Raw genomic sequence first — 72,089 nt, 5'->3', positions numbered from 1 at the left:
TCCGCAGCACCGCACATAGTACAAACAGTAGACTATACAGTAGACTATACAGGGTAGAACAGTACAGAACAATAAACACACAGTACCAGTACTTCAGAAACTCCAGGAGGGCAGATACAGTAGAGACGGAGCAGAAGAACAGGTATGGAGACTGGAGGGAAGAGGGCCTTGCTCATTCGAGCTTACATCCTAAGTGAAGGTAAACAAAGTCAGGCACAAAAGGGAGCCAGTGAATCAAAGGGGAGAGAGATGAGGGGTCAAGGGAGGATGAGCAGAAGAGATGAGAGGTTAAATGGATGGTTGGTAGGCCTTGAGGAGCAGGTGAGTTTTAAGTGCCCGTTTGAAGGAGCACAGATTGGGAGAGAGACGGATGGAGCGAGGGAGGTCGTTCCAGTGAAGGGGGGCAGCACGGGAGAAGTCTTGGATTCGAGAGTGGGAAGAGGTGATCAGTGTGGAGGAGAGGCGGCGATCATTGGCTGAGTGCAGGGAGCAGACAGGAGTGTGAATGGAGAGGAGGTTAGAGATATAAGGGGCAGTAGACTGGGAGAGAGCCTTGTAAGTGGTGGTAAGGAGTTTAAAGAGGATTCTGTAGGGGAAGGGGAGCCAGTGTAAGGCGAGACAGAGTGGAGAGGCGGAGGAGGAGCGGCGTGAGAGGAAGATGAGTCTTGCAGCCGCATTGAGTATAGAGCGGAGGGGGGCAAGGTGGGAGTGGGGGAGGCCAGTAAGGAGAAGGTTGCAGTAGTCGAGGCGGGAGATGATGAGAGCATGGATGATGGTTTTGGTGGCATCCTGAGAGAGAAAGGGACTGATGCGGGCAATGTTACGGAGTTGGAAGCGACAGGCTTGGGCGAGGGATATGAAAATGTATGTTCGTTTATTTTCTTTAAAGAATGCACATAGAGGGCTGAAAAAAATCAGGATAAACTGGATAAAACAATTCTCCATCATTTGCTGATCCTCCTCTGTGAGTATTTTGTCCTTCATTTAGCATCGGATGCATTTTGCACTCTGAATGTATGCGTAAATATTTTGTTGCAAAAAAATCCCACTTACATATGTATGTTGAGTTGCATGCATTTAAAAATACAGCCAACTCAATAGAAGTATTCCTGTGAGGTGTATGCTGTAGAGATGCTGCTTGACACTATTTGTACACTATGTAATGTACTGAAATGCTATATATATATAGGAGACAATAGTGACTCAACAGTATTATTAATACATGTGAAAGTTGGATGTTCATTTTCGTTTGCATTTTCCTACTCAATTTCATTCAACCTGTTTTGGTGTAAGGCTATGCAAGCCAACAATATGCAAAATTCTAGATACAAACCTATGCACACGCATTTTTTGTGCACATATGCAGCACAGAAATATGTATCTTCCGCAAAAAGTTAACAAATAACAAAGATACACTCATCATCATCATCATTTATTTATACACTGAAGGTATTTTAAAATCAGTGCTGCCCACAATAAATAGGGAACGTTATTTTCTTAAACAGTCCTTGTCACAAGCTGCAGCGGCTCTGTCATGAGCTGCAATGGCTGGCTTCCTTTGTCCCTGGGCTGCGTCTTGACTATCATGGCAACATCCGTGATGTCACCTACATCGTCCTCATCCCGGCATTCACCAAGGCAATGACCAGTGCAGCATCCCAGCAAATGTGGCAGCTGGGCACGTGTGCATTAGGGATTTCTCTATTAGTCAGCATGTGAAGATTCCAGGTTTTCTTGCCCAATTCTACTCACTTCACTCTGGCTGGCCACCCATGGGTGCCTTCCTAGGCCAGGGAAGCCTACCCAGTACCTTCTAAGGGTCTTATTAGTCACTCAGGCAAAAGCAGTTAGAAAGTAAAGCAATACATTTGTAACGCCCCCTGCGGGGAAAGACAGGGACAGACGCAACAGAAAAGAACTCACCTTGTAAACGATGGTCACCTCCAGTCCGCTTCCGATTTCCCAGCTGCGATCTAATCCCAGCAGATCCGCAGCCGCAGTCACCTCCAATCACGTCCCTCTAAGATAGAGACAGGGATAACGGCCGTGCCTACCAGGTAAGGGCTGTCCGAGACTACGGCAAAGAACAAGGACACGGTCAGTCCAAGCTCCTTGCCGCCTCCTCACTTTGTTCTTGCCAAGACGCGGGGGACTACAGGCACTGAAGGCCAAGACTAATCCGAGGACTAATCCCGCCTCAAGTGCCTCACACACCTGCCGGTGAGGGCCTAACCGAAAGGGGGAATCGAGCGTGATACTCACCGGGACACTCCCACTTCCGATCCGGTTCTCCTGCACCTTCCCGACTCCTGCGGATGACAAGAACACACAGCCTCCCTCTACGCTCTCCGTGAGACTAAGATGGCACCCACAAAACTGGACTAACTACAACAGCGACCCGACCCTAACAACGTTCTAATGGTCGGCAACGCAACTACGTCAAAACACTAGGACTAACTAAGTGTGGTGCACTAACGGAACTACTCAGTTACACGCTACGGGGAACACCAGCCGGTGTTCACAGCCTAAACCGGAGGGCGGTTCCTAACCCCCTCACCCAGGTCGTACCAAGAAGCTGCCTTCTTGCTATGGGGTCACCCACGGACCCTAAGTACGGGTTCTTTAAGCCCGGCTGAGGCTCAGTAGAACAGCACACTAACCCGCGGGCCGACTGCCGCACGGAACAGCCGATCGAACTGAACCGCCCGACTGCCTGTACTCGGGTATCTCACACGTGTCCCTACGTCCGGAACCACAGGTCCACCTGCACGGAACCGGCCTTGAGGACCCTTGATCAGAACCACGGCCGCCCCTGGAACTGCCTCAAGGTGTGCTGCACTGCCACCAACTCACTCAGCCACCCCCCTCTGGGTACCAGTGTGACCCCGGGGACCTAAGGGACAGGAAAACTACGTGTGTTCTCCCCTGACTATGTGTATGCTGGTACTTACACTTGTCCCCACAGCACGGGTTAGCACAGGAAAACCACAGGAACAAGAGCCTACCTTTAATGGGGGCCTGACGTCTTGCCCCTGGACACAGTTATATAGCACACCAAAATACTGTAATGTAAACTACACTCGCCACACAGACAGAATAAATAGATACAGTATACAGTACCTTGCCCGCTACTTACCCGAACACACCGCTGCTAGCCAACCAGCAGGTTGCTACAGCACCACAGGAGCCTACGCTCGACCGTACCTCCTAACCACGTGTGCTCACCTCACACAGGACCGCGCCTACTCTCACGAGGCTCCCACGCCTCTACCTCACACCACCAGGGCCTTATGCCCTACACACCATGGGTCTCTGCCCAGCTACACACAGAGCCTTCTGCTCTGTTTCCTGGGCCTCAGCCCCCTCTCTACCTCAGGGCTCTGAGCCCACTCACTAGGGCCTTATGCCCTACTACCTAGGGGGTCCTAGCCCCTGCCTACCGAGGCCTGTGGCCTCCCTAACTGACTGAGGGCCTTGTGCCCTTAATAGCCTACGGGCTACTAGCCCCTAACCAGGCCCTCTGGCCTTCCTATGGCCTCTAGGCCACTCACTACCTAAGGGCCTTGTGCCCTTGTACCTGGGCTCTCACGCCCCTGTCTGCCTAATAGGGGCTTGTCCCCTTTATATAGATACTAATGGCCTACTGGCCCACTAAACTTCGTTGGGGCCTAGTGCCCAGGTCCCTGGGCCTTGTGCCCCTAATTCACGTGCCACGGGCCTTGTGCCCGACTGTGCCACGAGCCTAGTGCCCGACGTTATTGTTGAGTCTACTTACCTGCTCTGCGCAGGATACTCAACTTGACACGCCGTCTTCTGTTTCTTTCTCCGGGTCTTCCAGACCCTCCAGCCGGCGGCGCCTCTTCTCCTCTTTGGCGCTGTTGAGGGGTGCTTGGCGGGGGCGCTCTCAGCCCTTACAAGGGCTCCCCGCCGATGATCTCCACTCCGGCGGCTTGCTTGAAGTCTTCTGGCGGCAGGGTAGCTCACGGCCCTTACAAGGGCCCCCTGCCGCCGCTGCCGCTGGTCTTCTTGCTGGACGTCTTGCAGAGACGTCCTCTCTTTTCTCCGCCGACGGACTTCTCGCAAAATGGCGCCACCCGGCGACTTATATAGTCGCCGGCGTGACGTCATCCGCCGGCGCGAGCGCTGATTGGCTCGCGTCGGCGCCAATCTTTTGAATGGCCGGGCGCGAGCCGCGATTGGCTCGCGCATCCGGCCGCTGATTGGCCAGCGGGGAAAGATGAGCCCTGATTGGCTCATCCTTCCCCCGCGCACAGGACCTGCAAGAAAGAAGTTATACTCACCGCCGCTGGATCGATGGACGGGTAAGTTCTTCTTCTCTTCTTTCTTCCTGCTGGGCACCATCGGGGACCTCTTCAGCCCCTCCAGGGGCACAGCGCTGCCGGACATCTTCGCCCTCTTCACGGGCACCGGCTCCGGCATCTTCTGTCCCTCCACACATTTATTGTAATAAAAACAATCACTAGATTATTATGTACACACAGTAAATAAATGCCAGGCAGGTTTACCACATCATCTGTCCCTTTCCCCTCTAGCTTAAGGAGCTACAGGCACCGGGATGTCCTGACTTAAAGACCCAAGGCGTTCTTCTCTTATCTGCAGCTGTACTCTATTGGCAGAGAACGAAAACTCAAAACCAGCTACACTGCGCCTTCCATGAATCAAATTCCAGAATGAATATATCACCTCGACACCCCCTTGAGTGGCTACTTGTATCTTGGGTCAAATTTCCACAGTGCTTTCCTCTCCCTGGACAAACCCCTGGGCCTCTCCTTGTTTGGTAAGTCCTGGACTAGGGAGGTTGGAGAGGGGAGTGGAGATGCGCTGTACTTCCACAGAACCTTCCCTGCCAGATTGTGGACCAAATGTCTGGAGGAGTTTGGTGAGAACATTGGATACTTATTAGCCTTCCCCCTCACCAGCCTCACCAGAATTTTGCAACCTGATCCTTACCCTTAACCCCCCTGGCTTCACTTTAACAATGAATAACAAGCTCACTGCCACATCAACAATATATAATAACCAATATACATATTTAAAATGAGCTACAATGTCCCCTTATCCACATGTAATTAGACACTGCAGTTGTACTCTGTTGAGCTGGGAACAAAAGCAAGGGCTATAAAAAGCAGGGATGAGCGCACTCGGATTTATGAAATCCGAGCCCACCCGAACGTTGCGGATCCGAGACGGATCCGAGACAGATCCGGGTATTGGCGCCAAATTCAAATCTGAAACTGAGGCTCTGACTCATAATCCCGTTGTCGGATCTCGCGATACTCGGATCCTATAAATTCCCCGCTAGTCGCCGCCATCTTCACTCGGCCATTGATCAGGGTAGAGGGAGGGTGTGTTAGGTGGTCCTCTGTCCTGGTAGATCTCGTGCTGTGCTGTTTAGTTCTGTGCTGTGCTGTTTAGTTCTGTGCTGTGCTGTGCTGTGCTGTGTTCTGCAGTATCAGTCCAGTGGTGCTGTGTGCTGTGCTCTGTCCTTCTGAGGTCAGTGGTGCTGCTGGGTTCTGTGCTGTGTCCTGTTCAGTCCAGTGGTGCTGTGTCCTGTGCTCTGTGCTTCTAAGGGCATAGTTATTTCCCCAATATTCCCCTGTGTTTAAAAAAATAAAAAAAAGTTATTTAAAAAAATACCAAAAACTACTTTAATTTTTTTTAATTACCACAAAATTTGCACAACCAATCCTGCAGTATAAGCCCATTGGTACTGCAATATTACCAAGTTCACACATTCAGCAGTAAAAGTCCAGTGGTACTGCAATATTACAAAGTTTACACATTCTGCAGTATCAGTCCAGTGGTGCTGTGTCCTGTGCTCTGTGCTTCTAAGGGCATAGTTATTTCCCCATTATTCCCAAGTTTTTAAAAAATAAAAAAAAAAGTAAAAAAAAAATTACAATTAAAAATTAAAAAAAAAATATATATAATTATAACCAAATTTGCAAAACCAATCCAGCAGTATAAGTCCATTGGTACTGCAATATTACAAAGTTCACACATTCTGCAGTATCAGTCCAGTGGTGCTGTGTCCTGCTGAGTTCCGTAGTGCTGCTGGGTCCTGTGCCGTGTCCTGTTCAGTCCAGTGGTGCTGTGTCCTGTGCTCTGTGCTTCTAAGGGCATAGTTATTTCCCCATTATTCCCAAGTTTTTAAAAAATAAAAAAAAAGTAAAAAAAATAAAAATTTAAAAAAAAAAAAAATATATATAATAATTATAGCCAAATTTGCAAAACCAATCCAGCAGTATAAGTCCATTGGTACTGCAATATTACAAAGTTCACACATTCTGCAGTATCAGTCCAGTGGTGCTGTGTCCTGTGCTCTGTCCTGCTGAGTTCCGTAGTGCTGCTGGGTCCTGTGCCGTGTCCTGTTCAGTCCAGTGGTGCTGTGTCCTGTGCTCTGTGCTTCTAAGGGCATAGTTATTTCCCCATTATTCCCAAGTTTTTAAAAAATAAAAAAAAAGTAAAAAAAAATAAAAAAGTTAAAAAAAAATAAAAAATATAATAATTATAACCAAATTTGCAAAACCAATCCAGCAGTATAAGTCCATTGGTACTGCAATATTACAAAGTTCACACATTCTGCAGTATCAGTCCAGTGGTGCTGTGTCCTGTGCTCTGTCCTGCTGAGTTCCGTAGTGCTGCTGGGTCCTGTGCCGTGTCCTGTTCAGTCCAGTGGTGCTGTGTCCTGTGCTCTGTGCTTCTAAGGGCATAGTTATTTCCCCATTATTCCCAAGTTTTTAAAAAATTAAAAAAAAGTAAAAAAAAATAAAAAATTTAAAAAAAAAAAAATATATAATAATTATAACCAATTTTGCAAAACCAATCCAGCAGTATAAGTCCATTGGTACTGCAATATTACCAAGTTCACACATTCTGCAGTATCTTGTGCTACATATAATGGAGACCAAAAATTTGGAGGATAAAGTAGGGAAAGATCAAGACCCACTTCCTCCTAATGCTGAAGCTGCTGCCACTAGTCATGACATAGACGATGAAATGCCATCAACGTCGTCTTCCAAGCCCGATGCCCAATCTCGTAGTACCGGGCATGTAAAATCCAAAAAGCCCAAGTTAAGAAAAAGTAGCAAAAAGAGAAACTTAAAATCATCTGAGGAGAAACGTAAAGTTGCCAATATGCCATTTACGACACGGAGTGGCAAGGAACGGTTTAGGCCCTGGCCCGTGTTCATGACTAGTGGTTCAGCTTCACCCACGGATCTTAGCCCTCCTCCTCCTTCCCCCCCCTACAAAAAATTGAAGAGAGTTATGCTGTCAGCAACAAAACAGCAAACAACTCTGCCTTCTAAAGAGAAATTATCACAAATCCACAAGGCGAGTCCAAGGATGTTGGTGGTTGTCAAGCCTGACCTTCCCATCACTGTACGGGAAGAGGTGGCTCGGGAGGAGCCTATTGATGATGTAGCTGGCGCTGTGGAGGAACTTGATGATGAGGATGGTGATGTGGTTATTGTAAATGAGGCACCAGGGGGGGAAACAACTGATGGACATGGGATGAAAAAGCCCATCGTCATGCCTGGTCAGAAGACCAAAAAATGCACCTCTTCGGTCTGGAGTTATTTTTATCCAAATCCAGACAACCAATGTATGGCCATATGTAGCTTATGTAAAGCTCAAATAAGCAGGGGTAAGGATCTTGCCCACCTAGGAACATCCTCCCTTATACGTCACCTGAATAACCTTCATAGTTCAGTGGTTAGTTCAGGAACTGGGGCTAGGACCCTCATCGGTACAGGGACACCTAAATCCCGTGGTCCAGTTGGATACACACCAGCAACACCCTCCTCGTCAACTTCCTCCACAATCTCCATCAGATTCAGTCCTGCAGCCCAAGTCAGCAGCCAGACTGAGTCCTCCTCAATACGGGATTCATCCGAGGAATCCTGCAGCGGTACACCTACTACTGCCACTGCTGCTGTTGCTGCTGTTAGTCGGTCATCTTCCCAGAGGGGAAGTCGTAAGACCGCTAAGTCTTTCACAAAACAATTGACCGTCCAACAGTCGTTTGCCATGACCACAAAATACGATAGTAGTCACCCTATTGCAAAGCGTATAACTGCGGCTGTAACTGCAATGTTGGTGTTAGACGTGCGCCCGGTGTCCGCCATCAGTGGAGTGGGATTTAGAGGGTTGATGGAGGTATTGTGTCCCCGGTACCAAATCTTGTCGAGATTCCACTTCACTAGGCAGGCGATACCAAAAATGTACAGAGAAGTACGATCAAGTGTCCTCAGTGCTCTAAAAAATGCGGTTCTACCCACTGTCCACTTAACCACGGACATGTGGACAAGTGGTTCTGGGCAAACGAAGGACTATATGACTGTGACAGCCCACTGGGTAGATGCATCCCCTTCCGCAGCAACAGCAACAGCTGCATCAGTAGCAGCAACTACAAAATGGCGGCTCGTGCAAAGGCAGGCAACATTGTGTATTACAGGCTTTAATAAGAGGCACAACGCTGACAACATATTAGAGAAAATGAGGGAAATTATCTCCCAGTGGCTTACCCCACTTAGACTCTCATGGGGATTTGTGGTGTCAGACAATGCCAGTAACATTGTGCGGGCATTAAATATGGGCAATTTCCAGCACGTCCCATGTTTTGCCCACACCATTAATTTGGTGGTGCAGCATTACCTCAAGAGTGACAGGGGTGTGCAGGAGATGCTTGCGGTGGCGCGCAAAATTGCTGGACACTTTCGGCATTCAGCCAGTGCCTACCGCAGACTAGAGGCACATCAAAAAAGCATTAACCTGCCCTGCCATCACCTCAAACAAGAGGTTGTGATGCGCTGGAACTCCACCCTCTATATGCTGCAAAGGATGGAGGAGCAGCAAAAGGCCATTCAGGCCTACACAGCCACCTACGACATAGGCAAAGGAGTGGGGATGCGCCTGAGTCAAGCGCAGTGGAGACTGATTTCCGTGTTGTGCAAGGTTCTGCAGCCATTTGAACTTGCCACACGAAAAGTCAGTTCCGACACTGCCAGCTTGAGTCAGGTCATTTCCCTGATCAGGCTGTTGCAGAAGCAGCTGGAGAAAGTGAGGGAGGAGCTGGTAAGCCATTGCGATTACACCAAGCATGTAGCTCTTGTGGATGTAGCCCTTCGTACGCTTTGCCAGGATCCGAGGGTGGTCACTCTTTTAAAGTCAGAGGAATACATTCTGGCCACCGTGCTCGATCCTCGGTTTAAAGCGTATGTTGTGTCTCTGTTTCCGGCGGACACAAGTCTACAGCGGTGCAAAGACCTGCTGGTCAGGAGATTGTCCTCTGAAGAGGACCGTGACATGCCAACAGCTCCACCCTCATTTTCTTCCACATCTATGGCTGCGAGGAAAAAGCTCAGTTTTCCCAAAAGAGGCACTGGCGGGGATGCTGATAACATCTGGTCCGGACTGAAGGACCTGCCAACCATTGCAGACATGTCTACTCTCGCTCCATTGGATGCTGTCACAATAGAAAAAATTGTGGATGATTACTTTGCTGACACCATCCAAGTAGACATGTCAGACAGTCCATATTGTTACTGGCAGGAAAAAAAGGCAGTTTGGAAGCCCCTGTACAAACTGGCTCTATTTTACCTGAGTTGTCCCCCCTCCAGTGTGTACTCGGAAAGAGTTTTTAGTGCAGCGGGGAACCTGGTCAGTGAGCGGTGAAGGAGGTTGCTTCCTCAGAACGTTGAAAAAATGATGTTTATAAAAATGAATAATCAATTCCTCAATGAAGTACAGCACTGCCCTCCAGATACTACAGAGGGACCTGTGGTTGTGGAGTCCAGCGGGGACGAATTGATAATGTGTGATGAGGAGGAAGTACACACTGTAGGGGGAGAGGAATCAGAGGTTGAGGATGAGGACGACATCTTGCCTCAGTAGAGCCTGTTTAGTCTGTACAGGGAGAGATGAATAGCTTTTTTGGTGTGGGGGCCCAAACAAACCAATCATTTCAGCCAAAGTTGTTTGGTAGGCCCTGTCGCTGAAATGATTGGTTTGTTAAAGTGTGCATGTCCTATTTCAACAACATAAGGGTGGGTGTGAGGGCCCAAGGACAATTCCATCTTGGACCTTTTTTTTTTGCATTATATGACCAATCAACAGTCGTTTGCCATGTTCAAAAAGTAAAACCAAATTTAACAAAATTCAAGAAATTAAACCAAAAGTAAAATGCCCTGTCATAATTTAAAACAAGAGGTATTGACGTGCTCTAAAACTACTGTATTGTTGTTTATATTTTATAAACACTACACTTGAAAGCTTGAGTCTTTCAATAAAAAAGTAACTGTCCATTGCACGAATATTTGCAACAGGGACAATTTTAGGGTTAAGAAAGTCAACTAATAACACTTCGACGCTGTCTGTCTTTATAAACACTACACTTGGAAGTTGGAGGAGGTATTGTGGCCCCGGCACCAAATTTACTACCGGGGCCACTCCACTGTGCAGTCCATATTTAGGTGTATCAGATATTAAACAACGGTGACAGTTGATGCCCAATTTTTTAATTATATTGTGGCCTCGGTACCAAATTGTGTACCGGGGCCACCACACTACGCAGTCCATACCCTTTTTTGGTGGAATTCTGACACGTGGAGGGTTTTTTAATTATATTGTGGCCTCGGTACCAAATTGTGTACCGGGGCCACCACACTACGCAGTCAAGATAGATAGATGCGTATCATAGATAAAGTACATTCAGTGGTGTGGGGCAAATTGAAAAATATTCAAAATGCACTGACATTATCAAAAACAAGAGGTTGTCACACGCTAAAACTCCAACATGTATATGATGGAGAGGATGGAGGAGCAGCCGTATGTGTAGTGTAATGCAGACCTGTTGAAGGTTTTTTATATATTTTATTGTGGTGCCCAGTGCCCACTCCTCTAGGCAGTCCAGGTACATTTATTGCTGCGAATCATACAAGTTGATGGTTTTTAATATATATTGTGGTGACCCACTCCTCTACGCAGTCCAGGTACATTTATTGGTGCGATTCATAAAAGTTCAGGGTTTTTAATATATTGTGGTGACCCACTCCTCTACGCAGTCCAGGTACATTTATTGGTGCAAATCATAAAAGTTCAGGGTTTTTAATATATATTGTGGTGACCCACTCCTCTACGCAGTCCAGGTACATTTATTGGTGCGAATCATACAAGTTGATGGTTTTTAATATATATTGTGGTGACCAACTCCTCTACGCAGTCCAGATACATTTATTGGTGCGATTCATAAAAGTTCAGGGTTTTTAATATATTGTGGTGACCCACTCCTCTACGCAGTCCAGGTACATTTATTGGTGCGATTCATAAAAGTTCAGGGTTTTTAATATATTGTGGTGACCCACTCCTCTACGCAGTCCAGGTACATTTATTGGTGCGATTCATAAAAGTTCAGGGTTTTTAATATATATTGTGGTGACCCACTCCTCTACGCAGTCCAGGTACATTTATTGGTGCGATTCATAAAAGTTCAGGGTTTTTAATATATATTGTGGTGACCCACTCCTCTACGCAGTCCAGGTACATTTATTGGTGCGAATCATAAAAGTTCAGGGTTTTTAATATATTGTGGTGACCCACTCCTCTACGCAGTCCAGGTACATTTATTGGTGCGATTCATAAAAGTTCAGGGTTTTTAATATATTGTGGTGACCCACTCCTCTACGCAGTCCAGGTACATTTATTGGTGCGATTCATAAAAGTTCAGGGTTTTTAATATATTGTGGTGACCCACTCCTCTACGCAGTCCAGGTACATTTATTGGTGCGAATCAAACAAGTTGATGGTTTTCTTATTATATATATTGTGGTGACCGACTCCTCTACGCAGTCCAGGTACATTTATTGGTGCGATTCATAAAAGTTCAGGGTTTTTAATATATTGTGGTGACCCACTCCTCTACGCAGTCCAGGTACATTTATTGGTGCGATTCATAAAAGTTCAGTGTTTTTAATATATTGTGGTGACCCACTCCTCTACGCAGTCCAGGTACATTTATTGGTGCGATTCATAAAAGTTCAGGGTTTTTAATATATTGTGGTGACCCACTCCTCTACGCAGTCCAGGTACATTTATTGGTGCGATTCATAAAAGTTCAGGGTTTTTAATATATTGTGGTGACCCACTCCTCTACGCAGTCCAGGTACATTTATTGGTGCGAATCAAACAAGTTGATGGTTTTCTTATTATATATATTGTGGTGACCCACTCCTCTACGCAGTCCAGGTACATTTATTGGTGCGATTCATAAAAGTTCAGGGTTTTTAATATATTGTGGTGACCCACTCCTCTACGCAGTCCAGGTACATTTATTGGTGCGATTCATAAAAGTTCAGGGTTTTTAATATATTGTGGTGACCCACTCCTCTACGCAGTCCAGGTACATTTATTGGTGCGATTCATAAAAGTTCAGGGTTTTTAATATATTGTGGTGACCCACTCCTCTACGCAGTCCAGGTACATTTATTGGTGCGAATCATACAAGTTGATGGTTTTCTTATTATATATATTGTGGTGACCCACTCCTCTAGGCAGTCCAGGTACATTTATTGGTGCGAATCATAAAAGTTCAGGGTTTTTACTTTTTAATATATATTGTGGTGACCCACTCCTCTACGCAGTCCAGGTACATTTATTGGTGCGAATCATACAAGTTGATGCTTTTCTTATTATATATATTGTGGTGACCCACTCCTCTACGCAGTCCAGGTACATTTATTGGTGCGAATCATAAAAGTTCAGGGTTTTTAATATATATTGTGGTGACCCACTCCTCTAGGCAGTCCAGGTACATTTATTGGTGCGAATCATAAAAGTTCAGGGTTTTTAATATATATTGTGGTGACCCACTCCTCTACGCAGTCCAGGTACATTTATTGGTGCGATTCATAAAAGTTCAGGGTTTTTAATATAGATTGTGGTGACCCACTCCTCTACGCAGTCCAGGTACATTTATTGGTGCGAATCATAAAAGTTCAGGGTTTTTAATATATATTGTGGTGACCCACTCCTCTACGCAGTCCAGAAAGATACCTTGTTGCAACGTTTTGGACTAATAACTATATTGTGAGGTGTTCAGAATACACTGTAAATTAGTGGAAATGCTTGTTATTGAATGTTATTGAGGTTAATAATAGCCTAGGAGTGAAAATAAGCCCAAAAACTTGATTTTTAAACTTTTTATGTTTTTTTCAAAAAAAATCCGAATCCAAAACCTTAAATCCGAACCGAGACCTTTCGTCAAGTGTTTTGCGAGACAAATCCGAACCCCAAAAATAACGAAAATCCGGATCCAAAACACAAAACACGAGACCTCAAAAGTCGCCGGTGCACATTCCTAATAAAAAGTACTTGTTATAATCCACATTATGTGACAAATGAGGGACAGGGTGGTTAAAGTGTTATCAAACTCGTTTCATCACAGAGCATTTAGGGCTCATTGGTATGTTGCTGGATCCTGGCTCCTGTTTGGTCACATTTAGTATTTATTTAACCTCCCTGCCAGTTATAACGTCCGTGTACTACACTATTGCTGACCATCTCTGCTCCTTGTTATCCTGTGAATACTCTGCTTCTGATTTGATTCCTGTTGTGTACTTTGGCTTTGACTTTGATCCTGCTTGAACGCTGATTGCCCCTGACCTCTGCCTGTTTACTGGATTACCCTTGCCTGCAACCTGCCCTGACCTTTGGCCTATTAGTTGGCTTTCCTGCTCGCAACTGATCCACGACCTCTGGTCTGTCCTTGGTACCTACCTTCAGAATTCCAGTTTCCTCCACCCTGCGCTACAGTATGCTGATAAGCTTTTACTACCCTTGAGCTTAAGTTCTGGGGGGCATCTGAGTACCTCAGAACAACATAAGTTCTATGGGAAAGGCGGCTAATAGTTGTAGTCCTAACAGTCCTCTAAGAGGTTCAATAAATCAAGTATTAGATTCTTAATTGCAGTTGCTCTGTGCCAAAGAGAAACAAAATATTGTTGAAAATATTGTAGTAACCAAATGAAGGGATAGGTGGAAAAGGGAAACTTCAAAGAAAACCTCATTGGATCAAATGCAATGAGGTTTTAGATGTGTAAAATCATAAAGTATATGCACTTACCAATGTAGCAATCTTTGTGCACTTGGAGTGTACCCTCCCCTCTTTAGATAACTTTAGTTTTAAGATTGCACTTTGAAATGCGTTGCAGCTACATACTTGGATACAGATCACCTGTTTTCTACATGGTTCAGGGGTGCAAGGTATCTCGGCTCCTAGGCAAATTTCAAAAGTACCGCTGCCCGTTTTCACCAAATACCCACTTCCTAGATCCTCACACACTTGACTTTTGTAAAATAAAAATGATAAGCCTTATCTCCTCCAATTACAGATGCACTGATGTTTGATGCAGAATGCTGTCCAGACTCCACTGCTACCCAGGAACAAACACAGGATTTTTAGCGGGGAAGTATCCAAGTGTTAGAATTCGGAACAAAAAACTTGAGAAAATAAGCTGACAACAGCCATCTTTTTTGATGATTTGAATCCTTGTCTATGTATTATGCACTTGTTAAAGCAATGGGCTTTTTCTTTATTTTTTTGGTCCAAATGGAAATGACAAGTAATCCGAATAGACAGCCCTAACATGTTACTTCATCACGCTGCTCCCCCTTCATCACACATTGGCCCCCGTCATCACACAGTTCCCCCTATATCACACTGCTGCCCCTTGTCACACTGTGCCCTCTAATCACACAGTTCCTCCTTCATCACACAGTTCCCCCTATATCACACTGCTGCCCCTTGTCACACTGTGCCCTCTAATCACACAGTTCCTCCTTCATCACACAGTTTCTCCATCACAATGCTCCCCCTTCATCACACTGCTGCCCCTTCCACACACTGCTGCCCCATTTTCGTACTGTGGCCTCCTATCACACCTCTGTGCCCCCTTCATTACAATGAGCCCCTTTATCACACTGTGCCCTTTCATTAAACTGTGTCCCCTTCATCAAACAGGGCCCCCTTCATCACACTTCTGCCCATTTTTCACACTATGCTCTCTTATCACATTATACCCCTCATCACTCTGTGCTCCCTTTTCACAGTGCTGCCCCCCTTCATCACAGTGTTTCCCTTCATCACACTGTATACCTTCATCACAGTGTCACCCTGCATCACACTGTCCTCCTGCATCACACTGCTCCCTCTTCATCACACTGCTCCCTTTTCATCACACTGCTCCCCCTTCATCAAACTGCTTCCCCTTCATCACACTGCTCCCCTTGCATCACACTGTCCCGCTGCATCACACTGTTCCCTGCATCACACTGTTCCCTGCATCACCTCTTGCATTCCACTGTTCCCTGCATACCACTGTTTCCCTACATAACACTGGCCCCCTTCATCACACCTTACCCCCTGCATCACACCATTCTTTACTTACATTGTTGTCTTCTGGCAGCTCACCTCTTTGCTTGGATCCTCACTGACAGCATTGGGTCGTGATGATAACGTCACGCCTGACAGTCAGTGGGGGGGGAGGGGGGCAGTGCATCCCATTGACAGTGTTCTTGGGTGGGGGGCAATCGCTCCAATCATTCCCACCCTGGATCTGATTAAAGCTGCCTAATGGTACCGCCGGGCCTCCAGGGGTATCATAAGTCCTGAGTGCTCAATATCTGAAATAAGCTGTATTCTGCATCCAGGAAAATAAGTCACCCAAAAAGGTAAGGTGACTTTAAAAGTGCCCATAGTCTGACTGAGTGTGCACAATTCTATTCTGCATCCAGGGCAGGGTTACAAGTTAACCAGAGAGGTGAGGGGACTGCCAGAGTGCCCAAAGTCTGCTTGATTTAGTACAACTATAAGTACATATACTTTATGATTTAAGATCTAAAACCTTCTTCATCTATACTGGCTTTTTTGATGTTTCATCCTAGCCACTGTTCCTTCATTTGGTACTTTCAATTCTAAATGGGCCCCATAGTACACATTGACAGGATACCAAAAAAGCTGTTAATAATTAGTTACTTACTCACCTACCTACAGTGGTTCAAAGAAAAACATGTGTTCTTACCTAATGAACAATCTTGTGAGCACAGAAAATACACAAAAGTTGTTTTAGGAGTTTGTGGATTTATGTCATACATGTATTTGTAATTCAACCATTGTGCACCTGTTTTAAATTTTTGACTTTCATATCTTGGAATGGACCAATATTCCCTCACAGTCGTGATTAATATAAACCATGGGTGAGGCTATACCAAGCAATATTTTAGGAAAAGCATAAAAGTTTTTTTAATTATTGGTCAGATTTGTAAGTGGTAGGGGGTTGAACTTTGATGTGAAGTTTACATTTTACAGAAACCCTACATAAATAATTAACTAACTACATAACATTAGCTTTAGCACAAATAAAAGTTATTGGTAGTGAAGCTGTTGCATCACAAATAAGTGAAAGTGTGTAAAGTCATTAAAGTACCGAATGCCCCTGTCCATGAAGGGGTTAATCTACCAGATGCATACAGCACATAAAATTCATACAATTAAATTGTAAAAAACAACCTTATAAACACCCTTATAATAAATAAAATGTGTTTTGTTGCTATTTGGTTTAAGATACATGTTGAAATTTGTTTTTGTAGATGTGGGAAAGTGAATATTAACACTTTCCTTTTGCTTTTATGAATTATTGTTCATTGTTTGAGCTCTTCAGTCCTCAGTCATTCAGGTACAATGTTAATGCCTGGGGTGGTTATATTATCTCATTCAGATTGGATCAGTTGTTAATAACACAGACAGATCCAAAGAGAAAACAAGTCAAGCAAGATTTTCCTGCTGTCAGCCATAGTTGACGTGGGTGTGAGTATTCACGTGTAAATAGTGCATGCTAAGCAGTATAAAATAACACAGAACAAAATTTAAACAAACATCATGATTCAACTAAATGCTTGCCTCAAACTATAGCAGATCCTCCAACCCTTTCTACCTTGTACAAAATATCTGCTCCTGAACTTCCCATTTAATATGTAATAGCAGTTACCTGCGCTGACTTCATTAATTTAGCACATTTAACTACAATAGTAAGTTAAGATGGAAGTTTGGGAGCAGAACATTTTGTGTTGAGTGGAAAGAGTAATGATGAAGGATCTGCTATAGACTGACAGTATTTCTTAACATTGTACTGAGTTTCTATTAAGGAGGGAAAGTAGGATGCTTCAATTTTATATTGTGTTATTTTGTTCATCCATGGTTTAAAAACAATAAAATATGAAAAGCACACTTTTTAGGAGTAAGTGATAAAAAGGTGGGAGCCACTTGTGGAATATTTAAGACAAAAGCATGCTGCAACCCTCGTCCAGTTGCTGTGCACCATGAAGACCTATTGTTGTTCTGTCTTCCCCTATGTTATGTCTTGTACCCTAATTATGTTATTTCTACAGGGGGGGAGGGGGCTCCGGCGCCACGGTCATGTGAGTCGGTGTCACTCTCCCCCCTCCTGTTTGCACTGAATGTCGGGCATGACGTGATGACGTCACGCCCGACCATCAGTGAGGAGCGGCACACAGAAAACAGAAGACAGAAGAAAGAAAAGAGAAGGAAAGAAAATAAAGATGAAAGAAGGCAATACAGAGGTAAGTAAACTAGTGGAGGAATGCAAAGAGGCACAAGGGGATGAAGAAAGTGGGGGGGGGAGATAAAAGGCACAGGCGCTTAGTCAGGATTTGGTCTGACTGCAAGGACAGTTGGGAGGTAAGTCCTGCTTCACATTGTACTGCTTGTGAAGGCAGAACTGTGTGCATCTAACAGTAGTGCTCACATTATTGCCTGTGTATTTGTTGAAAATGTGTCTAATAACCATATTACATCATAGAAACCCCCAAGCAACTGGGTCAGAGTAAAAGTAAAAATATAATTTACACATTTATGATGGGTTAGTAGGTGTATGCCCTCTTTGGGTTGCTCTTTAACACATGGTTATTTATTCTTTCTATTTATTTTGTTATTTCATTTAATTATTCTGAATTCATTAATTGAACCATGTATCTCCAGTGCTTTGAGGGTCACCTAATTGTGCTTTTTCTACTGCAAATGTGCTTCATCTGTGAAAAGCAAACCCCCAACTGAAAGGATAGAGAGCAGTAAATAGCTATGAAAAGCAGCAGCTCTTGTGGGATGTCCAACAGTCCCTATATTGTTTTAACTGCAAAATTCTAGGAACATTTTGTAACAGAAAATCACAAAGCGTATGCAAGTTCTAAATATAACATTAGCAAAGATTTTCAAGTGTAAATGTACAAATTGAATGTCAACGAAACACACATTATACTGATGAATCGGTCATGTCTAGTTTCTGAAATGTCCTTATGAAAAGAACGCGCTACAATTGAATAAAGTGCTGTTACTAATCCTGTTTATGTAACTCCAACTATCTAGGACACTATTCTATAAATATTACGTCAATGCTCATCATGAGGATTTAGTTCACTATGAATCCACAAAGGATTCTATATTTTAGTTCACAAATTCATCAAAATGTGCCCTTTAATTGTCATGTTGATTAAAATGAATGCCTTTATTCCTAGAGTTGATGACTGATTAGATGGCTAATTGCATTATTACAATATTCTTCTTTGTTGTGTCTGCTAAAATTTCTATATACACTACATAAAGGTTTAATTTATGTAACTTATCTATTGTGGAAATTTATGTAAGGATTTTTTGTTTTGTTATTTTCTTATTATTGGATACATTCTGTACTCAGAATGATGTAAAATATTTAATTGTGTGTTGTCTTTGATTTAGAAAAAGTTCCAATTTTTTATATTATTATTACCATGTGCTAGAGCTGCAGTTTTTTTTTTAGAAATAATTATAGTTCCTCAATACCTCTCAATAATGTATCCCTTTTCACTGGTGAAAAACAGCATAAATCAACCCTTGAGTCAGTATTTACATCAGGGATCAAATTGCACCTTAGGGCTATGGTGAGATTCCATGCAGGGTCAGGCTGGGCTGGTGGACAGGGGGGCATATGTTCCCCAGGCTGGTTCCATAGTGGGCTAAACTGGGCTGGGTCACTGGGCCACCTGCATTTATTTCCTTTAAAATGTTCCTAATAGGCTTCTGAGTCGAGTCTTGCCCCCCTTCCTCCCCCTGCAAAAATATGCCAGCCCTCCCCTGGTTCCATGACTCCATTGAAAGGTTTGAATTGATTTTTAATGTTATGATGGAGCACATATGGGACTTGTTTCTCTATTACCTCAGGACATCCCAAACAGATTTCTTTTGGTGATCCTATATCAATGTACAGTCTTAAATGTGGCAAGATAAGTATTTATGGACTGCCAATGGTCACACTCTCAGGCCATTGGAGCTGCCACCTCTTTGGTTCCAAGGAGTTTGATGTATGTAGTGTCCTTGCTCACCAGTCATGATGTGGCCCTATCGCTTTCTGCACAAGACTTCTCCTTTTCAAATTGCTGCTATCTAGCATGTCAAGTAACTTATACACAGAGACCTGGACATAAAATGGCTGAAAATAAACCCATACAGAGGCTAATTTAACTTAAATGATGGAGGGAATTGCATATTTTCTCCTGGTCATGTTAATCATCCTATTAATACATGAATGACTGATCTTGATGATTTGTCTTATTTCACTTTCTTACCTTTTGGTTCTAGAGGCTTATTCATAAGTGAGACAGTAGTGAATCCAGACCATAGCCATGACCTTTATTATACTGCATTGTCCCCATGCCTTGACGGTGATGTAGGATTTCAAGGAAGGAAGCAGCCAAAGCACTGCATAGCAATTACAACATGCTAGTAACCGCTCTTGAGAGACATTTTAGCACTAGCCCCATGATAGAGAGTACTAATACTGTGAACATGGGACGTGTATTGCATATTGTGCTCTTGGGAATTGTGCTGTATACTGGGTGAATGGACTATACTGTGTAGTAGTGGGAGCGACACTATATGTATGGGGCAGGGAGCTGTAACTTATACTTGACATATAAGTCTGTACTATACTGTGCTCTGAGCATGGAGCTGTATTATTTGCTGTACATTGTGTTGTATTACTTACTGGCATTTGGGGCTGTATAAATAAAATATGGTGATGGATATTATTAGAGATAGTGGAGAAAGTGTGGTGAGGGTGTCTAGGAACTCTAGCTCAGGCACAAGGCATTGGTTCTTTAACTATGCCTCTAGTTGGTACTGCTATTGCGGCAAGACTAACTCCCATATAAATAATGTAACATAAGTAAGATCATACAATTAAAAAAAAAAGTAAAAATACATGAGGTTTAATGAAGACAAGACACATAAGGAAGAAAAAAATGTACTGTTTGTGTCTAGTTTTGGACTTCTTTCTATAATTTCCCTCATCCTTCCAGTTATTATTATTATTATTATTATCGCTGATTTGTAATGTGCCACAGTGTCAGACAGTGGGGAAATACATAAAACAAATGCAAGTGGAGATTTGGGCACTAATGAGGATGTACCAGTGTCAGTTTAGGTGAGTTTGGAAGTAGAGTAAGCTCTAATTTCCATTACCATCATATTTTAGTTAAGGATGAGCGGGCTCGGATGTCTGGAATCCGAGCCCACCCGAACAGTGTGATTCCGAGTCAGATCTGAGCGATGTCTGGGTATTCCCGCCGATTCCGAAACTTAAAACAAGGCTCTGACTCATAATCCCGCTGTCGGATCTCGCGATACCCGGATCCTTTAAATTCCCCGCTTGCCGCCGCCATCTTCACTCGGGCATTGATCAGGGAAGAGGGAGGGTGTGTTAGGTGGTCCTCTGTCCTGTGATTTCTCGTGCTGTGCTGTGCTGTGTTCTGCTCAGTCCAGTCCAGTGGTGCTGTGTCCTGTGCTCTGTCCTGCTGAGTCCAGTGGTGCTGTGTCCTGTGCTCTGTCCTGCTAAGTCCAGTGGTGCTTTGTGCAGTGCTGTGTCCTGCTGATTCCAGTGGTGCTGTGTGCTGTACTCTGTTCTGCTTAAGGCATTGTTATTTCTAAATTATTCCAAAGTTCTAAAAAATTTATTAAAAAGTAATAAAAAAAGAAATATAAAAAAAATAAAAAAATTATAAAAAAATTATGCGAAAAAAAAAAATTAGGTTGAAAAAAATAGGTATTACTATTTCAATTCAAAGTCACACTACGTTCACTCTTGCAGCTGTCACAAAAAATAGGTAGTACTATTTCAATTCAAAGTCACATTACGTTCACTCTTCCAGCTGTCACAAAAATTAGGTAGTACTATTTCAATTCAAATTCACACTACGTTCACTCTTGCAGCTGTAACTAAAAATAGGTACTGCTGTATAACTACAGTCCAGTGGTACTCTCCTGTGCCGCAGATAATTTGTAAAGGCTTTGCCCAGTGTGTGTGGTTTAGGGGTACGCTCTCTTGTGCTGCATATAATGGAGTACCAAAATTTGGAGGATAAAGTAGGGAAAGATCAAGAACCACTTCCTCCTAATGCTGAAGCTGCTGCCACTAGTCATGACATAGACGATGAAATACCATCAACGTCGTCTGCCAAGGCCGATGCCCAATCTCCTAGTACAGCGCATGTAAAATCCAAAAACCCAAAGTTGACTAAAATTTCCAAAAAAAAGAAAATTAAAACATCTGAGGAGAAACGAAAACTTGCCAATATGCCATTTACGACACGGAGTGGCAAGGAACGGCTTAGGCCCTGGCCCGTGTTCAGGACTAGTGGTTCAGCTTCACCCAAGGATCTAAGCCCTCCTCCTCCCCCCCTCTCAAAAAAATTGGAGAGTTATGCTGTCAGCAACAACAACAAAACAGCAAACAACTCTGTCTTCTAAACAGATGACATCACAAATCCCCAAGGCGAGTCCAAGGGTGTTGGTGGTTGATAAGCCTGACCTTCCCATCACTGTACTGGAAGAGGTGACTCCATCCACCATTTGCAGCACACTCTCTGCATATGCTGGAAGGATCACCCACAGTGTAGATCCAGATTTGGATAATCAAGGTGTCAATGTTGTACACCAGGAGGAGGCTATTGATGTAGCTGGCGCTGTGGAGGAACTTGATGATGAGGATGCTGATGTGGTTATTGTAAATGAGGCACCAGGGGGGGGGGAAACAGCTGTTGTCCATGGGATGAAAAAGCCCATCGTCATGCCTGGTCAGAAGACCAAAAAATGCACCTCTTCGGTCTGGAGTTATTTTTATCCAAATCCTGACAACAAATGTATGGCCATATGTAGCTTATGTAAAGCTCAAATAAGCAGGGGTAAGGATCTTGGTAACCTAGGGACATCCTCCCTTATACGTCACCTGAATAACCTTCATAGTTCAGTGGTTAGTTCAGGAACTGGGGCTAGGACCATCATCAGTCCAGGGACACCTAAATCCCTTGGTCCTGTTGGATACACACCACCAACACCCTCCTTGTCAACTTCCTCCACGATCTCCATCAGATTTAGTCATGCAGGCCATGTCACCAGCCAGACTGAGTCCTCTTCAATACGGGATTCATCCGAGGAATCCTGCAGCGGTACGCCTACTACTGCCACTGCTGCTGTTGCTGCTGGTAGTTGGTCATCTTCCCAGAGGGGAAGTCGTAAGACCGCTACGTCTTTCCCCAAACAATCGTCCAACAGTCATTTGCCATAAGCACCAAGTAAAACAAAATTAAAACAAATAAAACAAATTAAACCAAAAATATAATATAACTTATAAACACTACACTTGAAAGCTTGAGCCTTTAAATGAAAAAGTCACTTTTCATTGCACGAAGATTTGCAACAGGGACAGTTTTTTTGTTTCCAAAGTCAACAAATAACACTTTGACCCTGTCTGTCTTTAACATACTTGATGGGATCTCAATGATGAATGGTCTGTACCATGGTTGGAGGAGGTATTGTGGCCCCGGTACCAAATTGGGTACCGGGGCCACTCCACTACGCAGTCCAGATAGAGGCGTATCAGATATTAAAAAACGTTGACTGTTGCTGCCAAATCCAAAATTAATCAAAATGACCTGTCATCGTCTAAAACAAGAGGTATTGACACGCTTGAACTACACCCTGTATATGCTGCAGAGGATGTAGGAGCAGGCAGCTGTGCAGTGGAATTGAGACCATTTGAAGGCGGAGGTATTGTGGCGCCGGTACCGGGCCCACTCCACTACGCAGTCCTGAAAGCTACCTCGGTGCAACGTTTTGGACTAAAAACAATATTGTGAGGTGTAAGATGTTCAGAATAGACTGGAAATTAGTGGAAATGATTATTATTGAATGTTATTGAGGTTAATAATAGCGTAGGAGGGAAAAACAAACAAAAAACTAGATTTTAGCACTTTTTATGCTTTTTTAAAAATAAATCAGAACCCAAAACCCTAACGCGTCGCTTTATCCATGCTGTCTTCTTTATTATTGGAACATAACGCTTCTATGAGGAATCTGCTGAGAAGTGGAACTTTCTTTACTTGACACTTGTATCTTGTCCGGATTCGTAGGAGGTGCGCACTGAAGATATTTTCTATATTACTTCGCTCTGGAAGTTGCAGTGACGGCGAGAAGGTAAAACCTTTACGCACTATCTGACCCATCGACAAGCTATGCTGGGAGCTAGATCGGACATTAACACCCATGGAGGTTTGTTTACCCTAATCTGATTTTAGCCGCTCAGCTGGCTAGTGGAATTACCTGATGGGTGATTACTATTGAATGTCCTTGATGCTGAGATACTTACCCGCTTGTGGTCCTTGTTGTGGTAGCCGTACTGATGATCCAAAAGAATCACTCTTTCTCCATATTTAAAGCGGATAACTGGTTGTTCTTCTAAATACACTCATAGAAGTGGATATAAACGACTTATTATTCAATCTGAATTCGTCTACCTATCCATCACTCCGGATAGATATACTTATGTTTAATCCTCTCTGACGTTGACTCTATTCCAACTGCAAATTTTCCATCAGCTTATGGAGATCTGAGCATACAAATGCAATTTATGTGTTTTTTATATGTCAATAGGTTTTTAATGTAATTGTCAAGAAAGTCATTTCCGTGCAATACATGTTAGTTACGGATATGTGCCTATTTATGTCCAGGTAGATGATTTTTATGCATGTATCTAAATCTTACATATGCAATATCAGCATTTCATTCTTATACCATCTGGTTGTCTTTACTGCTTTTAGACATACTTATATATGCTTATGTCTCTGAACTACATTAAACACTTATTATCAGTATTTCTGCGCAACTCCATGTTTGTTTTTTGCTATATTTATATGGAGGTTTAACACTACCCCCTTAGTGAGTTGCTGCGACCGATACTGAAGTTTTTCTATTGCATTTGCTTTAGTTACGTGTACCACATTTAGCGCCAGAGTTCAAGTTGTTTAGTTCAATTTGTTAGCAGCCAATTATCCTACCAGTATGTTTTTGGAGTGTGGGAGGAAACCGGAGCACCTGGAGGAAACCCAAGCAAACACGGGGAAAACATACAAACTCCTCACAGATAAGGCCATGCTCAGGAAAAAAAGAACTCATGACCCCAGTGCTGTAAGCCAGATGTGCTAACCACTACGCCACCGTGTGAGTAGAACAGAAGCTGACAAATAGCTTCATGTAAGTTTACCTAATGGTTTTCATGTGTGAGCCACACATGAGCCAAGGCTCAGTTAGAATTACCTCACAGAACAGTGCTGGATCTAGTCTAGTAAATAGCATGAAAGCATCCACAATTTGCTATAACAAAAATACATTCACATATCAATCAGTTGTTGTTTAAATATATAAACTAATGGCAGAATAAAATTATTTCAAGGAATTGGATTGTTAAAGAAAATATATAAACTTCAATTGTACTAAAACATATAACATTAAAAACAAACAAATATAATTCCACAAGGCGAAATAACATCAACTTAGGCCTTCAGAATATTCCTTGCTGTTAGAGTGCTCAAAAGTGTTACTGCAAATAATGGAATTGCAGTGTTTACCTGTAATCCTGAGTAAAGGAATTTATACTCACGGATGCATATATCAGTTACTTTGTGTTGTAAGGGAATTCCAACATGAGCACAGATAATAGAATGTATTGTTGCAATTATTTGTCTGCTGTGATTTACTGGCACGTTTTTCTGTCTCAGCTGACTATTTAAATGCTGTATGTGTGTGCAAGATCCACCAATGAATAGTCTGAAGTAAAGATAACACCCCCGCATTCATTGCATAAACGGCTTAATTGTTTGGCTCTCTATATTGTAGTATTGTTTATTTAAATTGCATAGTCTATTTTTTATGTAAAATATAAAAAAATCACTTTAAAAAGCTCACACCTATAAATGCTGACCCCCCCCCCCCCCCCACCCGACAAAACGGCATTTCCATCGCGGGGGCGGGCCAAAATGACACATTTGGCAATGCCCTTCCCCCTCCCGCCCTCTAGTCACGCCCCTCTCCTGAAATTCACTTGCCGAAAGTAGGCAAGTTTGGTGTCAATCAAATATGATAAAAAATTATAAAAAAAATACATAAATGATGAAAAGCCATTCCTTTGAATATATAATTAGTGATATTATGTTTCACATGGCAGTAAGTCATCAGTCATGAGCCATTGATCATTAAAACTTAATTCATGTCAAATTTATATATGTGATGAGAATTTTAAACAAACAAGAGTTGTATGGTAAACAACATCCTTTTACACTTAATACCACACCTCATTAGTTACTTGATTTTATACATGTGCTTCCTTTTGAACTCCCAGTGAAACGATCTAAGCTAGCAGGTGAACAATCATTAATTGGCTTCCAAGTCTTTTTGCACTATGTCAAATATTTTTCATATTAAATGCAGGGAAAACCTTCAGCTGCCAAGGGTGGAGCTAACATTGAACAGAGATTTCTTAGAAAATACAGGAATGAGTTAGAAATGTATTACTACACACCTGCATAGCTAACTTCTGGGTTACTTCTTCAGATATTGGAGGGAGATGCACTGTTAGAATGTATTGTTTTCTGTCCTAACTTTAGCATAAATAAAATGACAGTTTGTAAGTTTAAAATAAAGGAGATTATAATAATTAAAAAATAGAAATGAACTGAAGCAGCTGCATCAGAGGGACTGCAAAACCCTCCTCCTTTGGCTGTCTCATTGGGTGTTCCCCTGGTGTAGTGGCAGACATCTACAAGTAGCTCTAATCTGTTCAAGTAGCATTACTCCTCTTGGCAATCATGGATCATTGTGCAGATCAGGAGCAGCCCAGTACCAGTACTCGCAGAAGTACTAATGTTATGACCTCTACTAGTAAAAAAGGTAATGCGGGAAGAAAGTTGATGAAAGAATCCTCAAAATCCAAACACTATTTGTCAAATTCAATCACAAACAAAACATCAACTCTTGTTGTAAGGAGGAGATTTAAGAATTTTCTGTTGAATGTGGTGATTTGTCCAAATAAAGGAGAATTGCTAACTTCCCATACACCACCTGCAGTGGCAAGACAAGGTTCAGACTAGAGATGGTCACTGACCCCCGTGTTTTGGTTTTGTATTCGGTTTTGGATCTGGATTACCTTCGTGTTTTGGTTTTGCAAAACCGCCCTTGCGTGTTTTGATTTTGGTTTTAGTTTTGTTTGGTTTTGTTTTGCTATTTTTGAAAAAAATTCAATTTTTTGGGTCTAAAATAACCTAATTTAGTGCTCCACCAGTTTCTTTGATAAGTGAGGTAATTCTAAAGCTAATAAATGATGAAAAAACTGTTGAATCCCTGGTAGGCCGTCCTTAATGCGAACACTTGTCTGCAAATTATACAGTCAAACCTGGTTGTCTACCTCCTCCATCTTTGATTATTGGCAATGTAGCCATCATCTTTGGGTGTATATTAGACCCTACACTTGTAGTTGAATATTAAAAAAGCAGCCTGCACAGACTGTGGAGCTAGAAAGTAGAATTAAATGGACCACGGTACTTTGGTGGCTATCTAAGCCCCCCCCCGCCCTCCACTTGTAGTTGAATATAAAAAAAGCAGCCTGCACAGACTGTGGAGCTAGAAAGTAGAATTAAATGGACCATGGTACTTTGATGGCTATCTAAGCCCCCCCCCGTTCTCCACTTGTAGTTGAATATAAAAAAAGCAGCCTGCACAGACTGTGGAGCTAGAAAGTAGAATTAAATGGACCATGGTACTTTGGTGGCTATCTAAGCCCCCCCACCCTCCACTTGTAGTTGAATATAAAAAAAGCAGCCTGCACAGATTGTAGAACTAGAAATTCGAATATACAAAGAAATGGACAAAGGCAGTTCGGTATCTGTCTGCATCAGATCCCCTCTCCACTAGGAATAAAATAGAAAACTATTCAGCCGTTGTATAATCTAGAATATAAATAGAAATTGAGAAAGGCAATTTGGTATCTGTCTGCATCATAATCATCAACATCCTCATTAGCGCCCTCGTCACCTCCATAAATCTCCCCCTCATCCTCTTCTATTTCCAAAGTGGCATCCTCAATTTGTGTATCAGCGGCTACACTCGGGCTGTTCAGGTACACATCAGCAGAACTGCTGAAAGGGCCCTTCTTTATGGGTACACTAACAGAATGCTCACAATTAGACATACCACTGTTGGATGGACTCTCCACAGGGATCGGTGTCATTTCTGATTCAGAGCAAACATTATTCTCCAATGCCTTACTGTTATCTTGCAGCTCGGCTTTGACGCGTAACAGTAGTTGTGCACCACTTGTAGGGTCGGTAACATTTTTGGATCTGCCACTAATAGCCAAAGGTGAAGGCCTCCTTCTCTCTTTGCCACTGCGTGTGTAGAATGGCATGTTGGCAATTTTTTTTTTATCGCCACTTAACTTTTGCTCAGTAACACTTTTTTTTCACTTCATCACAGTAAATTTTTTGGGGGTTTTTGTTTTTTGCACTGATTTGGAAACACTCTGTTGTTTGACATCGCCTTGGCCAGATGACGTACTGGGAACACTAACATCAGGACTGGTGACAGAACCTGGTTGCTCATTCTGATTATATGTGGACTGCTTTGAATCCATTCTGAGCGCAAAGCACTTGTAGTGCTAAAAATTATTTGGTAGATACTGCTGACAGATATGACTTTTGACAGGCAGAAATATTTATGCACAATTATGGGGGACACCCCAAAAGCACTGGGGAGTGCTAAAAATTAGTTGGTAGATACTGCTGACCAATATGACTTTTGACAGCCAGAAATATTTATGCACAATTATGGGGGACACCCCAAAAGCACTGAGGAGTGCTAAAAATTATTTGGTAGATACTGCTGACAGATATGACTTTTGATAACCAGAAATATTTATGCACAATTATGGGGGACACCCCAAAAGCACTGGGGAGTGCTAAAAATTAGTTGGTAGATACTGCTGACAGATATGACTTTTGACAGCCAGAAATATTTATGCACAATTATGGGGGACACCCCAAAAGCACTGGGGAGGGCTAAAAATTATTTAGTAGATACTGCGGACAGATATGACTTTTGACAGCCAGAAATATTTATGCACAATTATGGGGGACACCCCAAAAGCACTGAGGAGTGCTAAAAATTAGTTGGTAGATACTGCTGACAGATATGACTTTTGACAGCCAGAAATATTTATGCACAATTATGGGGGACACCCCAAAAGCACTGAGGAGTGCTAAAAATTAGTTGGTAGATACTGCTGACAGATATGACTTTTGACAGCCAGAAATATTTTTGCACAATTATGGGGGACACCCCAAAAGCACTGGGGAGTGCCAAATATTAACAAAAAAATAATAAACCTCTATCCTCCTCTCTTCTCTAGCGATTTTTGTTAGAGCAATTGCAAGAAGAATATTGGATTCTCTGTCCCTGCTCTAATTAGCCTGTGACTACACCCTGCTCTCTCCCTCTCTCAAATGGCAATGGATTGCTGTGGAGGCGTGTATTTATAATGTTCAAGTATCGCGAGAACCGAGCACCGAGATCCGACGATGTCACAATGACGTTCGGCCTCGATTTGGATTCGGAACGGGCGGGAGAGTACCGAGCTGCTCAGCTCGGTACTCGGATACCCAAAGTTCGGGTGGGTTCGGTTCTCGGGGAACCGGACCCGCCCATCTCTAGTTCAGACTATGTTCCCTTTTTGCTACTAGGGGTCCTGCTACTGCTGGTACTGGTATACGTACTAGATTGGACATTCCAAAACAGAGTGCCAAATGTGGTCGTGCATCTTCTTCAACTTGCCATGCACCATGTCGTTCAAAGTGTACATCTGTTACTGACACCTCCAAAACAGCTAAATTAGTGCCTAGAGATAACAACTGGAGTTGAAGAACAACTTGGGCACTTATTGAATCCTGAGGAGAGTCTAAGGAGGGTATCCATGATATATGTGAGTCTGAGGTTTTAGATTCGGACATTATAATAATAGGATAGACATTTGCAATCCTCACTGGTGACATCATCTTCCTCATCATAATCCTCACTATTAGTACGTAGTCCAGCATCCAATGATCAAATTCCAAATAATTATGATATCCAAGATTGAGGGGGAGAAAGGGGAAGGGGAACAAGACGAGTAAACATTTTACACAATTGTCTGTGAAGCAAGAGGAAACAAGTATTACAGCCAGCATCCTGTTGCACAGCAAATCACTAAAGCCATGACAGCTATGTTAGCATTGAATGTGTGTCCAAATTCCACCATTAATGCATCAGGTTTTAGACGCTTAGTTGAGGTCATGTGTCCATGCTATCACATTCTATCTCGATTCCATTTCTCCAGAACATCAATTCCTCAGCTGTGCAGTGAGGTTAAGTAAAAAGTCATTGAGTCTTTAGAAAATGTCATTGTACTAACAGTCCACTTAACAATGGATATGTGGACAAGCAGTCCTGGTCAAAATAAATATATGACAGTGACATCCCACTCGGTAGGTTTATAGCCATCAGCAGCAATAGCAGCAGCGCTGGTAGCTTCACAATCCTCCTCCTCATCCTTTCTGTATTGTAGAATTAGCACTGAATGTCAGATCATTCACAGGCAAGCTACTCTGTGTATTGCTGGTTTCAAAAAGAAACATACTGGTGCAATCTTTTGGAAAAACTCAGGAATGTCATAGCAAAATGTCTCACCCTGCCGAGACTCTCCTCAGGATTCCTCAACATGTGTGTGCATTATGACTGGGTGAATTTCAACACGTACCATGCTTTGCACACACACTAAATTTGGTGCTGCAGAATTTCTTGCTAAAAGATTGGCCAGTATAGGAGATGCTGTTCGTGGCCCATAAAATTTCTGGGCATTTTTGACATTCAACGATTGCATGTAGAACATTGCAGCAACTGCAAAAAAAATGTCATCTGCAATGCCACCAACTGAAGCAAGAAATAGTAACACAGTGGAATTTAACACTTTATATACTTCAGCGACTAGAGAAACAGCAACAAACCATCAAGACCTACACAGCAAACCATGAGATTGGGAGCGTGGGGGCATGTTATCTTACGCCAGCACATTGGAGAATCCTTACTGTTTTATGCAAGCTACTGAAATTGTAACAAGTGAAGTGAGCTCAGACACTGCCAGCCTGAGTCAAGTCATACCCCTAATCACACTACTAGAAAAGCAGCTAGAGAAGCTGAAGGAGGAGATGAAAATTAGTGATTCGGCAAAGTATGTTAGCCTTGTGGATCAAGTTCTTTATTCACTTCACCAGGACCCAAGCATTTGCAGCATCTTGACATTGAATCATTACATTTTGGCAACCATGCTTGATCCTAGGTTTAAGTTATATGTCATGTCTTTCTATAAAAATAACACACATCTTCACAGATGTAAACAGCTCTTTGTGAGCAATCTGTTGGCTCAAGTCTTATGTGGCACATTCTCTGCTTCAGATTCTCCTCCTACCGCTTGAAAAAAACTTACCGTTTCTAATAGTCACACTGATTATAGGTCAACAACACAGCATCACACCAATGTGAAAGTTTATGACATCTGGTCAGGCTGAAAAGAATTGGCCAAGTGTACTACTGACACCCAGGGCCTGATTAAGGGTTCTGGCCGCCCTAGGCTAATACGGCCGCAGCGCCCCCCCACCTCCGAATATATAGGTGTATAGGAACACTCCTGAATATGAATGTTCAGGTGTATTCTCCAGCATTCAAATTTAGACAGATTGTGCCATTGTCTCTTACCTGTTCTTGCTCTTCTCTCTTGCAACTTTGTTATCCTCTCGCTGGCTTCTGGAAAGTTGGCGTCCTGTTTTGAAAATGCAAAAATGTATTATAATGCAAAGCCTGAATGATTAGGCCCTTTAGTTAAAACAAATCACTCCATTATGACCAGCTAAAAGTACCCCATTGGACAGGCATATATAAGCAATATCTGAATATTTGTTGTCAATCAAATACAAACCTCTACCTGCCCCATCTCACTAATATTTAGTATTCTAGTGATTGCTGAGACCACCCATGTGACCACCACACAATCATGAGATTCTGCCCCCAAAGCTGCTCTTTTTTTTTAATACCCCCTGCAGCCATTTTCCTTAACCACAACCCCCCCGCACAGCCATTTTCCTTAACCCCTGCTGCAGCCATTTTCTTTACCTCCCACCCTGCATCCATCCCCCTTGCAGCTATTTTCCTTACCTCCTCTGCCCTCCTTCATACATATCAACCTCTCTCCCTCCCTATAGATTTTCATGGCAGCCCCCCCCTCCCACCCTATAGATTTGTATGACAGTCCCCCTCTCCCTCCCTATACATATGCATGACAGTCCCCCCTCTCCCTCCCTATAGATATGCAGGGTAGTCCCCCCCCCTCCCTATAGATATGCAGGGCAGTTCCCCCCCCTCCCTATAGATATGCAGGGCAGTTCCCCCCTTCACTTACCTGTAGTTGTGCCAGCGTCGCTCCTCTCCTCAGATCAGCAGATAGGAAGTGAAGACATCCTGCTTCCTGTCTGCTGCACAGCAACAGGCAGCCTGGCAATTGGCTGTGTGTTGCTAACCACTGACCACCAATGCTTTTCAATGTCGAGCCCTCCACCCCTCCGCGGCGACCCCCCCGGCGACCCCCCCCTCCCCTACCCCGAAAAAAAAAATGAATGAAGAAAAAAAAAAAAAAAAATACCCACAGTGCCGCGCCCCTCGAGACCCAGCGTCCCAGGCTGCAGCCTGGTCAGCCTAGTGGTTGATCAGGCCCTGCTGACACCTCTAACCTGTCTCAGTTGGATACACTTTGTCTTAGTAGAATGGTGGAGGATTACTTCAATGATAAAGTAGAAGTTAACATCTCAGATAGTCCCTTTGAACTCTGGGAGGGAAAAATGAAATTTGGAGCCCCTTGTACAAACTAGCTATGCTATACTTAAGCTGTCTACTCTCCAGCGTGTACTTGGAAAGAGTGTTTACTGCAGCCCGAAACCTTGTGAGGGATCGTTGAAGGAGACTACTTCCCAAAAATGTAGCAAAACTGGTGTTCATCTGTCAGGATCTGCCTACAGCCCTCTGCATCGTATTTTGCTTATTGGAAGCTCCTGCCTCCAGGACCTTGGACTTGTTTTATTATTTTATCTGGCAGTACCTCTGATCACCAGAGGTGCTGCTATTATGTCTTTTCCCTTGTTTTTACTAGGGGTTAACCTGTCTCACTAATTATCTCCTGCACCTGGGTGTTCTCTAGTTATACCTGCCTCTCTTCGTCTCCTGTGCTGGTCATTGTTGTTGCTGTTTCATCTTACTGTGCTGTTCCCTGTTGTTCCCTGCTGTGCTGCTGGTTCACCTGTTCCCTAGGATTTCTTCATATTACCTGTTTACCTGCATCAGCCGTGTTCCTTGTATTTGCTTTCTGCATCTCCCTGCAATCCTCATTCCTACACCATTCAGTTTGTACCTTCAACACATTCTGTGTTTCACCATATTCCGGGCTCCTTAGCTGTGATTTCAACATTAAAGTGTGTAATCATCAAAATGAACTACATTTTCTATGAAGAATACTATTCTTGCCGCCAATTACCAACAAAATGTGTAGATTCCAGTGGGGATGAATTAATATTGTCTGATGATGATGATGATCATGACATCAGTGATGAGGATGATGATGATCAAGGTGATGACATGGTCATCAACATAGGGGAAGATGACCACTGTTAGCCAAGTGATTTGTAAAAAAAATAATTAAACTGCTATCTAATGCTGTTGATGTCATTATATTGTTGACTTTATAACTCTGTCTATTCTGCTGCCCACCAATCATATTATGTCAATCCTGTAGCTGTTGAACACATGTATGTATCACACCTAGGTGGGTGGCCCTTAAGTACAATACCATCTTGCACCATTTAACATTTTGCCCTTGGCTCATCATCTGTTAAATTCTGTCTACTGATGCTGATGCTGTCTGTCTATTGAGTGCTGACCCTTTCCAATGTATTTGCTACAGTGCTGACCCTCTCCAATGTATTTGTCCTAACCCTCTCCAAGGTGTCACACATGCTGCCTAACAGGTGCCTGCTTGGTGTATCTTCTATATTCAAATGAAAATGTAATTGATGTAGACATCTTCAATGAGGATGAGTGTGATGATTGTTTACCATTGAGGAAAATGACCACTGTTATCCAAATGCCCATGATTAATTTGTTAACATCCCTATTTAATCTCCATTTGAACAACCAATAGCCAAAATGTTGGCGTTTAGGAGGGCCCAAACAAATTAAGTGCCAATGTGCCAAATTCTGTCTCTTAATTTCTCAGAATGTGGACTTTCAAATTCAATTGCATTGTCTTGTCAAGACAGATGTTTGGCAACCAAATCTGCATCAATGTAAGTTATACATGCTTACTTGTGTGGGAAGGCCAACTATTGCCCAACCTGAACTGTCTGCTTTACATATTTTTTACACTTCACTAATATAACATATATGTAGTATCAGGCCCGACGCTCCCATTAGGCAAGGTTAGGCACTTGCCTAGGGAGCCGGGCTCTGGAGGGCGCCACAAGAATGTAAATTACTTTAAAACTGTGCGGCGACCGCTGACCATACCTGTAACAGCCGCCGCACAGCATTCAGATGCACGGGGGAGGGGGGAGAGGCTATTGCTCACTAGTGTCAGTGATTGGAGGGGAGGAGACGGAGCAAAGAGGGGGGCGGCGCAGATTTTTTCAAAATGCCTAGGCCGTCATGGACCCTAGCACCGGCCCTGTGTATTATGTATACATTCCATATTTATATAAATTCCATATTGATATACATGACATATTTATATACTTGCAAATATATACGAGTAATGAGTACCCTTGTTTGATTCACAATGGCAGCATTACAGCACATTCTAATTTCTTTTCAGTCAGATTTACCTTGCTCATACCATTACAATCACTTATAGTAAAACAAGGTGTTTGAAAGCTCTTCACTTGGCTCCCAGTGAATACTCTACCCAATGATAAGTGCATATAGAAGTCTGGGAAGGATTTTAATTTTGACAGCATTGATATGGGATATCATCTATTGTATCACCTAGTCTATGGACTGTATCTTTAATTAAACTGCCATGTATTTGTGCCATATATTTGTGCCACTGCTCTGTCACTAATTTAGGCAGTCAGATCGCTGCAGACTTTGGTCAAAATTCATGAAAATTCGGACAGTTGTGAAGAGATCATTGGAAAATAGACTGGAAATGACTAGAAATCAGCTCAAATGGACATTATTTTACCTAATTTGCAGAATTTTTAATTAAATACAGATCCAAAACCAAAACCTTTTGCATTTTTTTTTGCAATACCGGTAGCAAAGCCAAAACTTGAGTTTAGAACCGACATCGGTTTTGAAAAGGAAACACGAGGGTCAGCTCACATCTCTACTATGTGCATTATCTCTTTTATATTTTGAAATAAAATGCTGATTCTAAAACAGCTCTTATTTGTTTTTCTAAAAAGAGACAATTATCTGTTCAACCTTAAAAGTCTGCAACAACATTATACAAATGGGTGTGAGTCAAACACAAGGATTTATTACCAGTAAGAAGCTATTTGCTTAGCCAAGCATTTTACACATGTAATATTTTTGCTAGGAACTGTAGAAGTAAAAGAGTCTGTCTCACCTTAGTCTAATTTAGCAGTAGAAAGTAAATGCTTGGCTGTGTTTCAATACCGAACACCCGTTGACACTACTAATTAAACAAAACTGCATGTGGTAGTACTTGTTTTGCGTTCAATGAGCCAAAACATGTCATACTGATATTTCACAAAGTTTTTACTATCTTTTCATTATATTGTAATAATAGCTTATATGTGTTAATGTCAGAGCTGCACCTTTTCTGTTTTCGCCTCTATCCCTTGACTTGTTATTACAGTTTGGGTCAACTACATTTTCTCCAACTTACTTCTTTCTTCTGTTCTCATTGGGCTTGATTAATTAAGGTGCGTAATTCGGGCATACGCATGCCCACATTCAACTACCAGTGCATCTAAAGAAACATCTCTTGTTGAATACGGGCAGGGCCAGACTGGCCATCTGGCACTTCTGGCAGATGCTATATATATATATATATATATATATATATATATATATACATACTGTTATTACTACTACTACCATCATACATATATACACACAGACAACTTCTTGCTGTATAAACGGTGTATTTATTGTTAAATTGCAATAAATAGCATAAACATCACATTTCTAGCAGATATAGTGGATTCACTTTTGCCAACCTGGATTAGCGCTGACAGTAACAGAGGAGCGGAGTCTAATGAACCACTTGTTTGCACCAGGAACCCGTGCAGGAAGGTTTGGGCTTCACTGCAGGTAAGTTCACGGATCAGAGCCCTCTGCACTGCCTCCAGGTAAAACGAGTTGGTATCAAAGTACAAAGAGAGAGAGACTTGTCAACGTAGCTGGAACTGGTACACAAGTGGACTGCAGGGTGCCAAATCAGCAAACAGAAGCAGTGTCAAAACAAGGTGAGTCAACAACAAACAGGAGCATAAACAGTACAAAACGACAGACAGAAGAGAGGTGTCAGGCGCCGCTCGGCGGCCGCCTGCCAGTCCGCATAGCACGTCTGGTTGCCTAGCAACCAGAAGCGTCACTTCCCCTTCCGCCCAGCCGGCCAGCTACAGACCTGAAAGCGTTCCCGTTGCTAGGCAACGGGACGCTGCATGAAGATAGCGCTACGGCGCTAAAGGATGACAAGCGCTACGGCGCTGGAGCTATGACAGAACTACTAGTGCTGAGGGCATTGGCTAGCAGCACTATTTAAGCCTCTCTGACCCCACCTCCTGTGCCAGAGTTTCAGGTCCTTTCCTGTCCTCCAGCGTTCCAGTGTTCCTGTGATTATCTGTTTCCTGACCTTTTCCTTCCTCCAGTTTATTGCCTTTTGCCTGTGACCTTTGTGACCCGGATTGCCTTAACTACCCTTTTGGATCTCCCTTTTGTACCTCGCTGTCAGAACGTTATCGACCCGGCTTGACTCACTACCCCTTCGGATTCTCCTTGTGTACCTGCATTGCCCGCACCGTTGCCGAACCGGCCTGTCTGACATTCCTCTCGTACTTCGCTATCTGACTCGTGGAAGGACCGCGACCTGCGTGTTTCCTGCAACTAAGTCCATACCTCCTTGCGGGGGTCCCTGGTGAACACCAGGGGCACGTTAGACTCCTCACCTTCCTCCGAGTAGTGCCAACGATAGCAGGTACGCTATACTAGTCCTGACAAGAGGTCAGGAATGGTTGAGGTCAGAATTTACAGGGATTAGCCACAAGAAGTTCTGGAACGCTGAAGTAAAAGTTTAGAACCTTATACTCTGGCACAGGCCTGTGCACTAAACAGGTTTAAATAGCTGAGCTGATGAGCAGGATGGATCTCAGGACAGAACACGTGATCACAAGTTCAGAGCTCTTACAGGGCCATGCTCCTTCTATTTTACAAAATATTATTATTATGGCACAAGTTTCTGCACCTGGAGATGAGGGACGAATAGAGAGAGCGTGCCGGACAGAAGGTTTAAAAAGTAACTGCCGGACTTCAGTGTGTGACAGACTTCCATCAAGATGTAAGACACCAGGCAACCTAACATTGGTTAGACATAGTCCTCCTGTCTAGACACCGGCCACTCTCTGGCATCATTTGCTCTGCACAAGTGTGCAAGTCAGGTTTATATAATTGACACTCCTCCCACAGTTCTAGCTCAATGCACAGATGACACTCCCATCTTGCCTTTAAAAGGGAGTTATCTGCAGGTGTTCTGTAATTACTCTTCACTGCAGACACACCATGGAAAAGACACTTTCAAACATTTTCAAAGCACGCTAAATCGCACTTTATACTTTTACTTTGTCACATGTCCTACACCTGTATACTTTAACCTTGGTAACCCTGTCTGTAGCCTTTACGTGCAGACTGTCAGCTGAATAGCTAATTCCTCTGTTAGAGGTCTGTGGAAAACCATTCAATTTGTCACTATCTATCTATCTATCTATCTATCTATCTATCTAGTGGTCAAAAAGTGGAAAATTAGAAGTGGCAGTATTAAAACTGCAATGGGAAGAAGTGGCAGTATGGCATACCACCGTATACAACCCCACTTCGACCACTGTGTGTATATATATATTTGACGGGAGTTAATAAATTAATTAATGACAGTGGTAGCACAGTGGCAGCTGTATATTGCAGCAGATGGAGTAACATTATCAAATGGATGCGATGAACAGTGAATTGAAAGTGAGGTTCTAAGCCAGAATGCAGTTGAAATCATTTAAGTCAGTGGTTCCCAAACTTTCTCAGTTCGAGGCACCCTTAGGGTCACCATAATATTTCCAAGGCGCCCCTAAGCCAAAATAATTACCGGGTAGTCCCGTTTTTATATAGTTGGGTCAAAATGACGTAAGATGTATTTAGACCCCTTCACCATCACATTGTGCCCCTTCATCATATTATTGCGCCCCTTCACCATATCACTCTGTATCCCCTTCGCCATCTCACACTGTGTGTCTCCCTCTTCGCCATCTCACACACTGTGTCCCCCTTTTTGCCATCTCACACACTGTGTCCCCCTCTTTGCCATCTCACACTGTGTCCCCCTCTTTGCCATCTCACTCTGTGTCCCCCTCTTCACCAGCTCACGCTGTGTCCCCCTCTTTGCCAGCTCTCTGTGTGCCCCCCTCTTTGCAAGCTCACTCTGTGTCCCCCCTGTTTGCCAGCTCAATCTGTGTCCCCCTCTTTGCCATCTCACACTGTGTCCCACTCCCCTCCTTCAGCGTCTCTCTCTCTCTGTGTCCCCCTCCCCTCCTTCAGAGTGTCTCTCTGTGTGTGTCCCTCCATCAGCGTCTCCTCTCTGTGTCCCCCTCCTTCAGCGTCTCGCTCTCTGTGTCCCCCTCACCTCCTTCAGCGTCTCTCTCTCTCTGTGTCCCCCTCCCCTCCTTCAGCGTCTCTCTCTCTCTGTGTCCCTCTTCACTCTCCATTCCTTTACTTACCTTCTTCCTCATGTTCTGCTGTCTTCTTTCCTGATGTCCTCTCTGCTGCTGCTCCTTACTGACAATGTCGGACGTGATGATGTCACGCCCAGCAGTCAGTGAGAACAGTGAGGAGGAGGATCCGGCACTGGATTGGTAAATTCTTCTTTTTTTTTTCCCGAGGGCGATCACGGCACCCCAGGGAGCCGCAGTGCACACTTTGGGAACCGCTGATTTAAGTGAATGACATAAATACTCACCTAGTCAGTATGAAGTCTGTGGAGACAGCAGCCAATAAGATGCGAGGGGCATGCCTAAGCTTCATCTTCATAACTTCCCAGAAGCAGCAGTTTCTCATTCTGGTTTCCTGTATCCAGATAGACTTTTAGAAGATTCGTGCAGGCTCAGTATCTGTGAAAATATTGTGTTTCCTGTCATTCTGTTCCTTTCAACCCCAGCTCTTGTTTCTCTATCGCTCTTGTTCTTATTTTCTTTTCTGTCACCTCTCATTTCTTTTCCCTTTACAATGGGGAGGAAGTCCACAAAAACTTTGCAAATTGGCTTACTGAGTACTGTGTTTTTGCAGCCTGCTATCTAGAGACCAGACCCGAGGCAATAGTAGATGTATGGAAATATCTTCACCTCATCAACAAAATACACATCCGTGATCGTCCGGGGTACATGGCGCACATATGAGGTTTAGGGATAAAGTCAGTGGGCAGGCATCCATCCCCCTGGGATATAAGGACTATGGATGACGCTTAACTGCCCACAAGGCCAGAGGGGACAATCAATGAGGTTTCAGGAACCGGGGAGACGTGGCGCTCCCCAATTCCTCAAAAACAGATATTTTGCATACAATATTTCGTCCTGCGTCAGGGGAGAAGCCTGCAGATACCGTCACACGTACTCTAATTGCCGCGAACCACAAACAGCCAAAGAGTGTCCTAGGAGTGCTTCTGGTTTCGGCAGAGGCTGAGGCAGCACCAGGGGCAATCCATAAAGCCCACTCCCCCAATTATTTGTCAGTCCGAAATAAATAGATCAGTTTTTTTCCCACATGCTTCCCAGGCTTCCTTCCTCCGCAAAGGTTTTTACACAGGTTTCCGCATTCCCATCCGTGCGTGGTGTTTACAAAGGCCACTAAGAATCTCTGTTCAGCTTATTTAAAGCCCTCCATAATGTCCGAGAAGATTCGCAAAGAGGTTAGCCTTGGTTGCATGGTGGCGCCTTTCCCTTTGCTCCTCATTAAAAATATGTTTTTTCTCTGGTAGGAATAGTTCTTAAGAAAACCCCAGGTAAATTCTGCCTTATACAGCATCTATCCCACCCTGCAGGTAGCTCAGTAAATGACGCCATAGACCCTAACATTAGCGCCGCAGTATAACAATCTTTTGAAGACATGCTTTTCCTCATTAGTGAAGTCGGATCAGGAGCCCTTTTGGCCAATTTAGGAATAAAATCTGCCTTACGGTTACTTCCCCTACATCCTGACTAAGGGTGTGCACCGGCCACTTTTAATGTTTTGTTTTTTGGGTTTTGGGTTCTGATTAGCTTGAGGTTTTGGGTTCTGATTTAGGGTTTTGGGTTCTGATTTATTTTTAAAAAAGCATAAAAAGGGTTAAAATCAAGTTTTTGTTTATTTTTCACTCCTACACTATTATTAACCTCAATAACATTCAATAACAATCATTTCCACTAATTTCCAGTCTATTCGGAACACCTCACACCTCACAATATTGATTTTAGGTACAATATTTGATTTTTTGGTACAGCAGCAACAGTAAACGTATTTTGAAATAGCAGTACGTATTTTTTGGTACAGCAGCAACAGTGAACGTAGTTTGGAATTGCAGTACCTATTTTTTGGTACAGCAGCAACAGTGAACGTAGTTTGGAATTGCAGTACCTATTTTTGGGTAAAGCAGCAACAGTGAATGTAGTTTAATATCTGATACGCATCTATGTTGACTGTGTAGTGGAGTGGCCCCGGTACCCAATTTGGTACCGGGGCCACAATATAAAACCCTCAACTGGTCTGAATTCCACTGCACAGCTATCTGGACTGCGTAGTGGAGTGGCCCCAAAAGCACCACTGGACTCAGCAGGACAGAGCACAGCACAGCACAGCACGGGAAATAGCAGGACAGAGGACCACCTAACACACCCTCCCTCTTCCCTGATCAATGCCCGAGTGAAGATGGCGGCGGCAAGCGGGGAATTTAAAGGTTCCGAGTATCGAGAGATCCGACAGCGGGATTATGACTCAGAGCCTCGTTTTAAGTTTCGGAATCGGTGGGAATACCCGGACAGTGCTCGGATCTGACTCGGATCCGCAATGTTCGGGGGGGCTCGGATTCCAGGAATCATCCTTAATCCTGACTCATTTAAATTTATGGGTTTCAGAATACACAACGGATATTACATAGATAGATGCCTTCCCATGGGATGTTTAGTCTCATGTGCTTTTTTCGAGGCTTTCAGCTCATTCCTGCATTGGTGTGTACAAGCAGAGATGGGCCACCATGGCATAGCATGCTATCTTGATGATTTTCTGTTCGTAGGACCAGCCAATTCAGAAATCTGTTCAGAGACATTGTCCGCTGCACAAGCTTTGTTCTCCATGATGGGTGTTCCAATAGCCGGCATAAGACGGAGGGGACGTTGACCCGTCTCTCCTTCTTGGGGTTAGAAATTGATACGGCAGAGGGCTGTTGTCGCTAACCATCAGACAAGAAAAAATTGGAATTTTTAATAATCATCCCCAAGAACTCTACATCAGGTTCAGTCACACCTGGGTTCCTTCAATTTCTCCTGTACAGTCATACAAATGGGCAGAATATTCTGCAGGAAACTTTAGTTAGCCACGGCAGGTTTATCACCCCCATGTGCGTATTCGCTTAAATGAGGAGATTAAATGAGATTTGAAGGTTTGGCTACGTTTTCTCCAATATTTCAACGGCACTAGGATCTGGCCCACTCCCCAAATTTCCACCAGGGCCCTAGATTTACATACTGATGCATTGGGTCCAAAGGTTTTGGTGCTTTCTTCCAAGGCAAGTGGTGTGGATCGCCATAGCCACAATCAGGGGGAGTCAATGGACTAGTATGCAACCTTTGACTTTGGAACTGTTTCTTATCATTGTGGCCATGGAATTGGTAGTGGACAAAACATTTTTTTGTGGTGCGACAACCTGGGCGTAGTCCAGGCAGTCAGCCGTCAGAGTGCCTCATCTCTCCCAGTGGTTAACTTACTTTGTTGCCTGGAATAGGACATACATTTTCGTGCTCAACACGACATGTCCCAGGAATAGACAATGGGATAGCTGACTCTCTGTCGCATTTCAACTGGCAGCGTTTTAGATTATTGGCCCCCCCATGCCCAACCCACTGGTATAACACGCCCATTTTATGTTTGGCAGATGGTCGAGCTGGAATAATGGTCCTTGCAGAAACATTGCTGGCTCCATCCACTAGGAAAACATATTAGTCAGCAAGGCAGAGTTGGATACTTTTTCAGGCGGCACAACTCATCAGCACATTAGACTATGCTTCCGGTATGATAGACTTTATGCGGGAACATTATCAGGAGTGGGGTCACAAAAGAAAAACAATGGCCGCTATCTCCGCTGTGTCACTGCTACACGGGCTGTGCCGCTCAAGCTACATCTGACGCTGCTGTGTTACCGCTCCACGGGCTGAACTACTCAAGCTACATCTGTCTCCTTTGGGTCACAGCTCTCCAGGCTTCTCTGCTCAAATCACTCCAACTCTTACTGTCATGCTGCCTAGCTCATCTACTCTGCATCTGTCTCTGTGACTCGTTGCACTACAGGTCGTATTATTCAAGCTGCTTGATCTCATCAACTTCTGTTGGCTGAACCGTTCCTGCTGCACTGTTATCCATGTACGTAGTTGTATTCCACTTTGGCTGCACTTATCGTGATCATTTTTCTGGCTTGACTGTTACCTCTCTTATCGTGCTGCCATATTTGTGGTTCCAAATACCTAAGCTGCATGTGTCATTACCATACTGCTGCTGGACTGTTCATGCTATTACTACTATTGAATATGCCATTATATTACTAAAGCTGTATTCCTTCTTGTTACGCTGCTAGTGGAATGGTTCACATTGCCATTTGATCTCCTTGTGTCAATATACTAAGACTGTTCTGTTCAACCTCTAGTCATCATTAAACCGCTGATTGTATTGTTCATCCTGCATCTGTCTTCACTCCGCTGTTTGGTCTTAGAACTTACATCTCAACATCACCAGTGTGTCTATATAGCTTTTACAAGCCACTCCCCCGGGACCTTGCCTAACACTCCTGTTAGGGTCCGCGACCTGCGGGCGAACGCCGCTAAACGCAAGTCACCTTGCGGTGACCCCTGGTGAAGACCATTAGTCCGTTAGACTCCGCGCCCTGCTAGGAGTCACATCTAGTTGGGCAGGTCCAAGAGTCCAGAGTACCAAACCGTGACAAGTGGCCACAGATTGCTACGGAACATTGCTTTTTAGTGCTGACTTCTCAATGGCATATCATGGTGCTTTCAGAGCTAGCGAACTAGTACCACATTCTAAAGAATCCAAAGGCTCTACCCTCCTGGCTAAACATACCATACTTCATTCCAACCTAATACAATGCAAAATAGCCTATTCAGAAACAGATCAAACAGGTAAAGGACATTGGTTGTCCCTGCCCCCAAATCTGATGCGTTCATTGGCCCAGTGAAGATTTGTCATAAATTCGATAAGATACATCCCAAAGACACTGATATTTGGCCAATACACATAGCTGGTACCCCACTGACAAATTCTATCCCATGTCATCCTCAAGTGCTCCCTGTTGCATGTCGGTCTACATTGTATGGCACTCATTCATTTAGGATTGGGGCAGCTTTGGCTGTAGCCATTGGAGGCTCCTCCATCCTGCAAATCCAAGCCCAGGGAAGATGAAAATCAGACATTTATAAGAAATATATCATGCCTGAGTCTTAAGTGCTTTTTCTCTCCTTTTTCCAATGCTTCGATTTCACCCCAGTTCCTCTCCTCTCCTTACCCCCCCCCCCCCCCCATTCAATGGCGGATCCAGGGCTCTGTTGCTTGCCACATTTAGCAGGGACGTGAAGTGATTTTCTCCCATTTTTTTGCATGGATAAAGACCTGATTAGTGGCCTCCAGGGTTTTATGGGTTATTACCTTCATCTCGGTTGCCGCCTCTTTTTCTTTTCCACTTTTTCTCAAATTAAACTTGACATTACATTGATTTATTACATGATGTATAGTGCAGGTTGACAATTAAATGTTATATTGCTCTGTTGCTACCACACTGTGCATGTCTACTCTGTGCTTGTATGCCCCCCCCCCCCGCCCTAAAGCACAGGCTGCTTGATCCTGGCCAAGCTACAAATGAGGATAAACACTATGCTTACCAAGAGTTACTCTGAATAGGCTGGCACAACTTTCCCAATAAAAACTTTGGTCTTTCATTTCTGTCCTAGGTATTATCAGCAAGAGGACTCAGATGTGGGTTTTGTCGCATTCCTACATCTTCTGGACAGTGAAGCACGTTTTGGCCCACAGATGATCTTGTTTTCCTTCCCCATTCACGATAGTTGGGTGGGTAAGAGGCATTTGAGATGGCCCATCATGTCATTACTAACACAAGATATAGAGTCCAATAGCACCCCGGAGATATTGGTTATTCATCTAGGTGGAAATGACATAAGGTCAGGGTAAACGCTGAAACGAATTATTCAGATAAGGACAGACCTGTATAGTATCATACAATGTTGACCAACAATTAAGTTATGTTGGTCCAATATAGCTCCTTGTTTTACTGGAGACCAGACATTCCGCTTGCCCCTAATGGTGGCCATTTTCAAGAATATTAATCAGGTATCGGGTAAAGTCACCAGATCCTTAGGGGGCATGGTTATAGCTCACTCCTTGTTATCAATTGATTCCCCACGGGGGTGTAGTCAACTTGTTGTGACTGCATTTAGCACCGGCCAATAGATAAGGATTATCCTGGGTTGGTGGTACAATGGTCTGACTTTTCCACCTTTATTGGTTTGCAAACATTTAGTTGACTGCCCTGCTCTTAGCGCCATATAACCATTCATGTTAATAAAGCTGTGTCCTTTTTCGAAAACTTAATTTAGTGTCCGAGTCTTTATTTGGTGAAGGTATGGTAAACATAATCTAGAATGGGTTGTGGACTGACAGGAAGCATTCACGCTATGCATTTTAAAGACCTTTACATACTTACAGTACATCAGACAAAGGACTTGGATCCATCCATGTATATTGTTTAACCATATTACTGTTTGGACCAGAGGTGGCAATAAACCTCTGATCTTAATGTATTCACAATGCATGTTGCAAAAAGTTATGTAAAACAAAATTTATGAAATGAGTTTTATTTATAACACTTGAATAACACTTGGGAGCATAGTACTTCCTGGAAGTTATAGAGATAACTATGCAATATTATTATGATTATAACACAACGTTACCTTACATAATTCTACATAATGACTGTACAGCTTGCTCTTTAACATGCTAGAGAGTGTTTTTTAGATTTTAAGAAAATGCTTTTTTTTTACAAGCTCTGTTAAAGAGGACCTGATACTTTTATCTTTTAAAGCTTTTATATAAATGCAACAAGAGAGACCTCTGCTGGTATTGTTTGAAATAGTATTGCATTTTAAATATCATGTTGGCTGTAATGGATCTTTACGGTAACATCCTTCTTCATAAAGTCAGTTTGGAACAAGGTCTGAAACTGCAGTTATAAAAAGAGTGGCTATAAATTAAGAGTGTTTGTTGTTATAAAGAGTTGTGTGGTATATAAATATGGAACATACTATGTATTTGCTCAAGTATAAAATAAGATGTTAATTTTCCTGGTGACGATCACTCATTTATTAACATTGCATTAGGTACAAAATCTACATAAAGCTGTAGCAACCAATGAGATAATGCTTTGATTGCTGAATTTCCACCAGACAGAAAAAAGCTATTTATTGATTGTATTTAGATGGACAATTTGAACTGAACTACGACAATGTAAATAAACAAGCTCTACAGTCTCTACACCCAGGAAAGAGGACAACAGCGTTGCTCTTGTTTTTACATATGAGGGCCAGCTGCAAGAGAAGGATGGGACCACATCATTTGCTGCAATTACTGTAATCAGCAGTACACAATCAGTGTCATATGTAATTTTGTTGCAAATTACTTGGTATCAGTGACCTGGGAGTAAATTTATCAAGCTGCGGGTTTAAAAAAGTTTGAAATCAGTTTCTAGTTATCATTTATTTAGTACATACTACAAAACTGTAGCTAGAATCTGATTGGTTGCCGTAGGCAACATCTCCACTTTTTAAAACCCACAGCTTGATACATTTACCCCCTGGGGGTAAATGTATCAAGCTGAGAGTTTTCCAGCGGGTTTGAAAAACCAATCAGATTCTAGCTATCATTTATTTAGTACATTCTGCAAAATGACAGCTAGAATCTGATTGGTTGCTATAGGCAACATCTACACTTTTCAAACCCGCCGGAAAACCCTCAGCTTGATACATTTATCCCCTGGAGTGAATTTCTGATATGATATGAAACTAGGTCTCTTCATAAGTAATTACTTATACAACCTGGTCTTTTGTGTATTTGTATAAACTGTTTGTAAATCCTGAATCATACTCGCCCAGTGGTCCATGCTTATATCAGAAATCACAGAGAAAATTCTCTCTTAGAGCTTTCAGAGACAATGTGCAATATGTAGCACTTAGCCTCATGTATCAAACTCCCATTCTCCCATAGATTGTAAGCTTGTGAGCAGGGTCCTCTTACCTCTCTGTTTGTATTACCCAGTATTGTTTAATTACTGTATTTGTTCCCAATTGTAAAGCGCTGCGGAATTTTCTGGCACTGTATAAATATATTTGATGATGATAACCATGGTTATCCTACAGATTACAGAGCTGCTGGTTTATCATGGATCTCTTTTTCTGCACATATTATTAGCATAAGCTTGTAGTACTGATGTGCCAAGGTCCACTAACTACATCTTGTTCCCCTATGCCCTATCATGCTCCACACACTGTTTTATCTCTGGTATAGAACATGTCTATGCTATTAACAAATGCTCACAGGTTGGGTCTATTAAAAAAATTATCTGAATTACCCAACTCTCTGTATTGTTAATCGCCTGCACTTCTCACCACCAAGACTTGTCTTCTACATTTTGTATTACTGTCATTGGATCTGACAAACATTACTTCACAATAGAGATGCTCAGGCTCTATTCTCCGAGAACCGAGTCCACCCGAACTTAGCAAATCCAAGTACCGAGCCAAGCCAGCTCAGTACTTTTGTGCGCCCACGGAATTGAAAACGAGGCAAATTGAATTCTATAAGTACCGCCCTCCATGGCAATCCAGCTCCATTTCACAGAGACACAGAAGGGGTAACAAGATTCTTGGCAGTCTCTAGTGCAGTTGGGCAGCGTCATAGAAGAAAAGAAAGGAGAGGAGGGGTAGCAGTGTTCTTCAAAGTTTCCAGTGACATTCTACTGTGTTATAGCTCACACAGAAACAGGAGAGCTCCATTGCTAATTGTTATTGCTGAAATAGAAATAATTGGGCTGGCAGTCTTGTTTTAAATCTGCAATCACATTGTACTGTGCTATATAGCCAACACACAAACAGGAGATCTCCTTTGCTCAATTGCTAATTGTCATTGCTGAAATAGAAATAATAGGGCTGGCAGTGCTGTTCTAAATATGCAGTCACTGTACTGTGGTATCAAAATGGATTCACGGCAGTATACAGAAGACCAGGAGCACCAAACAGCTCCTGGCACCAGTCATGATGATAGTAATCCATCTACATCATCTGCTAAAGCCTATGCTAAAGTGCATAGTGTTTTTAAGTCAGGGAAACAAAAATGTAAAATAACACCTTTTACCTTGGTATAGAAAAAAAGACCTGTAATCCAGGCAAAGTTATCTGCAGAAAAAAATAAAATTGCCAACATGCCATTCTACATACGCAGTGGCAAGGAAAGAATGAGGCCTTCACCTTTCTCTATGAGTGCTAGTTCTGCAACTGTCACTGAGGCATCTTCTTGTAAGGTCAGTCATGACCAAGCAAGACCTTGTCACTCTGACTCCAAAATTGGTGTCCCAATACTTTTACGTGTAAAAGCCGAGCTGGAAGAAAACAGTAAGGCATTAGAGGAAAATGTATGTTCAGATTCAGAAATGACACAAATCCCTGAGGAGAGTCTATCCATGAGTGCTATGTGGTAGCCTGACCTTTCTGATAGTGTACCCATAAAGAAGGTCCCTTTCCCATTTCTGCTGATGTGTGCATGAGCAGACCAAGTATAGCCAGTGATACACAAATTGAGGATGCCACTGTGGAATTGCAACAGGATGAGGAGGATAGTTGTGTAGCTGACAAGGGCACTAATGAGGATGTTCATGAGGATGATGTTGTTTGTGTAAGTCCTGCACCAGTGAAAGCAGTTCTTGCCAGTGATAAGAAGAAGGCCATTGTCTTGCCTAGGCATATGACCAAAAAATCCACCCCTTATGTGTGGAGTTATTTCTATCCAAATCCTGACAACAGTTGACTAGCCATTTGTAGTGTTTGTAAATCCAAAGTCAGTAGAGGTAGGGACCTTAACCATCTAGAAACCTCAACCATGTTACGCCATTTGAAGCGAGTTCATGGGAAGCTGTTGGGAAAATCGGAAACTTATGCTAAAAAATAGCAACAAGCAGTTCAGCATCAGCTAGGTCACTTCTCTCAGCTAGATCCCGACGCCTGCAATCTAAACCCACAAAACCGTCTTAATCAATATCCTCGGGTGGAGCGATCAAATGAACTATAACTGATTTCATGAACCTTTCTCAGTTTCACTGTACCCGCCATGTGCTCAGGGTGATGGCGATCTCCTCGTCTACATCCTCCAAAACTTAGTCTGCCGGGGCCAGTGACACAACCATTTGTTTTCTGAGGTGTCTTAGCTGTTCTTTAAACTGAAGACATTTATCGTCCTGCCTCAGGGCCTCCTCTGTATTATTCATCTGAAGCGCAGTGTATCTCGTGTACAAGCTCTCTTAAATCCGGGATCTCATCCGGTGGGTCACGTTTTAACTTAAGTAAAGTCTCCTCAGCTGCATCTATATATTGGTTTAAATCTCTGATTAATGCAACGTATTCCAACATAACTGATTCCATGCTGCCCTCATGTTCCGTGTCACAGTCTGTCTGAAGCAGATCTAATGCTACTCCAGTTGTAATATCCATTCCTGCGTCTATATAAGTTTGGCAGTTCTTCAGGGATGAGAGTGAGGTATCCACAGAGGAGAAGGAGATTAAATATGCAGCACGATCAGACATGGTTTAATAATGTAGAGTTCATTGACAGCAATGTTAGGCTTAAGGCAGCTAAGCTATTGGTATCTTGTTTTGTGGGGTCCCAAACAAACCAAGCACTTCAGCCACAAAAGTGGTACTGCTTGTTGCTAGAGTGCTTGGTTTGTTAAACTGTACATGTCCTTTTCAATATCTTACATATGGGTGTGTGGGATTATGTGATTTTAGCATATGTTAGCTATTCTAAAATATACAGATTCAAAACCAAAACCGAAACCAAACCACGCAAGGGCATTTTTGCCAAAACCAAAACCAAAACACAAAGTTTATCCAGATCCACAACCAAAACCAAAGCCAAAACACAGGGGTCAGTGAACATCTCTACTTCACAGTATCAGATTTTGTATAGGTGGTATAAAAGGAGGTGCTGAAAGTGATTGAGGTAACAGCTGTATGGGTGAGATTTGTAGATGATATTTTACAGGTGTGCTAGAATTTTTTATCTATCCCACTTATCTTGTATTTCACTAGACTGTACAGCTTTGTAGATGACATTGGGAGCTTTTATATTACTTATTTACTGTCTCTGGCTTATTGCTTTCATTGTTGTTTACTGCTAAAGTGTTAGTCTTTTCACATTTGGAATTTAAAGTGATTAAACGGGAATCAGTTATATTCTCTCATTTTTGGGTATTCCTGTAGGAAGGTATTTGTAGGAGGAGTGCATGCAGCAACTACAGATTTTCAGGCAAACATTTCAGTAACATTCTTCAGATGTCTATAGAAACTGGTAAACTAATGTCCTTTTTCATTATTAATACACAGTATTAGTAGTGTATATGTTTTATGTATTTAGATTTTTTTTTATATATATTTGACATAGTATGTGTTTTAAGATTGTTATGAGTGCATATAGGCACTAGACATTGCATGTAAAATAGGCATGGCCTCATCTGTTTTTTTAGGGAACCACCTTCACTGCATTTTAAAGGCAAAAAATATAACCAGAAAACAACAAAATGGTTATCAGTGATTGTCCTTATCAGTATAAAGCTGTACATATCTAGCACAATAAAAATCTGAGATATTGATTCACATGTTGATCAACATTTAAGCTTGCATGTTCCCATTCTGTATTTCTTCTTTCAGCAACTTCCTTCAGCTTATTTGCAGAATGTTTTCAGAACTATGAACGTAGGAAGATTGCCATCTGGTGGCTACATCTTGAAGTACAAAATGTAGTGTAATTCAAAGAAAATGAGAAGGACCTAATTCAGTGGTTCCCTTAGAGTCTCCATAGTTCTTTCAAGGAACCCCTCCAAAATAATTACCGAGCAGTCACATTTTATAAGTAGCTAGGTCAAAAAACGTAATAAGTATTTAGGTCAGGATAGAAAAACTTATTTAGTTGTCGGGAAAAATACACATAAATCCAAGGGAAAATAGTATTTTTCTATATTTTTTTCAATTATATTTCTGTCAAATAATAATTTGCAGCTAACTCACTCTGTGCCCCTACATCATCTCCACGCTCTCTGCCCCCCTACATCATCTCCACACTCTGTGCCCCCCTACATCCACACACTGTGCCCCCTCTGCATCCACACACTCTGTGCCCCCTCTGCATCCACACACTCTGTGACCCCTGCATCCACTCACTCTGCCCCCTCTGCATCCACGCTCTGCCCCTTCTGCATCCACGCTCTGCCTCCTCTGCATCCTCGCTCTGCCCCTCTGCAAACTCGCTGTGCACTCTCTGCCCCCTCGCTCTGCCCCCTCTGCATCTTCGCTCTGCCCCCTCTGCATCCCACCATGGCCAGTAAGAGAGAAAAAAAACTTACCAATCCGGTGGCGCCCGGGACCCAGCATCCTCTATCCTGCCGCTGAGTGTCTGGCGTGGTAAGTTTTTTTTTTTTCCCCTCTTCCTGTCAACGGCACCCCTGTGACAGCGCTGCGGCACCCCTGGGAGCCACGGAGCACAGTTTGGGAAACTAGGGCCTAATTCATTAAGGCCCGTAAATGCCAATACTTGCCGTATTTTGTGTAAAATCACACTGCGCATGCCCAGAAACAAACCATATGCCAGAGAATGCAGTAACGTCCAATTCATCTTCGAGCGCAAAGGGACCCTTACTACAGCTTACAGCCTACGAATTCAGGGGTGGAATGGGGAGGGAATAGGTCTATGCATGTAGTCAGTGTACAATCAGGGCGTGCCAAGCTCAAGCACAGGCAGAAACGTCTGATTCATGTTTTGGGCATCTCTATGTTACCTGTATTTCACTTGCATTACTTGCACCAACTACAGGTCTGCTGTAAGTGCCGATTTTTTAATGATGACAACTGTGGATGCATGCTAGCACATGCACCTGGAGCAACTGTAAAAATGTATTTTATGTACAGCACACATTCATAACATCCTAATAAATGTAATTTATGGATAAGAAAAATTAAAACAACTTTTTTTATTTTTCAAAGTTTGTCATTAATGACTATGGGCCTGATTCATTAGCGATCGGACCTGTTGCGGAAGTTGCAATGCATATTTTAAGAACAAACTGGGAGATAAGAAATTCACAATTTAATAAGGAATGGAAAGTTGAAAAGCACAACCACCTTCAGTCCTTTATGCAACGAAATATAAGATGCAACGGATCTTAGCTCATCTTAAAATCTGCATCTTAACTTCCGCTCCTTATTTAAAGATAAGAAAAAAGTGTGTTACGTAACGGCAATTGTGGGAGGTGCAAAGGGTTTGTTTACAAATGTTAAAACACAAAAATGGAGTTTATTTATGCAAGACAGTTGTAACCACATTATTCGTTTTAACACTTACATATTCAAAGAACCTGAAACAAAGGACTTTGAAGTATTTTTAAGGAGCTAAATCAACACACCTTCTTATTCATCTACATGAAAGTTCATTTAATGTGTTTGCTTGAGTTTGACTTGAATTGAGCGCATGTGGATGCATGGATGCAAATCCATCTAATTTGCTAGCATAAATAAATATGCATATTAAAAAGAAAAATAATATATGCTAAAAAATTCCGGTGGTAATCGTTAACACGATTACCACAATTACGACACCGACCTGAGATACAAAAAACCCCGAAAGTATTAAAAAGCGATGTCAATATTAATAGACTTACCTGAAAAGTGACTTTCTACATGACCAATGATGCAGAATGGTGACCGATTATGATACAGGGCCCTAAGTATGTGGCATTGGAGGGGGAGTTACATTTATAATCAGGAGGCAGATTTTTCGTTGGGGTTGGCCATGTGTTTTTTAAACTTTGAAAGCTTTTCTAAAAGTAAAGCAAGTGTGTGTATTACAGTATTGTATGCGAATAATAGAGAACTCACGTCTCCTAATCTCCTCCCTAAGCTCCTGCAAGAGCTGGGGCTGGCACCAATGTCGATCACTCCACACGTGCTGCAATTGTACCACAGAGTGCCGGCGTTGGAAACGTCGCCACAGATACCTGTGGACCCTTTGGTAGGCTCGCAGTTTCATCTCATTTAAGATGTACCGTCCTGAGGGCATGCTGTTCATGTTCATTGGTCAGCACTCTCAACTCTCTTCTTGCGAAGGTGGCAGATCTCATCTTTGACACTCAAAATCAACTGTCCAATACTCTGCTCTGTGATTGGTTCTCTGAGAAAATGCGGGTGAACTCACGTCACTCGTGGCTCATTTCTACACCTGTGAGTAAAATGTCGGCCTGTCATTCAACCATAGTATCCTCGATTAAACAAAACTTTACTCTAAACATAGTTCCAGACTCACGACTGTTACCTTGCCACATATTTTACCAGTGTAAGTAATTTGAATTTGAAGGCCAGATTTGTACCTAGGAAATGTGCATTGTAGTTGTACTAATTTGCATGCTACTTTGAGTAAATTATCCACCCAGGCCAAGGAACACACATTTAGCAGTGTGTCTGTGTGAGTATGATTTTGGACATGTAAATGTAAATCGTAACAGAACAATGTGATGTTCCCAGCTGGTTTTTACTTCATAAAATTTGTCAAAATAACATACATCTCTCTTTGGTACAGCTGGGCTGACTTTAAACATATAAAAGAAAAAACGTATAGAGGCTCAAGGAACGGGTCTATCAGCATGCACATCATACTGACTTTTTTTTGCAGATTCTCAAATGTGTTAATCTTTGTTTGCAAGCTAATCCTAAACCTAAAATCTTAGTCATCTTAATGGATGCATCACTATTGTCATTAATGTAATGTTTTTGATTTTCTAACCTTGACCTACACTGCACCAGTGCGAAGTATCATAATTACATTATTTTCACACACACACACACACACACACACACACACACACACACACACACACACACACACACACACATTGCTTAGTTAAGGAAGATATTTTAAAATGCACATGGTTGGAAAGCCCTATGTGTAGGGGAAGTGGAGGTTTCCCATCTCCATAGGGAATGTATTGCAGTGGTCAGTACACAAGACTTGTTTGCCATTCTGGAGGGTGAACATTATGCTGTGTGAGGACACTTAAATGGTTGGATGATAGTGTAATAATGTAATTCAATTTGCAAGTTGCTTACCAACTTAAATTTTGAACACATATTGAAGCTGGGTTTGGTATTCCAATTCTAGCATGTGGCCCAAACGAATATTTACAAACAAAGTTTCAGCTGCTGCTTGCAGATATTACCATCCAGATTCTGCAATGAGTGTAATGTAATGATATGTCCCTGGTCAATCTCTATGTTAATTTGTAATCAGATCCATTCCCACTAGTGTTAAAAATATCCTATATAAGAGATGTGTTTATTTACATACAGCATCTCCTAAAAAACTGGTTCTATAATCCAGTTTAAACATTTACACTGTATATTCTGGCTGGAAAATTCCTTTCAACTCTTAAATACAAATTAAACTAATACATACAAGGTACACCCAATACAAGATACCAGACAATAATGGCCATTAAGCACATGTTTAATTATATATAATAAAACAAATACTACATGTAACAGACAAAGTGCAGTTTGGTAGTGCTTTCATGTGGTTTACCGTGACAATTTCCCCCAAAATGCTAAGGTTACATATAACACAGGCTTTTTTTTACAGTAAAATACAGTAAAACATATGACTAGTGTGTGCAAGTGGTGACAGATGTGTCTCCCGCCACCATTTAGTATGTTTTGAATTGTGTATATATGTGTGGCATGAATGAAAATTGTCTGAGTGTACATAATTGCAGATGTAGAGAATTAGCCAAAACTTTTATGAAGCAGGTGGAATTCAAATATGGAGGATAGTGTCAGTGCTTTACTGGTGGACTAAACTGGACTGGAATAAAATCTGGGTGTGAGGAATAAAACAAACGGTGGTCTTGTGAATGACACCAAGGTTTGGTACTTAATTGTGTGTAGTTTGTGTTTTGGGCTGGCCCGTGCACAAGTTTGTTAACAAAGTGCTGATTGTAACAGGACTTTCAATATTTAAATGTGGTTTGAACATTTACTGCCCCAGGAAGCGTTGCCACATACAATTCTAACATTTAATGACCCTACTTTGTCCACATTTACACAAGTCAGGTGAAGATTGATAGTTTTGACTAATATCAGCTGACATGTGGGAGTAGAGACAAATTCATCTAACGCATGGCCCAAGAGAAGAGGGGTTAAATACTAACATCAAAAATATACCTAATACCAGCTAATTTTGGACCACTAAATATAGCGTGAGTTAAGAGGTGTATGCTGCTCAGGGCAAACCAATAAAGGATGTGCAAACAGATAGTAAGTCTAAATGTATCCCAAAGGACAATGGAGTTAATGGTGTGTATGAGAAGAGAATGTACAGCAGTGTACTAAGCAGCAGAGAGATAATTAGGAATATTTGCTGAGACTACTGCTTCACATTTTTAATGTGTATGATACATTAGTAAACAATTAAATCACAATACTTTGAAACTAAGACAGCCCTATTTGTTGTTTTGGTCCTTGGATGATGATAAAACAATAATGACTAATTGAAGAAAAACATAGTCAGGGTTTTTGGATTCTCAAGGTAGTTCAACGTGTGATAATCCAGGATTCTAATCTGTTTTACATCTTATTAATAATAATATTATTATTATTATTATCATAGATTTGTAAGGCGCCACAGTGCTCCACAGCGGGAAAACAGGGCCTACATAAAACAAGGACATACATAAAACAAGGGCATACAAAATAAATGCAGACATGAAAACAAAGGGTGTGAAGGATCTATACAAATATTGTATGCGTTTTTAGCAAGCTGTATGAAACAATAAGACAGACCACTATGTGATAGACTGCATGGGCTTCATTTAGAGTTAAAAAAAATGCACATTTTCACCCCTTGAATGCAACATGTTTTGTCTAAAAGCAGACTTTTTTTTCGTTGCACTTAACTCTAAATAAAATAAAATTGCTTAAAACACGTAAATCTACAGGGAGGATGTAAAGGAACTATGTAGCTGAATAAATTTGTATTACAATGAAGATTTCCTCTATTACATTTCACTATAAATTAGATTTTGCCCAATAATTTTGACTTATTACATATCCCAGTTAAATGCTTATTGCTCTATAATTACAGCCAAAATGTTTTGCTTGATTGATCTTATTTTTACAAAATTAAAATACAACCATTGCAATGCACTTGATGTCTGTGTGTAGGTATTAATGATTTTCATTTTAGAGAACAGAGCTGCAAACCATCGTTGACATTTTGGATATGCTTAATGCAGGTCTGTTCTTGTCTCATAGGACAATGTACCTCACCTTGTCATATTCTCCAACATCAATCTTAGAATTTCAGTTATTCCTGAAGAATCATTTGTTCACAAGTCTCTCCCGATCCTCCATAGTCATTATTGTCTACCCAAACCACCCCCACCATCCCCACTCACTGCCAGCTCTACATCATACATCAAATATCCCCCCTCATCTCTTAGATTGTAAGTTTCTTTGGATTGCCTTATATTTCATGAAATTGAATGTTGTTTGTAAAGAGGTGCCTTTAATATAGAACTATGAATAAAATATTGTAGATTTGCAAATAAAGGCTAAACTGGAGGGCTAGAGGCAGGGTCGGTGCAAGCCCAGTGGGCACCCTAGGATAAGAGAGAAGGAGAGAGGTTAGCGAAGGAGAAGTGGCTTTGTGTGTGCTAAGTATAGAGGTGGTAGTGACGCCAAAGAAGTGTTTAAGTTCACAGAGCAAAGAGGTATAAAGACAGTAAAGCAGAGGGCCATGACCAGAGTATTGAGTAGCCCCAAGAGAGAGAGTGGAGAAGAGAATGCATCAGAAGTAGAGACACTGAAGGAGCTTTCAGAAAGGTAGTTGGTGAACCAGAAGAGAACAGTGCTGGGAAAGCCAAGAGAGTGAAAGAGAACTGTGTATGAGACTAATGTTTATGATTGGTAGCAAGTAAATTTTCCTGTTCAGCATTATATATGTAGTATATATACTTTTCATTCAATGTAGGATGAAACTATGGCTTTTTGTAATTTATACTAATTTTACAGCTTTTGTTTTCTCTTGGTAAAATTACTATTTTAACAAGCAAACTTGAATAGAGCACATGTTGAGCTGACATAAAATGGATGTAAGTGCCATTCTTTAAAGTGAATATGCGTCTCATGATGTTGCACTACGCTTGCACACAGACATTAACTAAATTTATATTTTTACATGGTGAACATGTTATTGAAGAACAGGGACTGCATAAAAAATTTTTTTACTAGCATTTTCAACAAAGAATGTTTCTTTGATCTCATCCTTCTTAGGATATATTAATTAATACAGTATAGCATTTGGCAAACGTGCTATGTCTGCTGAATTGCCTGTTGTAGAAAGGTGAAACATAAGATTAGTTAGGAAATCTTTATGCATTTCTTTGAAGTTCACATGGTACAAAGACACCTGTGGCTCTCCAGCTATTGCAGAGGTACATGTCCCAACAACTCCAAAACTCTAGTCTCTGGCTGGCAAGGTTTGCTGGCACTTGTAGTTCACAAACCCTGGAGAGACAGGGTCATGTACGCCTGCCTCATATTGCTTTGAGCAATCATAATTAGGTCAATGTAGCTTCTGTTGCTATATTTTAAACTCAAATGAAAGGAATTGCTTTACCTGTATTGTGTATGAAAATTCTCATATATCAAACAAATTACATAATAATACAATTGTTCATGTTTGCAGCACAGCATAGCTAATTTTAAACAGTGCAAAATTAGTTTTTATGGCATACTATTTGCAATGCAGTCATACAGTTTTCTCTGAAAATATCAAGTTGCATTTTACAATTCTGCAATTACTAGGCTGGAGTCACTTGATTGAGTTTGGGAACAGTTTGGCTTTCAACTGGAGCAGCCATTGAAGCGCTTTCCTCTTCTGGTGCAGATAGGTTGATGTGTCCACATGTCAAACACTCTACAGCACAATTGCGGAACTGGAAAAAAGAAGCAATATTAAATTATACATTTTATAATAACAATGTCAAATACCTTCCAACATTTTAGTGAGACCGTCCTGTTTTCCCATTATAAAACATAGTTCTAAGTGCTTGTACTAAACATGTGGCATATACCATATATGTGTATACGTTACTCATTTATGTACCTTTTTATCTAATCATTTAGTGTTGGGCAATTTCCTTTTATTTATATCATCCTGGCATTATGTCTAACAGAAGGCAAAGGAAGTGGATATACAGTCTCTATACAAACTATGTTAAGGGTATGAATTATACTTAATATTTTAATTCTTTATGAAAAACAGTATAAGATAACAAAGACAATTCATGGATTGTGTTTATTAGATGGACCACATGTAAAGCATTATCGCATATACTGGACAAGTTAACCCGTGCATGATACTCATGCATTCTAGTCAAATCAAGCTACTTAAGGTGTTAAAAAGGTTCTTGTCATGCATTTGGGCCATAGCCCAGGCCTCAACCACCAACCACTCCCCACTGTCACCCCCTGGCAACCACCAACCACTCCCAACTGTCACTTCTCCTTCAAGAAATATATATATATATATTTTTTAAATCTTTATAAACACTTTTAACAATTAACAAATTAAATTAACAAATTAAAAACATCTTAGTATACCAAATTTCAGCCCTTTCTGAATTTTTTTTTCCATACACACTAAGAATTTAGTAGGTCAGTGTATAACTCCGCCCAGCAGGTGGCGCTGCAGCTTGGTTTTATTTTTTCCACACACACACAGACAGACTAACACACGCCACTAGACATTTATATTATAGATTATATCTCACAGTCACTATACCGCTTCTCCATGTGAAGTGTGCAAGACACCGAGACCTATAATGGCATATGGTGTCACAGAAGGGACACACACAGAAATATTACATTCATTAGAATGCGGAAAAATGGTATAATCACTTTCTACTTCTGGAAGAGGACATAGTGAAATTATGTCAGTAGATCAGATCAGAAGTTACTTATTCTCAAAATAAGTAAATAAGCGCTCAGAAAACAAACACAAAAAAGCAAACTAACAAACTGATCCAAAAAATGAAGTTGTAGCAGGCTACGTATCTGTAATGCCTACAACATACAATTCTGCTGTTTATACTGTTTAGGTTTGAAAGGCAATGAAACAACATTGTGGAATTATTACTAGCATGACAACCCTTTTTCCAAAACATCAACCAATTGGCCAATGTAACCCAAGTCAACATGATCCTGGCTTATCTAAATTTCATACAATTGCTGATCTCTACATAATATGACATCTTTACCTGTTTGTTTAGAAAGATATAGATGATTGGGTTGTAGACAGGACTGGTCTTGGCAAAGTATGGTGGCAGAGTTGCAGCAAGAGGAGGAATGTAGAGTGTTGGATTAATGATGACAATCAGAGCAAAAACTGTATATGGTAGCCAGCATATGAGGAAAGCAATCACCATGAAAAGCACCATTAATACTACTCGTAGCTCTTCCTCGCGGTTTGTCTTCCCTCCCTGCTCTTCTATTTTCCTGTTCAGCTAAGGAAAAACAAACACAATGAAAATCATTGTGCAGTCAAGATCTAACATTGAATTCTGTACATGCACAGTACATTTCTGATCGCGTTAGCTTATATTTACACATCCATGTATACACAGGTGCTGCACGTCCCAATGGGTAAATTCATGTTCCATCTGTACTATGAGAACATCAATTGGGTTTCGAAGGTGGGACCATAAATCATGATCTTCTATTACATTTTACTTGCCCCCATTATTTTACCTTTTAACTTTTTCTCCAAAAAAAAAAAAAAAATCCCCTTTTTTAAAGGACATGACTATGTAGACATTGACCAATGTAAATTAAGATACATTGGTTTATGTCTACGTACTTATGTTCATTATATGAATTATTTGCATCTAACTGGAACAAAGGGGGTGAAATTAACAGTACTGATTCTACCGTCTCTCCGATGGTGTAAATTGACACACAAATCTGCTAAGCAAAGAGACACTTAGTCCAATGGGCGCAAACAATAATCAAAGAAAGGCACCTATATCAAATAATAATAGGTCACACCAGAACCTATAAACAAATGATAAAACAACAACAAATTTGCTGAATATAGTATTTGATCTGCTTGATTGGCGGCTGTCAGCAAATTTGTTGTTGTTTTGACACACAAATCTCTCCACTGACCCATAAACATAAGCATAATACATGCAATGATTGTCTTGTGACGTCAATTGTAGATTCTTATGCTATGTGGGCAATTATAAATAATAAATGTACCCCGCATTTTCTTGCTATGGGCTGCATCACTTATTTTGCCTGTGCACTGTACCCATTTTCATCAATGTTTTCTCCCTTATATATATATATACAGCACCTACATATTTTATATTAGATGAAAACATACCTTATGCAATGATCGCAGTATAGTTCCATATGAAAATCCAATAATGGCTACAGGGATAATGAAGCATGTCAGAAAGTATGCAATCAGGTAACTATAGTTGCTCCAGGACCTCTCTTCCCAGCCAATGGAGCAAGAGGTCTGAACACCTTCAGGACCATAAGAACTCCAGCCAAACAATGGTGCTAGAGCCCAAATAAGGCAAAACAGCCAGATAAATGCCAGTCCTTGGTAACCTCTTTTGGTGCTGAGCTTCAGGGCTCCTACTGGCTGGCAGACCACATTGTACCTCTCATATGCTAAAATGGTCAAGGACCAAAGCGACACAATTCCTGCAAGAATGTATTAAGACAGACAACAATAATTAAGTAGGCTCTTTTCTGTTTGAAGAAAAAAACACAGACAAATTCCCCCAGCACACTGCTATAGCCAGCAACAGATCTGCTATTTCTACTGTAGATAAAAATGCAAAAGTGTTTTTTCCTTTTAGGATAACCCCACCCTTTCATGCACCTGTTATAGCCTATAAATTGATTTGAGCAACTACCAGTTCTTTATTTCTTTTCTGTTTGAACCTGCAACAAAACCTATTTGCTGACGAAATATATAAGAACTCGTACAATATATTAGAAGTCAGTTATTACCATTATATTATATATTTTTTATTTGCCTTATATAAAAAAGAGCCTATTATTTAAATTGTGCTGTTTGGTCACTTTTTTTTTTAACATGGTACAGTAATTATCAGTGGTTGAAGTGGAGGTGTATACAGTGGTATGTCATAGTGCCAGTGGTAGTCATATTAATGACTACCATAATACCGACAACATTTATACCTCCAAAAATAATCTGATTGAAAGAATGCCTAAGAAAGAAAATAATGACTTACAATAAAAATGACAGTTTGGATAGCCGAAAGATAGCCGAGATCCTTACGCTACATCCCGATTGCTGTAAATTCCGGCAATTTAAATTCACGTCACTGCTCATAGCCGCACTGATATCTCTGTATTTAAAGCGCCAATGCCAGGACCTCATCACTTTAATAATTAATTTACAACTTAGGGTCCTGGCATTGGCGCTTTAAATACAGAAATAGTGCGGATATGAGCAGTGACGTGAATTTAAACTGCCGGAATTTACAGCAATCGAGATGTAGCGTAGATGTCGGCTATCTAAACTGTCATTTTTATTGTAAGTCGTTATTTTATTTTTTTAGGCATTCTTCCAATCTCAATTTTTTTGGAGGTTTCACCGATGTCGGTATTACCACCATCGTAAAATGGTACCTAACCCTATAGTACCACTTCTACTGCCTTCATTGTAAAACTATCAAATTCCCTTAACTTACATTCTCATTACAATTTTTATATCGCCACTTCTAAATTTCCACTTCAACCACTGATAATAATTTTCAAAAACAAGAACAGGAATTATGTTACTTGTCATTTGAAATGTAGTGACCACCAAAGGGAGTTGTTCATAAAAGTGATATATGGCAGAAAATGTTAACCTGAACAAATATGGAAAGACGAATCATTAAAGATGTGCAATGTCAGCAATATTATGTTTTAAAAGTCCCCTGGGAAAAAAAATCGCACTGATATGAAGAAGTCTCAAAGAAATGCCCTGTATATATTGTATATTATCAGTGCACTTGTTGGTTACATACCTCATTCTTAAACAAAACAAATCACAGCTACAGTTCATCTCAAAACCATCAAGAGACAATTTACTGCCTATATATAAACACAATGTAGTCATGTATTGTGATTCATTTTGTAAACAATAATGTAATAAATAATTGTGGTTTGGTCCCATACCAAATAAATTAGATAATCTCATATTCTGACAATTTAATCTCAATTCTGATGTTTTCACAGGTCAAATCGGGCAAAGACACTTCAACTTCAAGTTTGCAATTCAGTCTATGTATAAACTTCGATGTGTAAAGCTGCATAATATGATAAAATAAAAAAATAAAACTTTTAAACATATTATACTTTTCATTTTAACACTTTAAAAGTCTGCATCATCAATGCAGAATCCTAACCTAGAAATAAACCGCTTACCTTTTGACAGTTATCTTTAGCTTACAAATAAGTATTTACTGCAAAATATACCTATCAGACAATAGACAAACATTTACTAGAAAAAACAGTGTAACTTACCAAAATAGTTCACAGCAAATCCCTGAAAAACACAGAATTTTTTACCCAGGTAAAAATAGCCATGATAATTGGTACTAACCACTATGGTAGTACCACACAGTGTCATTAATAGGTCAGAAAACGAAAGGTTTACAATAAAAATATTGACAGGATTGCGGAGTTGTGGGTTTTTCATGGTTACTAAAATCACCAGCAAATTATTGAAAATTGAGAATACAGCATTTAAAAACATGAGAAATGACAAAATGCCATATCCAGATCGGGGGAATATTGTAGGTTTTGCAGTTAAATACTCGCTTAGGGCAGTTGTATTAATGACATCCATATTGATATAGCCTCTCTCTTCCACACTCAATGTGCACTAATATTATAGCTTCTGGCATTCTTGCTTCTCAGCTGCATGGTTTGATCTGTAAAATTGCTTTTAGATTTATTGGTTTGTGTATTATAAAGGATAGATACATGGTTTAATTAAAGTGCCATCTGTTTCTATAAGCTTGTCTTTTACATATGTACTAGAAGGATACTTAATCAGATTATATAATCATCTGAGCAGGGATTAATTTAATAATAATATGAATACTATACTACTCTACGGTGCTTATTAGCTAAATATATTACATAGTACATATTATGTAACATACAGGGGGGTATTCAATTGTTAGCGTTAACGCTGAAAAACGAGCGCTCAAAAAATATTACCGTTTATACGGTAATATTGCGCGCGAAAACCGTTAATACGGTAGTTTACTCGCGGAATTTCAGCTCGCCGCTCCCTGAGTAAACTACCGTATTAACGGTAAGATTTTTTGAGCGCTCGTTTGTTAGCGATAACGCTAACAATTGAATACCCCCCACAGAGTAATGATAGCTGTGAAGTTTCTTAACACTAGACTTTAAGGCCTCTATTTATTAAAATGCATTATTTAGGAGGACTTTTTATCACTGCTTATCATGGCGATAAAAAAAAAATCACTTGTCATCGCAATTACTAAAAAACAAATAACAATGCTCAGCTTCCCCGGCGATAATGGACCAGGGTTAATTTACTGTTTTGCTGGACCAGTCTCTGTGGATTTGCGCATGTGTGAGTACTAACGGGTAAGACATTGAAGTGATATTTTTACTTTTTCCGCCTTTTGTGCCCACTAACCAGAAGTAGGAGAGTAGGTGTGCAGGAGAAAACAAGTAGGCGTATTTGTGTAAACAGTCTTTTTAAGGGAGGTTGCAAGTGTAAGTAGTGGAGCAGTATATAATACTCTGAAGTGTGTTTTAATGGTTAATACAACATTTATGTCACAGGCAGGAGGATGCTATGTTTGGAGACATTTGGTGTCACAGAAGTGTATGTGTCCCACACAACTGTTTTTACTGTTTATATTCACATAGACCTACTGTCTCCCAACTCAGCTTGTAAGGTAATGATTTATTGAAGGACAATGAGGCAATATGATATGTCCATGTAACTTTCTATCTCTGTGTATGGTCCTGGCGTGCATGGGCAGGTAATGCACATCCTTGCTTGTGCTTTCCTCTGCCCTGGATAGTGCTTGAGTGTGGGCATAGAGTGTCCCAACTCATGCGGGTCTTCCAGCAATATCTGTTTAGTGTGTGCACTTTGTCTGTTCTCTGTCATACTTGGCAGGAATGGAAAGCCGCAAACTGGAGGCAGGTATGGCAGCAGCCACTGCAGCAGGAGGTTCGGCCACAGCCAAAGGAGGAGGAGGATTACCCAGAATATTTTGGAGACTGTCTAGCCAGGTAGACAGGCCTTGGAGGCATTACATCAACTGGACTTAGTTAGCATCTTGTCTGTCAACTCTCCCCAAAAGATGTTGGAGCATCTCCTTGGAAGACGAATCTCCTGTAGAATCCATTATGGTCAGATTTTACTATCTGTCAAGGAGCCTGAGTTTGGAAAAGGCCTCTAAGCCCCTCTCTAGATAGACTTACCCCCAGAGAGGTGCAGAGTCTAATGGTAGAGAGGTATTCACCAGGGATACCCGCAAGGGAATATGTACTTAGCTGCTCTCTAGCCGCAGATAGCAGTCCTCTAAGGGGGATTGGAGCAGGGTGAGATGGAACCGTGGAGTGGAGCAGGCCTGCTGGAAGATAAATGCAGAGGTTTAGGTGAACGGCAGTGAAATGAAACACTGAGGTCTTTTGAAAGCGAATAGCTGAGAACATGACTGATTATGAGACACGAGGTTCTTGTAACAATACCGCAGGTCTTGATTGTGGAACAGGTAACACAGGATACCAAATGAGAAGTGGTGAACTGCAGAGAACTGATGCACTGAGATCCCTGGAAAGTGAATAGCTTGACGATGGGACCAATGATGCGGCACGAGGTTCTTGCAATAATACCACAGGTCTTAATCGTGGAACGAGTACACAGGATACCGACTGGGAGGTGGTGAACTGCAGAGAACTGATGCACTGAGATCCCTGTAAAGCGAATAGCTTGAGGACGGGACCGATGATAAGGCACAAAGTTTTTGCAATAATACCACAGGTCTTGATCGTGGAACAGGTAACACAGGATATACCAACTGAGAGGTGGTGAACTGCAGAGAACTGATACACTGAGATCCCTGGAAAGTGAATAGCTTGAGGACGGAACCGATGATGCGGCACGACGTTCCTGCAGTAATACCACAGGTCTTAATCGTGGAACGGGTACACAGGATACCGACTGGGAGGTGGTGAACTGCAGAGAACTGATGCACTGAGATCCCTGAAAAGCTAATAGCTTGAGGAGAGGACCGATGGTGAGGCACAAAGTTTTTACAATAATACCACAGGTCTTGATCGTGGAACAGGTAACACAGGATACCGTTGTGCAGACAGGAGCAAAAGATAACAGTGTCCTAACAGGTAAGGAGACCTAAAGATCTGGCAACTTGGTAGAGAAGAAGGTACTTTAAATAGACAGATCTGACAGGCAATTATCCAATCAAGAGAATGCAGGAAATTTTGAAAAGACCATGGGGTAAATGTATTAACCTCCGGATTCAAGAATCCGGAGGTTAATACATTTACCCCCAGGTGTGCATATGCTCAGTTCAGACCACCAAGCGAATGCAGGGAGTGAGAAACAAGGGAAACAGGTAAGAACAGTGACCAAGATGCAGATTAGCTGGTGCAATGTGTGACACTAGCACAGAATCACACAGGAACAATGGGGCTGCCTAATTTAGCCCACCAACCATGGAGGCGCAGAGTCTGACGTGGCAAAGGTTTTCGCCAGAGAGCCCCACAAGGTGGGTTGATCTTTGCTGCTTCACCACGCAGGTAGCGCCTCTCCTGATGAGTAACAGGCTAGACTGACAGGAGATTAATAAAAGGGGACACCAGAATAGGAAAGTCAGGATACAAGTGTAACTGATACAGGATTCCAGGATTAGCTGAGAAGCATATAACTCTGGATACCAGGATCTGCTGAATAGAAATGAATAGAGGATACCAGGATTAGCTGAGAAGCATATAGCACTGGATACCAGGATCTGCTGAATAGGAATGGGTACAGTATATCAGGATACACAAGGGAAACACAGAATTACAGGAAACAATTAATCAGCTAGCAGGCTATCTAGACATTAAGATCTGGCACCATAATGCCAAAAGAAGTTCCTTAAATAGTTTGGAGGATGAGGGGGAGTGTAACATAATCAGCCAATGGCTGAACATTGAAAACTATATAAGACGGGAGTGCGTATGCTCCCGCAATCTCACAAAGATGCGTGGAAGATGTCAGATTGAAGGAGCCCAATGAAGATGGACAGTCTTGCACACCAGACCCTGGTAAGTAAGGCAGAGGGTCCAGAGCCTGACACAGATTAAGATGTCATCAGAACTTGCAGAAGTGTGAGAAAGAAAGCTAAGCTGATGGGGAAGCCTGTGAGTCAGCAGTAATCTATAGATGCATTGCTTACATAAGTATAAGGGTCCAACCCTTCTCCCTACTGCAAAAAGAAAAAGTTGGTTTGAGAGCCTGGTTGAAATAGATAGGCTGAAAATGACTTGTTATTGACAGCAATACAGTGTTGTAATGAAAAAGAACCACTGAAAGAACATTATTAATAGAAGTGAAGCTTCGGCAGCCTGTTGTGCAACCATTGTGGTAAATACAGGACTTTTTCCATCAACTGTGAGTAGTTGCCCCTAACTTATATGTCCACTGTAACCTTTTCTAATAAGGACCCCAACATATATTAAGCAAATGTCTCAAAGTCTAATAAACAAAAGTGAAGAAACATTTCACCCAATCTAAATTTTTTCAACACACCACCCCCCCAAAAGAGAGAGGTCATATGCCAAGGATACCATTGGTTTTGGAGATGCTCATTTCCTTGGTTACTACAATGGTGTTGTACTACAGGTATTTAAATGTAAATTACACACCACTTGGGATGTAAACTGCAACTAATTGGACAGCTGCAACTTTATTGCCATCTTATTGACTGGTTGAAATTTGACATTAATGCCTCAGCAAGGCAGGGAGGTTTATAGCGCTTGGTATTCAATTTATTGTGCTGCTTTTTTGGAGGAGTGGACCATGCACTGATTTGTATGCCACTCACATAGAAAAACTCCCTACTGCTTATCTGAATGATTGGAACTTCAAAGTTGGAGTTATTCAAATGAGATATTTCACATTTCATATCAGAGCCCTTCTGAAGGAATTTTACAGTAAGGAAAAGAATCGCAGAGGCATAGGGGTCTTCCAGCAAATAATAAAGTAATTATAACCCACTCTCACTTTTTTACTTCTCTAGGTGAGTCAGAGGCAAATATTATATTTGTTACAGGATGCGTTTTCTTACTGACACAATGTATTTTGAGTTTAGCAGTCCTTCAAATTCTTAAGTAATGCAACATTAAGAAGTTTTAATTCCCATAATCGTCCAGATGCAAAGCCAGGTATTACAAAGCAGTGTGATATCAATTATTCATATTATTTTACATTGGTCATTATTCCTGGCCTTCCAAGCAGTTGATAAAACAAGTGTGGGAATATATCAATTTACCTATAGTATCACAAAATTTTAGTGCAGAACAGAGCATATTGATTTAAAAAGTCAGTCTGATATTATAAAACACATTGAGTCAGCGAAAGACTTTTAATGCAAAATGCAATTCTAACAGCTGCCACAACGTGCCAGAGTGTAATAAGAATCTCATCGTTTGGGGATAGATAAGAAGAAACATTTCAAAACTGAACTGTTCTGTGAAATGTTGGCCTTGTTCCAAATGTGGCCACAAAATTTTCCACATTTTACAGCACAGAATTCGGCATTAAGTGTTCCTAGTCCTATCCTGAAAAAACACTGCACAGCAGAAAGAATTCAATGGAGTCGTCCCAGCACTATAAATGTATTGAAAAGAGAATTGACAAATACAGCGCATCATGCAGATTTGGACACAATTCCATTTGCGTACCAGAAAATACGCATTTCACTACTGTGCATGCACACAAAAAAAGTATTAGTGTAGTGTCCTTATGCAGTCAGTCGCATCTTGTGTATGTTACTCCTTACGCTTATAGAGATGGATTGGCGAGGAAAAGGGCATGAAAGCATAGGCCAAGTATCGTAAGAGCATGTTAAATGAAATGCGACTGATGGGCGCCTTCTGCTTGTCAGGAAGCATATGTGTTGCGAGCGCTCCACCCCTGGTTTAAAATATGAATATGATAAAACTCCCAATCAGCTTCTGCATCTGATTGGCTGAATGTATATTTACACCTTCCACTTACTTAAACATTACTGTTGCTGCTATATGCTATATATTCACTCATACATTTTTGCCTTGTGTGTCTGTTTATAGCTGTGTTGAGATTTTAGCTACAGCGTGTATTGTATGGTCCTGTAATGCTATACTCTGTTTCATCCTATGCTCTCTGTATGGCCATGTGGATCTTTTGTGGTGCCTGATAAATAAAGGATAATAATAATATGTGTTTTTTTCCATTACTTGTCATTTGCATTCTGACTGATGTAGGAAAGAAGATTCACATTTTACTTTAAAAGAAAGATTGCATTTAATAGTATTTTAAATACTAAATGCGACTTCACTTTTATGATTTATACTGTCCACACACTATTCTGTTATGTACATGTCACTTTTTTAGAGTATTATATTGTGTGAATTTCACAGATATACAGGTCTGTCGGATACTTGCTGTCTGCCCGTTTGAATACAACCCTACCGGAAGGCGCGAGATCTAACGAGTCAAAGGTGTTCACAAGGGACCCCCGCAAGAAGGTTTGGTCTTAGCTGCTTCTGCACCGCAGGTCCTGGTTTTCCAAGTGGGTACCAATCGAGACCAATGTATCAAGCTGTGACTTTGCTATAAGTAGATCATAGATCACTTTTGACAGTTAAATTTCAGTGGGATGTTGGGGTAGAAGCCTGATTGCAGAGAGTTGAGAATGGAGTGAGAGGCTACAAAGTGAGATAGATGGTTGTACACATGTTACTCAAATAGTTTTGAGTTAAAGGGAAGTAGAGAATAGGCGGACGTTGGAGAAAGAGGTTTGGTTGAAAGATGATTGTGAGCAAAAAGTGAGGATTGCACATGGCCCAGGGTTAGGTGAAATATCACGAGCAGCCATAAGAAAGAACAAGGTGAGAAAGAGAACATGGGAGGATGATGAGTAGGTGTGAGGTTTGTTTCTGCTTATGTAGGCCAGTGAGTGCAATAGGTGCAGGAAAGAAAACAGTTCACGGTTGAAGATTAACGAGAAGGGAAGTAGTGAAGGGGAAATATTGATAGGGGATGGAGTATTTGGTCAGCCATTACTTCTGCAGTGCCCCTGTGACCTATCCCTATATCCTGCTCCCAACATTTGTGTTCCCTCTGGTTCCTGTTTTGGCTCCACTCCTGACTTCTCTCTTGCATTATGCTTTGGCTACACCCTCTGTCCTGGGTACTGACCCCTGGTTGTTTGACCACTCTTTTGGATCACGCTTCTGTACTTCGCTTCCCGGCTAGCTTTGTACTTGGACCGTCTGACCATTCTCATTCACCTACTACTTCACTGGTTACTGACTTGGAAAGCTGCGACGTGCGCATCCTTTGCAGCAAAGTCCATACCACCTTGTGGGAGTCCCTGGCAAAAACTATTGGCACGTTACACTCTGCACCTCCTAGCTCAATAGCGCTAATCCCGGTAGGCACCATCTTACAACTGCAATCATGACAAATTAATTGGTGTGACTGCTATATTGTATGAAGTATTCATATATATGAAGGATTTTTAACAGAAAAAATAACAGTTGTTTGTATACAAATTTATTTCAAATATATTTAATTATATTTTACATGGCAAATGCGATGTTCTCATTTATAAATAACACTGTCCAGACACTATTTTCCCTTGTGTATATGACACTTCATTGCATTATTTTATTGTGTCAAAATAGGGTAATTCAACTTGCACATTTACTATTATCATTGTTAAACCACATCTCTGCCCTTTGCACATATGCTAGTGTTGTAGAGCTGAAAGTATCATGAGATGCATTGGACTGAGCATATGCTTATAAATCTGCCTTTATTTGATTGCAATTCCAGCATATGGTCTGGGCGCAAATGAGTCCCACTACATAAGAGTCTCTATCTGCCATTATCACTAGCATGTAGCTTACTTGCATCAACTAGTGTTTCCATCCTGCACAGAGCTAACAGCAGTAAGGAAGGTCACTAAAATTAAGTTTGAAGTGAAAGGGTTGATGCTGACATTGCAAAGGATCAGGGTCTCAATGTATGATTATAGATTGTGGCCACCCTAGGCTAAAACGCAGGTAGCTCTCCACCCCCTTATTAATGTTTACTGTTGTATTCAGCAATACGGAGAACATCCTTGTGACCGTTACACAATACTGAGAGCATCCTTGTGACCACCACACAATCCAGAGGTCATTCCTTACTATGCTTCCCCAAGCCAGCTATCAACCTCCCTCCCCCTGTGCCACCGTCAGCCAATTCATGCCTGATTGTAAAGGGCAATGGTTTTGAACATATACATGCTAAAGATAAAATCTAAAATAACTTAATTAGCCAGAATAATCACAGAGTATATGAAACTGCAGAGAAAACATCCAACATGTCACTTGAAAGCTGCTCTATTTTTGAAATGCCCCCTCCAGCCATTTCATCATCAACCAGCCATTTCATGTCACCAGCGCTGCACTTTCCTGCTGACAGTGTGATGGACCGACCTCTCTAGGGTAAAGATTGCTGTTATGCTGCCACTCAGTGCAAGCCATGATTCTTAGTCAAGTCTTGCAAGAGAAAGATTACTACATCTTGCGAGACCGGACAAAGAACTGTGTCAAATGCTGGCAAGCAGCAGCACATCAATCTGATTTGCTACCAGGCTGCCTTTAACATATTGTTGACTGCCAGAGACCCCTCCTTTAGGCCATGGACCAATCATGATGGGTAGCCACCGCCAGCAGAGACAAAAAAAATGAATTAATAGAAAAAACCCTGTGCGAAAATTCAGAGGTGCCCCCCTAAATCCTACACCCTAGGATGCAGCAGCCTGATCAGCTTATTGGTTGATCAGGTGCTGCCAGGGCCTGATTAAAGGTTTTGGTCACCCTAGGCTATTTCAGCCACCTCACCTGCCCCCTTCAGCCGCCTCACCTGCCCCCTTTAGCCACCTAACCTGCCCATCTGCCGCCCCTCCCCCCAAGACATTGGAACAGACTTACCTGCTGTGGAGTCCTCTCTTCAGCACTGTGTATGACAGGCAGTCTGGCAGCGATCACTGCTAGCTGCCTGTCAGTGCGGCCCAGGCTCTTCTTACTCTGGTCACGTGAGATGTGGAAGTCCTGATCTCACGTGACCAGAGTAAGAATCGCCCGCTGCCACACTGACAGGCAGCTAGCAGTGATCGCTGCCAGACTGCCTGTCATGTGATAGTGACAGTCGGAACCGCTCCTTTAGACCAGGTTCGGTACAGATGACTCGGCTGCCACATTTAGAAATAAATAAAAACATCTTTTCGACGCTGCGCCCTCCCAGGCTCCAGCGCCCCAGGCTGCAGCCTGGTCAGCCTGTTGGCTGATCAGGCCCTGGGTGCTGCAAAGACTGCATAGAAGTGTCTGATATACAACATGGTGTGAGTAAGAAAATATGTGGACGTGTTTGAAAGGCAGCAGGGTGGCACCGTGCATTTTCGACACACAGCTGTGTGGTCATGGTTTTGATTTGATTAAGTTAATTGGTTTCTGACAAAAGTGTGTGTGTGCTTGTGTTTTAGGAAATATAAACTGGCCAATATGGCAATGATCAATAGAATAGCAGAAGAGTGCACCCAAGGTGATATATTAATAAAGAATTATTATGTCCTTTCTTCCTAGGAAGATAATAATTCACATGTTATTTAGTATCAGTATTAATAAATGTATGTTTTTACTAAATGTATATTATGTTCGCTTTATTGGTCATATACTTTTTTTCTGGAAACTTTTAATAAAAAAAAGTATGTTTCACAAAAAGCAAATGAAAATAACAAATTCCTTGTCTTCATTTTTTTCAAACACAGGTCATTTGGGCTAAATAAAAAAAAATGGTAATGGTGCAGAGCTAGGTATCAATCCAGCCTTTTCTATGAGACTCTTGCAAGCTTATATATAATTTGACTAAATAGATGATTGCAAAAAGTGTATCTGTTCTTTCATTACTTGTCTTATTCTTGGCAGTTTTTGTTATCTATGTTTGCTGTAGGATGTATATGATTATAAATGAAACTTCAATCATAACTCTAAATGATTGTTGTGGTATATATGTACATTAATCATATGGTCCACAAGTACTGTCAGCCTAAGGATAAATGTATTTCTGATAATCTCAAAATAATTTCCAATCTTGCTTACAGTTTGATGTACTGTAATAGCATATTTTACAGATATAACTCACTAAGCCTCTTCTATTTTTACAATTCTTAATGCGTTGCAGGCTTTGACATCTAAGAAAAACTGCACATTTTTTTTTTAAAAAAGTGAAAAAAAACCCCCACAAATTTGTAAACCATGTGTTTTTTATTTATAAAGCAAAGGAACATTCCATGGGCATAATCAGG

At 41.7% G+C, this 72,089-nt stretch overlaps 1 protein-coding gene across 1 annotated transcript; it reads right to left on the bottom strand.

Annotated features, from left to right (window-relative positions):
- Positions 1-57,113: 57,113 nt before the first annotated feature.
- LOC142150083 (pinopsin-like) lies at positions 57,114-62,375 on the bottom strand. The gene is made up of 4 exons (XM_075205330.1): positions 61,993-62,375; positions 59,825-60,153; positions 58,698-58,943; positions 57,114-57,374 (listed from the first exon to the last, which is right to left on the bottom strand). The coding sequence occupies exons 1-4, from the start codon at positions 62,315-62,317 to the stop codon at positions 57,240-57,242; spliced, it is 1,035 nt and encodes a 344-aa protein (XP_075061431.1). The 5' UTR covers positions 62,318-62,375; the 3' UTR covers positions 57,114-57,239.
- Positions 62,376-72,089: the final 9,714 nt, after the last annotated feature.

This window comes from Mixophyes fleayi, chromosome 4 (genome assembly GCF_038048845.1).
Source record: "Mixophyes fleayi isolate aMixFle1 chromosome 4, aMixFle1.hap1, whole genome shotgun sequence".
In the NCBI taxonomy this organism is placed as follows: Eukaryota; Metazoa; Chordata; class Amphibia; order Anura; family Limnodynastidae; genus Mixophyes; species Mixophyes fleayi.
Note: the sequence above shows the minus strand (reverse complement) of the source record. Positions and strands in the feature narration are given on the sequence as shown.

Excerpts from the sequence above, each read along its gene's own strand:
- LOC142150083 (XM_075205330.1), bottom strand. The coding sequence starts at position 62,317 with ATGGATGTCATTAATACAACTGCCCTAAGCGAGTATTTAACTGCAAAA. Across the intron at positions 60,154-61,992 it reads ATTTGCTGTGAACTATTTTG|GAATTGTGTCGCTTTGGTCC; the intron begins GTAAGTTACACT and ends ACATTCTTGCAG. Across the intron at positions 57,375-58,697 it reads ATATCTTTCTAAACAAACAG|TTCCGCAATTGTGCTGTAGA; the intron begins GTAAAGATGTCA and ends TCTTTTTTCCAG.